Source organism: Helianthus annuus, chromosome 14, assembly GCF_002127325.2.
Source record: "Helianthus annuus cultivar XRQ/B chromosome 14, HanXRQr2.0-SUNRISE, whole genome shotgun sequence".
Classification (NCBI taxonomy): Eukaryota; Viridiplantae; Streptophyta; class Magnoliopsida; order Asterales; family Asteraceae; genus Helianthus; species Helianthus annuus.
This window is the reverse complement of record NC_035446.2, coordinates 9,344,232-9,416,320: the sequence shown is the minus strand read 5'-3', so window position 1 is coordinate 9,416,320 and position 72,089 is coordinate 9,344,232. Positions and strand designations below refer to the sequence as shown.

At 37.0% G+C, this 72,089-nt stretch overlaps 3 protein-coding genes across 3 annotated transcripts; 2 read left to right on the top strand and 1 right to left on the bottom strand.

The window, feature by feature from the left end:
• The first annotated feature begins 31,602 nt into the window (after positions 1-31,602).
• Positions 31,603-34,570, top strand: LOC110908057 (pentatricopeptide repeat-containing protein At3g23020). The gene has a single exon (XM_022152962.2). The coding sequence runs from the start codon at positions 31,720-31,722 to the stop codon at positions 34,552-34,554; it is 2,835 nt and encodes a 944-aa protein (XP_022008654.1). The 5' UTR covers positions 31,603-31,719; the 3' UTR covers positions 34,555-34,570.
• A 1,564-nt stretch (positions 34,571-36,134) lies between these two features.
• Positions 36,135-38,384, top strand: LOC110908058 (pentatricopeptide repeat-containing protein At5g19020, mitochondrial). Its single transcript, XM_022152963.2, has one exon. The coding sequence runs from the start codon at positions 36,244-36,246 to the stop codon at positions 38,302-38,304; it is 2,061 nt and encodes a 686-aa protein (XP_022008655.1). The 5' UTR covers positions 36,135-36,243; the 3' UTR covers positions 38,305-38,384.
• A 1,002-nt stretch (positions 38,385-39,386) lies between these two features.
• On the bottom strand, positions 39,387-44,728 carry LOC110908059 (putative proline-rich receptor-like protein kinase PERK11). Its single transcript, XM_022152964.2, has 6 exons — positions 43,570-44,728; positions 42,075-42,304; positions 41,790-41,922; positions 41,560-41,711; positions 40,978-41,062; positions 39,387-40,186 (listed from the first exon to the last, which is right to left on the bottom strand). The coding sequence occupies exons 1-6, from the start codon at positions 44,618-44,620 to the stop codon at positions 39,798-39,800; spliced, it is 2,040 nt and encodes a 679-aa protein (XP_022008656.1). The 5' UTR covers positions 44,621-44,728; the 3' UTR covers positions 39,387-39,797.
• Between the last annotated feature and the right edge of the window lie 27,361 nt (positions 44,729-72,089).

Here is a 72,089-nt window from a genome sequence, read left to right as displayed (position 1 = left end):
GTAGCAGTTTATCCATAAATTCAAGTAAGCACAGTAATTAAGCAGTAATTAATTATTAATTAAGTCGTACGGATACCTGGTTTAGTGAGAGTTGTCACAGTAGGGGAATCGTGTCTGTGTGGGCCAAGTCAACACGATGACGGATTTTGAAAATCCCTGATTTAGCACCTGTCATCATGGGGTGAGAAGGAAAAGGAGGTGGGGCGGGAGGAGCTTGAGGTGATATAGGAGGAGTGACATTAGGCAATGAAGTGGGCGAAGTAGTGGTGGAAGACTCAACATGATCAGTTTGTGATGATATTGGGCCGACAGGTGGGGGAGGATCAACCGGACCAGCAAGTGCTAGGCTGACGGTTGGACCAGACGAGACGCAAGGTGGAATATCAGATGTTGGGCCTGGCACGCTAAAAGAATCAGCGCCAGATAGACTAGATGGGTTGTTGGGCAGAACATTAGTATCTGGTTGGGCCGGTGCAGGTGTTGGGCCGAGAGAGTGGGCTGGGAAAAAGGGAACAGTAAGTGGAGGATTAATTTGTGATGGAGTGGGAATAGTAGGTCTGATAGGGTGCGGGTGAACATTAGCAGTCGGTTTATTTGTTAAGATTGGTGATACATCTAGAAAAGTGGTAACATCAAGCATGTCAAGGGGTTTGGAGGCTGTGGATAAAACATAAAGAGGAAAATTATTTTCATAAAACCAAGCACTTCGAGTGATGTAAATACGAGACGAGCACAGATCAAAACATCTATAGCCCTTGTATTTGGAGCAATAACCAAGGAATATACAAGGAATGCTCCTAGGTGATAGTTTATGTGGGGCATAATCGCGAAGGCAGGGAAACACTCTACAACCAAATGTTCGAAACATAGCATAATTTGGTATTTGATGGTACAAGAGTTCAAATGGTGACTTGCCTTGCAAAATTGGTGATGGTAAACGGTTAATTATGGACACCGTGGAAGAAAAAGCATTAACCCAATATTTAGTGGGTAACTTAGCATTAAATAACATAGCTAAACCGGTTTCTACCATGCATGATGATGCTTTCGTTCCACCCGGCCATTTTGTTGTGGTGTATATCGACAAGACATGCGATGTTGAGTGTCGTTTTGTTCAAACAAAGTACGAACCTATTATTTGTAAATTTCGTACCACCATCACTTTGAAAAAACTTTAATTTTGGTAGAAAATTGAGTTTGAACAAACGGCACAAAGATGGACAAGGCATTAAAAAAATCAGATTTAGCTCGCGATGGGTATAACCATGTAAAGCGAGAGTAATCATCGATGAAGGCAACATAGTAGACAAAGTTATCAACCGACTTTATTGGAGAAGGACCCCATAAGTCACAATGTATTATTTCAAGAGGTAAAGACGCCCATTTATTATTATAAGAAAAAGGTTGCCTTTTTGCTTTGGCAAGTTCACACGGGGAACAAAGACCCGGTTTGGGTAATACCGAGGTAAAAGATAAACAACCACTAGTTTTTAACAAAGAGACAATATCAAAATTAACATGCCCAAGTCTGGAGTGCCATAACTCAAAAGAAGCTTTTGGAAAAGTTGATGTAGAAACCAAAGCTTCATGAGGTTGGTGAAGAACATATTGGCCGTCTTCACGGCACCCCTGGGCTAGAGTTTTCTTGGTTCGATGGTCCTGAATATAGAAATAAAGGTGAGAAAAAACAACATCAACAAGATTATCCTCGGTTAATTTTCCAATAGATAATAAATTTTTGGTGAGATTAGGAACCACCAAAATATTGTTAAGCGCAAGATTACCAAATAATTTTTTTTGACCAATATGACTTATAGGAAGAGATTGCCCATTACCAAAATACACTTTTTGATTACCTTGAGTTGGAGTGGATGATTGAAGGTTATTAGTGTTTGGAAGCATATTAGTGGTAGCTCTAGTATCGGAAGTCCAATCTAGAACAGTAGAATTAATTTGACACTGAGCATGGAACGCTTGAGCTCCCTGATCCGGAGAAGGAGGAGCAGTGGCAACATATGTAGAAAGTTGATAACACTTGTTGGCATAATGCCCAGTTTTTCGGCACAACTGGCATGTAGGGGGCCTAGATTGGCGCCCAAACTGTCTATTGGATCCCCTATAATTATTAAAGGTCGGCCGATTGGGCCTAAATTCGGCCTGTTGAGACCTTTGTGGTCGATAAGAAGACCCGAAAGTGTTGGGCCTTTGAGGACTAGTTTGGGCCATAAAGGCAACAGTAGGTGTATCAACAGAGCCATGTAAATTTTTGATAAACATTTCATGACTTTCAGCACTTGCAAGTAAATCAATAAAATTGGGAATAGGACGTACCGATCGAGTAGAGGTAGAAAACCTTTCAAAAGAGGTTCCTAACCCGCATAGGAACCAATGAAGCTGATCCATAGATTCGACAGGATGACCAATGGCACTAAGCTAGTCACATATGGCTTTGAAGGCACGCCCAAATTCAGCTACTGATTTGTCTCCTTTCTTTAAAGCACAGAGATTATCAGGAAGGTTCTGAACTTTTTCAACGGAGGCGTTGCAGAAAGCCGCTTCAAGGGCAACCCATATATCACGCACAGATGTGAGCCCAATCGTAATAGAGAAAGCCTCTTCAGTGAGAGAGGCATTGAGAAGAATTATAGCTTGTTTTTCATCTTTTACCCATTGAGCATAGTCTGGATTTGCAACTTCTTTGTCATTACTTCGGATGAGAGGAGATGGTGGAGGTAGTGAACCATCCACATGAGAAAACGGCCCTTGATACGTAAGGATAGGCATCATCTGCGTCCTCCAACAGATGAAATTACTAGAACAAAGCTTGATAGCTATCATGGGAGCCAACCCTGGCATGAGAGGATTGGAATTATGAGAGGGAGAGGCCATAGGGGAATCACAGGCGATAGAAAAAAAAGACAGAAGCAGAGAATGAAGGAGAAGAAAAAAAAACGTGTGGGGAAAAGAAAAGGATATGGTTAAGGGAGAGAAAGAGAGAGGTAATCGGTTGGGGAGGTAGAGGATTTAGGAAACTCAATCACCTTTGAGTAAAGGCTGATACCATGTGTGAAATATCAAAGGGTTTTACTTATTGATTAGAAATCATAATACAGGGAGTTTATATAGACAAGATATTTACACAAAACCTACCTAAGGAATTACACTAATACATACAAAGATAAAATATATAAAACAGATATTATCTAACAGTGAGGCATTGTGTTAAACAATTAAATAAAAAAAACCCATCAAAAAAATCTTATTAGCAAACAAAAAGGATATTAAATGTGATTGGCCAAAACAAAATCAATCAAGCGTGGAATAAAGAACGCCAAAACTAATTTTAGGTTCAAAAACGCCCCTGGGCCCGTATGTTGGCGTGGTTTTATGAAAAAACGTCTAAATTTTCGGCCACTTCGGATGGTCTAACATTCAGATAAGAATCCTAGCTAGTAATCCATCAATGATTCGAAGATTTTGAGGCCCTTCCAATGTGGGGGCCCTAAGAAATCGCCTCACCTTGGTATAGGGTGATGCCAACCGTGGACTCATACCACATATAAACCTATTTACAATAATCGCTATCATATACCCCATCAAAATCATATTCATGTAACACCCCTCTTTAAAATCCTCAAAAACACCCCAAAAATATCAGTTTAAGACAACAATTTGGTCAATGGAAGGTATGACCCATTGTGCTGCAAATTATGTCCATCTTTCTCTAGTCAAGCTTCTTGGAGAGATTTGTTGTTGTATATTAGAGACAAATTATCAATTGTGTATGGTGATCATGTTAAGTTCACTTGGCAGGAGACTCATCAACGATGTGTGAAACTTGCTTCTTCGGTTGTTTCTCGGTTTCGAATTTCTTGTGGAGACGTTTTAAGTTTTTTATAAACTTAAGTTGGTTTTTATGATTGATTTTACTGATTGAGTTGTGAATTGTTGTTGATTGATTTGGGTTTTTGATCGGGTAATGCTTGATTAACGTATTTTAATGATCGATTTATCAGCAAGTTAATCCAACATTTGCTCCTTCTCTGTGTTTCGGACATACATTTTGACTTTCTAAAGTTAACAATTTACAATTTCTTGATTATATGAAAGATAAGTTGTTGTTTGGGGTCTAATTCCATCGCTACAAACAAATATTCCAAGATAACTCAAAAACTATATCAATATGAGAACCCCTAGGGGTGTTTAAAAAAGTCCAGATTCAAAAACCGAATTCAAAATTTAGTATCCGAAAAATCTAAATTTTTGGATATCCGAAAATTCAGATATCCGAAACCGCATAATCCAAATTTTCAGATTCATATTTCTAAAAATTTTGGATAATCGGATTATCCGATATCCGAAAACTAAAAAGAAATAGTAAATACATACATTATATGAATACTCCTTTTTGTTTAGATATAGGAAAAAGAATAAATTACAAGTTTTGTCTTTTATGTTTACATCAAATTTCAGACGCTGTCCTTTTAGCTAAAAGTTTACAGGCGGTGTCCTTTACCTTTCAAAATCTTGCACGTTTTGTCCTTTAGGCCAAACCCAGTTATATTTTTTGGTTAAATCTAGTCATGTGCATGGTACATGAGGGTACTATTGTAATTTCACCTCTCAAGGGGCTATTGTGTAAGATAAATTATATCAAGGGGCTATTATTGTAAAAATAAAACAAAATAATTTAAAATATTATTTTTGTAACCATATATATATATATTTATTTCTGGAATTAGCAACCACCTATCACCACCATCCTCCACCACCCTTCACCGCCACCACTACCACCATTTGTACCAAACGGGGTGTCACACCCCAACCAATGGCGGAAACATCGGGATGAGACGAAGTGTGAAAATTGCTAGAGTCATCATAACGCTATTTGTGACAATATTTAATAAACCGATTTCATTTCATAATTCTTTTGTCAACATTACAAAGAAATCAAATAACATCAAGTTCAAAGGAAATACAATACAACATAATCAACATTGATACAACGATTAAACCTAAACGTCTATATGTGTATCTAGGCATCAACGCCACTTCATTTCATAGCATCATCGTCCTCAACCTGTAACATGTTTAAAATAAAGTTCAATGCAAAAGCAAAGGCGAGTATACAAGTTTGATACGTACATAGCAAAAGATAAGTTTGAACAATTCCTCATAGCAAGCATGTGATTCAAGATAAACATTTAAACATGGCATGTGTCTAACATATCAAACCAAGAAAACGCAATATGCTCATGACATAACCGATGATAAAGGGCGGGTCGTTAATCCTATAGCGCTACATATGTCACGGTTGGCTCGTACGAAGTTAATGATAAGTTCAACACATAAGAATCACCCAAGTTTAAAGTATCAAGCCATCACGTATACAAGCATGTTATAGGAATGTTCATGTGTTTAAGCAAAATGTTCATGTGTAAGTTTGTTGATAGATAAAACATGTTACACCCCAAAAGTGATAAAAGTAAAAGGGGAATACGAGTATACTCACAAAGTTTGCATATGTTTTCCGATTATCCAATGTGACAAAGTTGCCGAGGTTGGAAGGTTGAATGCGTAAGGGTTTAAGTTCAAGCATGTTTAGAGTCGAGATTTGGAATGAAAGTGACATGAAAATATTATATCAAAATATTCATCTTCACACATAACACTTGTATGACACTTGGTAACCTCATGGGTTATAATGATTTTATGAGTTGAACACCCATAAGAATCATAACAAGGTTTAGGTCCTTAGATGATAACCTACTACTTTGACAAATGAATATGATTTCAACATCAAAGATTCGAGTGTACATAGATAGTATGTAGGTCGTATATTATACACATATTATTAAGTGCAAATGTTCAAGTATTCAAGTAAGAGGTAGAAGATTACATCTTCATTTAGGTACCTCAAGTTGAGTCATGGGTGTCATGGATGGGGTAGGAAGACAAGGCTTCCATTTAGGTACCCCTTTGATGTTCACCACTACACTTGATGTAAAAACAACCAAGGAGGGTCATGAACTAAGGTCTTTACATGTATGTAAAGTAAACTAACTAATAGAAATCATCAAATCATGTGAGGATTGTATGTTTGGACAACCCGAGTTGTTCCATAATCACTCATGTATCAAAGACTATCTTTGACATGATTTGTTCATTGAAACCCTAGACAAAACACCAAGTTTATGAGGTTTAATCCTCTGATTTCAAATGTCTCAACCTTGTTTTTAAGCTTAACCAACCATGGGATAAGTTGTAAGCATTAGGACATAGGCGTGAGATGTGTTAGACACAAGTTGCATAGGTTTAAACAAGTTTAGAAGAACATAAAAATCAAACAGAAAGTTTATGGACTATTTCGGGGCATTTCCAGGTCTGATTTCTCCAAGGAGAAGTCTAGGAATCGAACCCCATGATTATCCAAGCAAGTAGGAAAAAGAATCAAGTGAATCGGATAAGAATTGAGTGAGTTATGCTCATTTTCGTGAAGGGGTGTCAATCTGCTCGAACCTTTGCTTTCAGCTACGGTTTGGAGGATGTTTTGAGAGTTTTTAATGTTGCAAAAGTGGTAGGGAGGCTGGTTATAAGTGGTATTTATAGGGGGAAGGATTAGGGTTTCAATGGGTTGAGCTTTGAAAGTGTTTAGAAGGGGTTACACCTTGAAACTAGCCCAAAAAACCCAACTATATGGGGCTGAATTTTGCTGAATTGGGGCTGCCATATTTCTTTATTTTTTTTATTTTTTAAAACATTATAATGAGTAATTTTGTTAATTAAGTTGTGTAATAATATGCAACAATGTTTCCCCTAACTTGTAACAAGGTGAAATATGAAATAAACCATGATTTAACTAGGTAAAAAGTGTAATGTACAAGTATGTAACATGTTTGTAAGTGACAAGTATATGTCACATATTAGATGATTAACCGTTGTATAAATAAGCATATTATTAGGGGTTTTAGGTATCAACAATATAAGGACAAGCATGGACATGCATCGTGAATAAGTATAAGTATGAATTACAAATAAGGATTCGATGTACAATGAATTCGAACGTATGAACATGTATGAATATGTAGATGGTGAATTTAAAGAAATACGAATTTTATTTATGATCCAAGTCTCGGATTTTACAACGAAAAGACGACTACAATAATACAAGATTTCCAAAAATAGCATTACAAGGCGAGCTTTCTAATTATGGAAAGTATGAAAAAGCAGGGCGTTACAGTCTCCCCTCCTTTAGGAAATTTCGTCCCGAAATTTATTCAAGAGGAAGACCTTGGAGAAAAAGCATTTTGGCTAAAAGAATCGAGACTTGAGAGTTTTGAAACGTTTAGAAAAGTACGAAATTTTGAAGAACGATAGGATAGGAATTTGTTTGACTAAAATGGGTTGAGGCGTTTAAGCATAGGTAAAACGGGTATGCGTGCGCATAGGCAAAGGAGTTTAAATAAGTTTGAATGTGAACGGGGTTCATATGAAAGAAAGGATAATGGAGAATAATAGGAGTATGGGGTGAACAATTGACACTAAATGAATGCAAGTATATGAATGATATAAGTATTAGATAGACGAAAGTAGCGTGTTAAAGATGAAGTCTCGGCATGGATAATCGGATATGATGCGTTTGTGAGTTGTTTAAAGCTTGTATTAGGTCCAAAAGGTCTGTAAAACACTGAATTTCTCATGGCACGTTTTACGAAAGTTTGGTAACATGGTGAAAACACTTATATATAGGAAGTACCAGCGGCGTATCCACCATGTTTTGACCATGTTACGTCCGTTTCGTCTTCGGTGTCATGTTACGTTCCGTGTATTACCATACGCAGTAGCACACTCTATGGTTCTCATACGCCTATCACTATAATCCCGTGTGCACCCGTGATTATTTTGATCGTCGCATGATCCGCATAGCTTGTACTAGTTGTGTATGAATCGGGGTATACATAAAAAAAATTTAGAATGTGTACGTACAAGAATGTAGTATATAAGCAAGTCCATGTTTAAGCATGTGTGGGACCCACACAAGCGAATCCCTCGGGTTGCGCTCGCGTATAGGTACGAATGTATGAATCATGAGTAAGGATGAAAGTATGAGCATAAGTTTAAGTATGAATACGCATGTATGTATGAGCATAAACATAAAACGTGTAAGTAGTATGTGTACAAGTAGAAGCGTAAAACGTATAAGTAGTATGCGTATAAGTACAAGCATAAGACGTATGAACATAGGTGTAGGTATGAAAAATAAATATTGCGTAAATAGTGTTTGTTGGGACACCACGGATCTAAGTGTATAAAACATTCAAAAGGTAGAGTATGTAAATACGAATGATATAAATGATGTTATCGCGAGGTATCGATCAAAATGTGTACGATGATATGCATGTATAGTTGTTTAAATGAAACATTGAGTTTATCGAATCAAAATTAGGTTGACCTTGGTTGAAAGGGTAGAATATAGTTGTGTATGTAAGAGGATATAAAGTACTAATTGGTTAAGCATAATGTATTTTTGTAATGATTGAAATGCTACTTTTGTTAAAAAAAAAAATTAATGTAAGTCAAAGATTGTCGGTTCCCATGAAGACTTCTTGCCCGCGTGTTTTGTAAATTGGTGTAGGAAAAAGGTTTTCGTTAAAAAGTAAGTTTGTTTCATCAAATAAGAAATTATGAATTTAGGAGGTCCTTGTGAAAACTAGGATCTTTAGAAGGGAAATTTAGCAAAAGGACTTAGAAATAAAAATAAAATAACAATTGATTTGTTAGTGTTGGAAAGGGTATTTGGTCAAACAATCATATAACTTCTATAAGATCTTATAAGTATTCGGGAAAGGTTGGTTGGATTTTGATTAAAAGTAGAAGGTGGGCGTGTTTTAGTGATTAAGTCGAATATGAAGTTCATGGGCAAGAGTTTCATTGAACCGATTAAATTGATAGGTAGCATTTCGTAAGGTTTTGAAGTTCGAGCAATAAAACGTTTTAAGACATGATTATAAATTTCGCGTATATGAGTTGAGTGAAAATAGATTGTAGAATAAAAAGTACGTTTGATAAAACAATGTATTTCGAAATCTGTATGAGTGGGTATTTTTAAATAACACTAAACAATTTGGGTATAAAGTATGATCGAGTTTGCATAATAAGATGTTTCGAAAGAGAAGTTTTGGTAACGGTCACCTAAGTTAGGGAATCACCCCTAACTCGTTGGTGAGGTCGTTTTAAGGAAAAGGGAGTGGAGCTAATCGTCAAGGTAAGGAAGTCACTCCCATCTCGATGATATTTCTCCTCTTGTTGTTACAAGGAAAACGAATTTAAATTATATGAAATCATGCATATGTATAAATGTATGGAAAAGGTTCAATATGTTGTGTGTGTGAAAAGAGAAATCGAAAGTAAACTCGAGTTTGAAAGATTGCATCGCATAAATAAATAATAGAAACACATGTTTGACCAAAGTTTGGAGTGTTCCAAACGGAACTTTGATTAACCAAAGTGGTCGAAAAGTCTTTTGAATTTGAGGAGCATGCTTTGGCCTAATAGGTAAAATACTCTCGCCGACAAGTCGGTTAACGGTATTTACCCTTCCGGTTACTACATGTCCCAAATCAATCGAAATTTCGAGACTTGGCGGGATTTATGAAAAAAAATCAAGGAGTGGAACTAGTCGCCAAGGTGCGGGTTTCACCCCTAACTTGACGGTTTCGTATCCTAAGTGTGGTTGGTACTCGTCGGGTCAAAATTTAATTTCAACACTTTGACGAGGGTCCACTAGAATTTGAAATTTGAACTTCTCCATCAAGGTGAGGATTTCACTCCTAACTTGATGGTGAATTTCGTGTAAAAAGAAAAGGAAAGTGGATGGATTGAGAGTTGTTCACCAAATTATGGGTTTCACGCCTATTTTGGTGAACTCGTCTCGTTTGTGTAATATGTGTGTTGTCGGATTTAGAATAATCGAGTAAAACGCGTGAGGAAAAGTGTATATTAAAGATTAAACAAACAAGTATAACATGTCAAGAACATCACAATAAAAGTGAAATGATGAAACGAATATTAACGCATAAAAAGTATGTCAAGAACACACATAAAGGATAAAATGAAGAAAAAAGTATTAACACATAATGAAATCAAGTATAGCATGTTAAGTGTTAACCCACAAGTGACACATATGCTTACAAGATCAAAAGAGAATAAATAAAAGCAAATAAGATAGCATGCTAGTAATTTCAAGTAAAACATACGAATAAATCTCTAGAACTATAGACTAGGTTAAAGCATTCCTACTTTTCCTAATTCCCTATAGTTATGGCTCTGATACCAATCTGTCACACCCCAACCAATGGCGGAAACATCGGGATGAGACGAAGTGTGAAAATTGCTAGAGTCATCATAACGCTATTTGTGACAATATTTAATAAACCGATTTCATTTCATAATTCTTTTGTCAACATTACAAAGAAATCAAATAACATCAAGTTCAAAGGAAATACAATACAACATAATCAACATTGATACAACGATTAAACCTAAACGTCTATATGTGTATCTAGGCATCAACGCTACTTCATTTCATAGCATCATCGTCCTCAACCTGTAACATGTTTAAAATAAAGTTCAATGCAAAAGCAAAGGCGAGTATACAAGTTTGATACGTACATAGCAAAAGATAAGTTTGAACAATTCCTCATAGCAAGCATGTGATTCAAGATAAACATTTAAACATGGCATGTGTCTAACATATCAAACCAAGAAAACGCAATATGCTCATGACATAACCGATGATATAGGGCGGGTCGTTAATCCTATAGCGCTACATATGTCACGGTTTGGCTCGTACGAAGTTAATGATAAGTTCAACACATAAGAATCACCCAAGTTTAAAGTATCAAGCCATCACGTATACAAGCATGTTATAGGAATGTTCATGTGTTTAAGCAAAATGTTCATGTGTAAGTTTGTTGATAGATAAAACATGTTACACCCCAAAAGTGATAAAAGTAAAAGGGGAATACGAGTATACTCACAAAGTTTGCATATGTTTTCTGATTATCCAATGTGACAAAGTTGCCGAGGTTGGAAGGTTGAATGCGTAAGGGTTTAAGTTCAAGCATGTTTAAAGTCGAGATTTGGAATGAAAGTGACATGAAAATATTATATCAAAATATTCATCTTCACACATAACACTTGTATGACACTTGGTAACCTCATGGGTTATAATGATTTTATGAGTTGAACACCCATAAGAATCATAACAAGGTTTAGGTCCTTAGATGATAACCTACTACTTTGACAAATGAATATGATTTCAACATCAAAGATTCGAGTGTACATAGATAGTATGTAGGTCGTATATTATACACATATTATTAAGTCCAAATGTTCAAGTATTCAAGTAAGAGGTAGAAGATTACATCTTCATTTAGGTACCTCAAGTTGAGTCATGGGTGTCATGGATGGGGTAGGAAGACAAGGCTTCCATTTAGGTACCCCTTTGATGTTCACCACTACACTTGATGTAAAAACAACCAAGGAGGGTCATGAACTAAGGTCTTTACATGTATGTAAAGTAAACTAACTAATAGAAATCATCAAATCATGTGAGGATTGTATGTTTGGACAACCCAAGTTGTTCCATAATCACTCATGTATCAAAGACTATGTTTGACATGATTTGTGGGTTGAAACCCTAGACAAAAAACCAAGTTTATGAGGTTTAATCCTCTGATTTCAAATGTCTCAACCTTGTTTTTAAGCTTAACCAACCATGGGATAAGTTGTAAGCATTAGGACATAGGCATGAGATGTGTTAGACACAAGTTGCATAGGTTTAAACAAGTTTAGAAGAACATAAAAATCAAACAGAAAGTTTATGGACTATTTCGGGGCATTTCCAGGTCTGATTTCTCCAAGGAGAAGTCTAGGAATCGAACCCCATGATTATCCAAGCAAGTAGGAAAAAGAATCAAGTGAATCGGATAAGAATTGAGTGAGTTATGCTCATTTTCGTGAAGGGGTGTCAATCTGCTCGAACCTTTGCTTTCAGCTACGGTTTGGAGGATGTTTTGAGAGTTTTTAGTGTTGCAAAAGTGGTAGGGAGGCTGGTTATAAGTGGTATTTATAGGGGGAAGGATTAGGGTTTCAATGGGTTGGGCTTTGGAAGTGTTTAGAAGGGGTTACACCTTGAAACTAGCCCACAAAACCCAACTATATGGGGCTGAATTTTGCTGAATTGGGGCTGCCATATTTCTTTATTTTTTTTATTTTTTAAAACATTATAATGAGTAATTTTGTTAATTAAGTTGTGTAATAATATGCAACAATGTTTCCCCTAACTTGTAACAAGGTGAAATATGAAATAAAACATGATTTAACTAGGTAAAAAGTGTAATGTACAAGTATGTAACATGTTTGTAAGTGACAAGTATATGCCACATATTAGATGATTAACCGTTGTATAAATAAGCATATTATTAGGGGTTTTAGGTATCAACAATATAAGGACAAGCATGGACATGCATCGTGAATAAGTATAAGTATGAATTACAAATAAGGATTCGATGTACAACGAATTCGAACGTATGAACATGTATGAATATGTAGATGGTGAATTTAAAGAAATACGAATTTATTTATGATCCAAGTCTCGAATTTTACAACGAAAAGACGACTACAATAATACAAGATTTCCAAAAATAGCATTACAAGGCGAGCTTTCTAATTATGGAAAGTATGAAAAAGCAGGGCGTTACAGTCTCCCCTCCTTTAGGAAATTTCGTCCCGAAATTTATTCAAGAGGAAGACCTTGGAGAAAAAGCATTTTGGCTAAAAGAATCGAGACTTGAGAGTTTTGAAACATTTTGAAAAGTACGAAATTTTGAAGAACGATAGGATAGGAATTTGTTTGACTAAAATGGGTTGAGGCGTTTAAGCATAGGTAAAACGGGTATGCGTGCGCATAGGCAAAGGAGTTTAAATAAGTTTGAATGTGAACGGGGTTCATATGAAAGAAAGGATAATGGAGAATAATAGGAGTATGGGGTGAACAATTGACACTAAATGAATGCAAGTATATGAATGATATAAGTATTAGATAGACGAAAGTAGCGTGTTAAAGATGAAGTCTCGGCATGGATAATCGGATATGATGCGTTTGTGAGTTGTTTAAAGCTTGTATTAGGTCCAAAAGGTCTGTAAAACACTGAATTTCTCATGGCACGTTTTACGAAAGTTTGGTAACATGGTGAAAACACTTATATATAGGAAGTACCAGCGGCGTATCCATCATGTTTTGACCATGTTACGTCCGTTTCGTCTTCGGTGTCATGTTACGTTCCGTGTATTACCATACGCAGTAGCACACTCTATGGTTCTCATACGCCTATCACTATAATCTGTGCACCCGTGATTATTTTGATCGTCCCATGATCCGCATAGCTTGTACTAGTTGTGTATGAATCGGGGTATACATAAAAAAAATTTAGAATGTGTACGTACAAGAATGTAGTATATAAGCAAGTCCATGTTTAAGCATGTGTGGGACCCACGCAAGCGAATCCCTCGGATTGCGCTCGCGTATAGGTACGAATGTATGAATCATGAGTAAGGATGAAAGTATGAGCATAAGTTTAAGTATGAATACGCATGTATGTATGAGCATAAACATAAAACGTGTAAGTAGTATGTGTACAAGTAGAAGCGTAAAACGTATAAGTAGTATGCGTATAAGTACAAGCATAAGACGTATGAACATAGGTGTAGGTATGAAAAATAAATATTGCGTAAATAGTGTTTGTTGGGACACCACGGATCTAAGTGTATAAAACATTCAAAAGGTCGAGTATGTAAATACGAATGATATAAATGATGTTATCGCGAGGTATCGACCAAAATGTGTACGATGATATGCATGTATAGTTATTTAAATGAAACATTGAGTTTATCGAATCAAAATTAGGTTGACCTTGGTTGAAAGGGTAGAATATAGTTGTGTATGTAAGAGGATATAAAGTACTAATTGGTTAAGCATAATGTATTTTTGTAATGATTGAAATGCTACTTTTGTTAAAAAAAAAAAAATTCATGTAAGTCAAAGATTGTCGGTTCCCATGAAGACTTCTTGCCCGCGTGTTTTGTAAATTGGTGTAGGAAAAAGGTTTTCGTTAAAAAGTAAGTTCGTTTCATCAAATAAGAAATTATGAATTTAGGAGGTCCTTGTGAAAACTAGGATCTTTAGAAGGGAAATTTAGCAAAAGGACTTAGAAATAAAAATAAAATAACAATTGATTTGTTGGTGTTGGAAAGGGTATTTGGTAAAACAATCATATAACTTCTATAAGATCTTATAAGTATTCGGGAAAGGTTGGTTGGATTTTGATTAAAAGTAGAAGGTGGGCGTGTTTTAGTGATTAAGTCGAATATGAAGTTCATGGGCAAGAGTTTCATTGAACCGATTAAATTGATAGGTAGCATTTCGTAAGGTTTTGAAGTTCGAGCAATAAAACGTTTTAAGACATGATTATAAATTTCGCGTATATGAGTTGAGTGAAAATAGATTGTAGAATAAAAAGTACGTTTGATAAAACAATGTATTTCGAAATCTGTATGAGTGGGTATTTTTAAATAACATTAAACAATTTGGGTATAAAGTATGATCGAGTTTGCATAATAAGATGTTTCGAAAGAGAAGTTTTGGTAATGGTCACTTAAGTTAGGGAATCACCCCTAACTCGTTGGTGAGGTCGTTTTAAGGAAAAGGGAGTGGAGCTAATCGTCAAGGTAAGGAAGTCACTCCCATCTCGATGATATTTCTCCTCTTGTTGTTACAAGGAAAACGAATTTAAATTATATGAAATCATGCATATGTATAAATGTATGGAAAAGGTTCAATATGTTGTGTGTGTGAAAAGAGAAATCGAAAGTAAACTCGAGTTTGAAAGATTGCATCGCATAAATAAATAATAGAAACACATGTTTGACCAAAGTTTGGAGTGTTCCAAACGGAACTTTGACTAACCAAAGTGGTCGAAAAGTCTTTTGAATTTGAGGAGCATGCTTTGGCCTAATAGGTAAAATACTCTCGCCGACAAGTCGGTTAACGGTATTTACCCTTCCGGTTACTACATGTCCCAAATCAATCGAAATTTCGAGACTTGGCGGGATTTATGAAAAAAAATCAAGGAGTGGAACTAGTCGCCAAGGTGCGGGTTTCACCCCTAACTTGACGGTTTCGTATCCTAAGTGTGGTTGGTACTCGTCGGGTCAAAATTTAATTTCAACACTTTGACGAGGGTCCACTAGAATTTGAAATTTGAACTTCTCCATCAAGGTGAGGATTTCACTCCTAACTTGATGGTGAATTTCGTGTAAAAAGAAAAGGAAAGTGGATGGATTGAGAGTTGTTCACCAAATTATGGGTTTCACGCCTATTTTGGTGAACTCGTCTTGTTTGTGTAATATGTGTGTTGTCGGATTTAGAATAATCGAGTAAAACGCATGAGGAAAAGTGTATATTAAAGATTAAACAAACAAGTATAACATGTCAAGAACATCACAATAAAAGTGAAATGATGAAACGAATATTAACGCATAAAAAGTATGTCAAGAACACACATAAAGGATAAAATGAAGAAAAAAGTATTAACACATAATGAAATCAAGTATAGCATGTTAAGTGTTAACCCACAAGTGACACATATGCTTACAAGATCAAAAGAGAATAAATAAAAGCAAATAAGATAGCATGCTAGTAATTTCAAGTAAAACATACGAATAAATCTCTAGAACTATAGACTAGGTTAAAGCATTCCTACTTTTCCTAATTCCCTATAGTTATGGCTCTGATACCAATCTGTCACACCCCAACCAATGGCGGAAACATCGGGATGAGACGAAGTGTGAAAATTGCTAGAGTCATCATAACGCTATTTGTGACAATATTTAATAAACCGATTTCATTTCATAATTCTTTTGTCAACATTACAAAGAAATCAAATAACATCAAGTTCAAAGGAAATACAATACAACATAATCAACATTGATACAACGATTAAACCTAAACGTCTATATGTGTATCTAGGCATCAACGCTACTTCATTTCATAGCATCATCGTCCTCAACCTGTAACATGTTTAAAATAAAGTTCAATGCAAAAGCAAAGGCGAGTATACAAGTTTGATACGTACATAGCAAAAGATAAGTTTGAACAATTCCTCATAGCAAGCATGTGATTCAAGATAAACATTTAAACATGGCATGTGTCTAACATATCAAACCAAGAAAACGCAATATGCTCATGACATAACCGATGATATAGGGCGGGTCGTTAATCCTATAGCGCTACATATGTCACGGTTTGGCTCGTACGAAGTTAATGATAAGTTCAACACATAAGAATCACCCAAGTTTAAAGTATCAAGCCATCACGTATACAAGCATGTTATAGGAATGTTCATGTGTTTAAACAAAATGTTCATGTGTAAGTTTGTTAATAGATAAAACATGTTACACCCCAAAAGTGATAAAAGTAAAAGGGGAATACGAGTATACTCACAAAGTTTGCATATGTTTTCCGATTATCCAATGTGACAAAGTTGCCGAGGTTGGAAGGTTGAATGCGTAAGGGTTTAAGTTCAAGCATGTTTAGAGTCGAGATTTGGAATGAAAGTGACATGAAAATATTATAACAAAATATTCATCTTCACACATAACACTTGTATGACACTTGGTAACCTCATGGGTTATAATGATTTTATGAGTTGAACACCCATAAGAATCATAACAAGGTTTAGGTCCTTAGATGATAACCTACTACTTTGACAAATGAATATGATTTCAACATCAAAGATTCGAGTGTACATAGATAGTATGTAGGTCGTATATTATACACATATTATTAAGTCCAAATGTTCAAGTATTCAAGTAAGAGGTAGAAGATTACATCTTCATTTAGGTACCTCAAGTTGAGTCATGGGTGTCATGGATGGGGTAGGAAGACAAGGCTTCCATTTAGGTACCCCTTTGATGTTCACCACTACACTTGATGTAAAATCAACCAAGGAGGGTCATGAACTAAGGTCTTTACATGTATGTAAAGTAAACTAACTAATAGAAATCATCAAATCATGTGAGGATTGTATGTTTGGACAACCCAAGTTGTTCCATAATCACTCATGTATCAAAGACTATGTTTGACATGATTTGTGGGTTGAAACCCTAGACAAAACACCAAGTTTATGAGGTTTAATCCTCTGATTTCAAATGTCTCAACCTTGTTTTTAAGCTTAACCAACCATGGGATAAGTTGTAAGCATTATGACATAGGCATGAGATGTGTTAGACACAAGTTGCATAGGTTTAAACAAGTTTAGAAGAACATAAAAATCAAACAGAAAGTTTATGGACTATTTCGGGGCATTTCCAGGTGTGATTTCTCCAAGGAGAAGTCTAGGAATCGAACCCCATGATTATCCAAGCAAGTAGGAAAAAGAATCAAGTGAATCGGATAAGAATTGAGTGAGTTATGCTCATTTTCGTGAAGGGGTGTCAATCTGCTCGAACCTTTGCTTTCAGCTACGGTTTGGAGGATGTTTTGAGAGTTTTTAGTGTTGCAAAAGTGGTAGGGAGGCTGGTTATAAGTGGTATTTATAGGGGGAAGGATTAGGGTTTCAATGGGTTGGGCTTTGGAAGTGTTTAGAAGGGGTTACACCTTGAAACTAGCCCACAAAACCCAACTATATGGGGCTGAATTTTGCTGAATTGGGGCTGCCATATTTCTTTATTTTTTTTATTTTTTAAAACATTATAATGAGTAATTTTGTTAATTAAGTTGTGTAATAATATGCAACAATGTTTCCCCTAACTTGTAACAAGGTGAAATATGAAATAAAACATGATTTAACTAGGTAAAAAGTGTAATGTACAAGTATGTAACATGTTTGTAAGTGACAAGTATATGTCACATATTAGATGATTAACCGTTGTATAAATAAGCATATTATTAGGGGTTTTAGGTATCAACAATATAAGGACAAGCATGGACATGCATCGTGAATAAGTATAAGTATGAATTACAAATAAGGATTCGATGTACAATGAATTCGAACGTATGAACATGTATGAATATGTAGATGGTGAATTTAAAGAAATACGAATTTTATTTATGATCCAAGTCTCGGATTTTACAACGAAAAGACGACTACAATAATACAAGATTTCCAAAAATAGCATTACAAGTCGAGCTTTCTAATTATGGAAAGTATGAAAAAGCAGGGCGTTACACGGGGTATGAATGCAAAAACTATCTTGATTTGCTTCACCACAGACTCTTTATCAAAAACTAAATTAAAACCCATTACTCCACATAAGAATTCACCACAAACGCTTCTTTAACCACCTGATTAAAACACATTTTTCACGTAAATCAGCACACACTTTCCCCACCTTCTCTGACTTTTGATGTATAACTTCTGGGTAGCTCTCTAATGTACAAAATTCAAAACCAAAACAACAAATGTCCGAAAAAAAATAAATAAAAAGAAACAATTAGAATCCACCACAATCATCATCATCAGAATCTTTAATTAAATCCTAAAATTCAAACTTTACCCAAACCCCCAAATTAAAATGAATCATCACTAAATCCCAAATTCACAAAAGATTTTTTACCTTCAATCATAGCATCATCGGTCACTATCCACAAGCCACCACCACTCTGGCCACCACCACCTGCAACCGCCCCTAAAACCACCTCCACCACCGTAAACGCACCTTCACCATCCACAACCAACCTTCAGCATCCACAGACTACAACCCACCATCACATCCACCTTCACCATCCAAAACCCACCACCACATCCACCTTCACCATCCAAAACCCACCACCGTACACCTCCCACCGCCACCCATCATCACCATCGCAGCCACCACCATACACCTCCCACCACCGCCACCCATCATCACCATCGCATCCTTTAGACAGAGCTTGCCATCATCACCATCGCATCCTTTAGACAGAGCTTGTGTTAGAGATAGAGAGAAGAAAGAGGGAGAGAGAGTTAAGAGAGAGAGTGTGCAGAGGTTTACTCTTTAATATATTTTCTATTTTTACATAATAGCCCCTTGTTATAATTTATCTTACACAATAGCCCCTTGAGAGATGAAATTACAATAGTACCCTCATGTGCCTTGCACATGACTAGATTTAACCAAAAAATCTAACTTGGTTTGGCCTAAAGGACAAAACGTGCAAGATTTTGAAAGGTAAAGGACACCGCCTGTAAACTTTTGGCCAAAAGGACAACGCCTGAAATTTGATGTAAACATAAAGGACAAAACTTGTAATTTACTCAAGGAAAAGAAATAGTAAATAATTGGATTCAAATGTGGATTTATGAATATTTTTTTTTGTTTTCAATCATGAAAATTCAGATAATCGAATACATGTTGAGTTTTAACCTATGCACGAAATAGCTTTTTTGAATTTTTTTATAAATTCGGATATCGGTTTTAATATCCGAATCATTATCCGAAATTTTGGATATCCGAAAACAGATACGGGTTCAGATATTAATATTAACTATCCAAATTTTCAAATATCCGGTTTTCGGACCAGATATCCGAAAACCGGATAATCCGATCTTGAACACCCCAAGGTGAAATGAGGCTTGTTGTTCGGCCAATGTTCACATTTTGTACATCTCTCTCCGTGTTCACACTCACGCCACAACTTCCACGCTTCATCAATACCCTAAGCGGGGGGATGTGTGACGCCCAAAAGGGTTGACTTGCAGGGCCGGTCCTTTAGAAACACACCTATGTATTATACGGATTGAATATAAAAAATATCAAAATCTATATTGAATATTATTTTAAGTTAGAGGTGTTACAAACCCGTATATTATACGATGTAGGTCATACATTTGTATATAATATTTATCACACGGTTAATAAATATGATAATATTATAATCTTATACATTCATAATTCATAAATTTTATCACACGGGTTGAGGAATTATAAACTCTAACTTTAAAAACTATGTAATACGGTTAAAATCTTATCATACGGTTGAATATCGTGTATTGTTGATCGGTATATCAATTACTTTATAAATTATAATATTATTTAAATATATTCTTTGTACAAATTCAATCGTTTTTTTGTTTATAAGATTTTTATTTTATTTGATTTGGTTATCCATTAATTTAGTTTATCATTAATATTTTTTTATTTGTAACTTTAGTATAGGAAGATTATTATTATTATTATTGTTGTTGTTGTTGTTGTTGTTGTTGTTGTTGTTGTTTATTTGATATTCACCAAAATACATATGTTTTACTCCCCCATTTTACCCGTTTTTGGATGTAAAACCGTGAATCGGATAATTAATCGGGTTTATTTTTGTTTACAGGCCTAAAATTGCGTGCCAAACAAGAAGATGATGAAAACGAGGATTTTCCGGGCGAAAGGACTGAGCTGCGAAGATTCTATGGAACAATCTGATCTGGGCGAGTTGCACGGTCGTGCGTCTGGTGGCACCCCCGTGCGGATCCGACAGCAGGGCTCTTCTCGGCAATGCACAGCCAGTGCGATCCAGCGTGCAAGCCATCTCGGAAATGCACTACCGTGCGACAGAAGGAACACCCGTGCCGATCCGACACCAACCCGACAATGCACTGCCTGTGCAGCTGGTCGTGCCATCCTAACCTCGGAGATGCACGCTTGTGCAACCCATGGCACGCCCGTGCCAATTTGAAAACCGGTCAACATTTACTGATGTCACACGGTATGGTAAACAGTGACTTAAAGTGAACGGTCGTGCACTTTAATCGCACGACCGTGCGATCTGAAAAAGTTATAAAAAACAGAAGGCAGCAATCAGTTCGACATTCTGGACTTTTGGGAGCTCATCAGGCGAATTACCAGGCTCCGAAGGCTCTTGCTTACACCCGGATTCAAGCCCCATTGTGCCAATTAGCTCCGTTACTATCCGGATTCTCAATCTTGTGCTTGTTTATGGTTTGATTCTTGAATCTTTCCATGTTTTTGTTCATGTTTCAATCATTTAGGTTGATGATTATGTATTATTGTAAGCCTAAGGGCAAAAACACTAGTATCCCTTGCTTAATAACAACCATTAGTATGTTAATTATGTTTGTAATGACACTTCGAAGCATTTTCTATGTTAATCCTTGATGATTAGTTTGCAACCTTGTTTATTGATGTTGATTTCTTGATTATAGTTAATTACCTTAGATGATTATATGTGGTTAGTTGAGATATTTGCAAGAAGAAGCTTAATTAATCATGTATTAGTAGACTTTGAACTTGTTTAACTAGCTTAACTTGTTTAAAATGTTTGCCCCATGATACTAGAAATGGTTAGTGGTTTAATAAGGGGTAATTATTGTTAATCAAGAAAGCTTTCCCTCACGTAAGGATCTTAACGGGTTAAATGGTGTTGTTATGAATTCTTGGCATAAATTGTTAGCTTAGTTAGTAGTTTAGGCCAAAATTGCTATCTTGGTGAATTTATGTTGAAGATTTGTAAAATGAACTCGGTTGTGATTTAATCTAGTTTATGGTTGTCTCGGTGGTTACATTGTGTTTATCGGTGTCACTTTCCTTGATTAAGTGAAGTTAGAAAACTCCTAACGGATGACTAACTTTTCTTTAGGGGATTTTCATAGACATTTGTCATTTGAGCATTAAAGAACAATTTTAGGTGGTTAAAGTGTTTAGCTTTCCAAAGAATTGTCATGTTAGGATTCCTGAAAGGGATACTAATTGTCTTGAAAATGGGGAATTGACCAAGTGTTTTAAGTGACAAAACCGACTTAGTTCACATACTTTGGTTGTGCATAAAGCAAGGCTATATATTTATTTTCTTATTTGGAGTCTACTATGTTTATGACAATTTATGTTTCAGTCTTATTTTTAGTTTAAACAAACCATCCACTTATCTTTCTACCAATAATTTAATGACAAAGGTTTAGTATTATTCCTCCGACCACATCCTTGGATTGACACTTGGTTCTTACCGATACTTTACTACATATATGACGGGGTACACTTGCCCTTTCGTGTGTGTTTTAATGTTGAAGTATAAATCATTTTTATAAATTTAAAACTGAAGCGTGTGTAAAATTCATTGTAAAAATATGTATATACGCGCACACGTCATTATTATTATTATTATTATATTAATGTATTAATTATTACTAATATTAATTAATATTGTCACTAAACTAATGAAGAGAAAGAATGCCACATGGTATTAGTTGGAACTCTTTATTAGAATTAGATATTAGACATTTGGCCCAAATGAATAAACAAATAAGTAAAGACTTAATAAATAAGTAAAGACATAAACAAGTAATACATCTAGGCCCAAAACTTGAAGAATTAATAGCCTAGATCCCTTTTTTTCTTGAACACATTCTCTACCTTCAATAGTTCAACACATCCTCTTCTCCCATCCACATTCCTCACAATCTCATTCCTCATGACCTCATTAAACAATTCGCATCAATAAATTTGATCTAAACATATATTATATTTATATACACACAAAATATAACTTAAAAAAATAACTCTGGCAACTACAATTTTTTACTTTATAGATGCCGGTCATAAGCCTGGGTAAAATAGAAGGGGGTTTATATTGGAATGCTTTTTAAAGGATCCTGACTTTATAATTCGCTTAAAGTCTCTAAAAACGTTAGGCCGACCTTGTTGACTTGGCACACCTCACACCCCTAAAGGCCTTCCACTACACATGTGTTATGAGTCTGATAATAACTATGTTATCGTTGATTTACAATACCTATTATCCTTAACTTTCTAAAATTACAACTATAGTCCCCAACGTTTACCCTCCCGTTTCTCGGATAGTCCTTGGGCCGAACTTCAGTTTGTTTCCAACGTTAAGTCACCCCACATGCTTATCACGTGAGGGTATTTTCTTCCGATTTTGTATTTCCACCCCATAAAAGCATGCCTGCAACCCTACTCCCTCATTGTAAGTTGTATTCCCTCCTTTCAAACACTGCTTCTAGTTCATCAAAAGCTCATCGCTATACATGCTAAACCCTAACTCCGATCATTGGAATCTGTTAACAGAAATGCAAGACGACGATCCATAAACATCCAAAGAATAACCATCACTAGAAAAATACGGTCCAAGTCTCAGTATGCCAAGCCCTTTGTACCAGACATTGTATACAATATGTGTGGTTAAAACCCTAATTTGATTTTGTACAAGAACTGTATATGTGCAAGAACATGCAATCAACAACAATATATCGAATTTTAAACCCTAATGTGAGTTTTATGTGTGTGCATTTGGTTATGAGAACTTCTTCATTTTAAGACTTCATTATGGTGGTATAATTACACAGTTACCAGGAAGAAGATATTCTCTTAGAAAGTGTACTTATGTTGACTATTACAACATTGACGAATTTTCTGTGCATGAAATCGACTGGATGGTGAGAGTGTAACGATTCGCATTTTCGTACTTTCTATTTTAGCAAGTCAAGTTGTACTTCCCGTTTTTAGACACTTGTACGCTCGTTATAATCCATTTCGTTTCAATGTGTAATCCGTGGCTATTGATCATAATGAAAACGAAGTTATTTTTAATCATGTTCATGTATTCATGTTAGACTTGTGTGTAGTTATAATCAAAATATACGATTGTAGCAACAGTTTAAGTGTCATAAAAGTATCCTAATCCTAAACAAAAGCTCATGCAGATCAGTTGGTTTAGTTCGAGTCCCTAATCCTTGAATTTTCGATGTCCATTTCTTTTCTTCTTTTATTAAACCAAAACATGGAACCATCTAGTTTCTGTTTAAGTGTAAAAGGAGTTGAACTAAATCATCAAAACACATCACATTTGTAATCACAACATTCTTTTTATTCATTTATAAAACTAACATAACAATTGATAATTAATAGTTTTATTTCTAATTATTTCCTTTCTATACACCTTTAAAGTTCAATAAAATAACAAGTTTCTTACAATTATTTATAACATTTAAGGGTAAAATGCAAAGTATAATATCTAAATAATTTATTAAATTAACTAAGCCGTTCACGTATTTCATATCTAGGATAACCGCTTACGTCCGTTCTCTTGGTTTTCCCAATCCTACTTGTGCGTACTTACAAGAAATCGCAAGTGCAATCAATGTGAGTATACTCGATCCCATTTTTATTTTTAACACTTTTGGGTGCAACATGTGTTCTATACAAAAACACGCAACGCTTGAAACTTGTTATATGCACACTCTATCCATTTTTAAACATGACACAATTTGATGCTTGTTAATCTCGTATGCCATGTAAACTTTTCGTGTCTATATGCTCATTAACCTTGTTAAACTTATTAAACTTGTGAGACTTGTTAGACTTGTTTGACTTGTTAGACTTTTTATACTCATTAAACTCCTATGCTATAGGAGTACGCACCGCCCTTGAGTGAGTCTTGGGGTGTTTGCGTTAGAAACTTGGGTTTGACTTATAGTGACACCGTTTCAGCATATTAGTAACTGGTATTATGTTGTTCATGTTGGATATGAGTACTTAAACATTTTATATGCTATGTATCAAACTTGTATACTCGCCAGCATTTTTGTTGATTTTATTTTAATACATGTTGCAGGTTGATAGACGAAGTGATCAAGAAAACAAGCTAGGATGAACTTAGAAACCAATCTTAGTATAAGCAATGTTTTGAATTATTTTGTTGCAATTTGTCTTATTTGGAAACAATGTACGAATTTTATCATTTTATGAAATTTGAATTAAACTATATTGTCACAATAGTGTTATGATGCTTTTGAGCGATTTGTTCGTCTCATCCCGATGTTTCCGCCATCAGTTGGGGTGTGACAGAGAGACCATGAACTATATGTTCCTGATGTTAGCTTGTAGTACCATTTTCAAATTCCAGAGTTAGATTTAGACCTTGGCTTGTTCCTTTTAGGGAATGATGGTGATGTTAGGCTTTTGGGCAAATATGTTTCACATAACAAAGTGATTAGGGCCATTATAGAACATGGTGAAAGTAAGGTTAAAAATTACTTAACTCCTACACAATCGTCTAAAGTTGTTATTGAAGAATTAGAAATTGAAGGGGGACTGTTAATAATATTCAAAGGCCAAGAAGAAAGAAACTGAGGGTATCTAAAAAACTACTACTTCAATGGAAAGAAGATGATGAGGGATCTAGTAAGGGAACAAATAAGGTTGTAGATGTTGAAAATGCAGATGGTCTAGAGGCTGGTAATGAATCTAATGAGGTTGTAGAGGGTAATGTAAATTGTCTAGAGGCTGGTAAGGTAACTAATGAAATTGTAGAGGGTAATGTGGATGTGAATCAGGTTATAGAGGGTAATAAGGATGCTGGTAAGGTAACTAATGAAGCTTTAGAGGGTAATGAGGGGACTAGTAAGTAGGTTGATAATAAGGGTAAACATCCTGAGGTTGAGGTTACATCATTCACTAACAGTTTCTACTATTATTTTGATAATGCCGATTTCTCAAATGATTTTCCTATACAAGGACATGATCATCAAGATAATGCGGTTGATAAACAAAATGAAGAGGGTGGTGAGGCTGAGAATGCTGACGATGGTGAGGCTGAGAATGTTTAGGTTGATGAGGCAGAGAATGCTGAGAGTGGTGAGGCTAAGTATGATGAAGATAGTGAGGCTGAGTCTAATAAATAATCTTAGGATGATGATTAAGATGACAGTGACTTCAGAGAAGGGTTAGGTTATATGGATGAGCTTAGTATCACATGATGGACTACAATGCAAATGTTGACAGGGGTGAGGAATTTGTAGGATCTCAATTAGAGTATGTGGGCAACCATGATGGGGATGTTAGTGATGAGTTATTAGATTGTGAACATATCAGCTTTGAGTCTTTTGACAGTTTGACAGATGAGTCAATGGATAATTTTGAAAGTAGGAGAAGTATGAAACTTAGAAAGCTAAAGAGGAAAAAGAAGTGTGGACATTCTACATCCTAAGTGACCTTTTATGTTGGTCAACTGTTTCCAACATCCAAAGTGGTAAAAACCAAGATATACAAACATGCTATTGAACCTATGTGGACACTTTCTTTTATAAGAAATATAAAACAAGGATTAGAATGGTTTGTGAGGGTAAATGTCCTGTGTTCACATGTGGGCCGAATCTAACTGGGCCTAACCAAAGTGGACCAGGTATTCAGAAACATTCTGCAAGTGGGCTAAAAAAGAGGGAATCTGTAGGTTGTAGTGGGACAAAAAAAGGGTCCAAAAAGTGAGTGGAGACATGCAATGAAAAAAGGAAGGGTAGGTTAAATAGTGTTGATTGTCCTTGGGTTCTTTACTTGACAAGATTTAACAATGAAGATGAGACTTGGGGGATGAAGATTTACAAACCAGATCACAAGTGTTTGCAATCCAGAAAAATCTAGCCCTTCGCTTCTACCTTTTTGGCTAAAGAAGAGTTTGTAATGAATTGGATTGCAGCATACCATAATATTTTTGTATAGGCTACAATAAAATCTTGGAGGAAGTATGAGCTTTCTTTGAAAAAATGAAGGTACAAAACATAATTTCTGCATGTTTCATTTATGTTGATATACAAACCTTAAATTGTGTACAACTGATTGCAGGCTTATAGGGCAAAGCTCAAGGCTACAAAGCAACTTCAAGGAGACTTCAAAGAACAGGATGCTTGTCTAAGGGATTATGTTAATGAACTGTACAGGACCAATCTAAGTACAAGTGTAAAAAAAATTGTTGAGCCTGAATGTAACCCAACTGCACCCACAAGGATCTTCAAAAGGGTTTTTGTTTGTTTGGGACCATTGAAAGAAGGGTTTAATGAATTTAGGAGGGGATTTTTAAGGTTAAATTGGGAATTTATGAAAGGCCCCTACCCTAGTTAGATGTTAACTATAGCTGGGTTAGATCAAAACAATGGAATTTATCCATTAGCATATTGAATTGTTGAGACTGAGAACAAAGACTTCTGGACCTGGTTCCGGGAGTGTATTAAAGATGATTTGGATCTTCCTTTGAATGCAAATTCCACATTCATTTCTAACAGGAAAAAGGTATTGTATATTATTCGTCAATTATCATAAGTCTTTTATTTATTGTTTAATGCTTGTCATCTGATGAAACAGGGAATTATACTAGCCATAAATTAGGTATTTCCAGCAACTGAGCATAGATTCTGCTTAAGGCACATATGCAGAACATGAAACTTCAATGGAGAGGAGATGCCTTCAAGGATTGCCTTTGGAATGTTGCAAATGCTTATACAGTTCTAGATTTTGAAATGAAAATGGAGGAGTTTAGGTTGTACAACATTGAAGCATATAATAGGTTGGCAAGGATTCCACCTATTCACTAGGGCAAGTCTCATTTTACAAGTATAGTTACTATATACTCGTATCAAAACTGCGTTAGATTATGCAGTTTAGCGTTCAATTATACAATTTAGTTTTTGATGTGTTAATCATTTGGTTTGGCAATTTTATATACAGGTAGGGCCCTGTGGTGTTGAACAATATGTGTGAAGTTTTGAATGCAAGAACAGACAATGGTAGAGACAAGCGTATCATTTCTGCTTTAGAGTTTGTGAGGGATTATTTAATGCAGAGGATTGTGAATGTTATTGGGGTGAGTCGACAGTATAATGGTCCACTAACCCCTAGACTTGCAAAGATTTTTGATGAAACAACGACCCTAGCTACAAATTATACTATTAAGTGGGGTGGTGGGTCAAAATATCGGGTTAGTGGTAAGGTCACACAGGATGGTGTTGCAACATATAAACAATATGTAGTGGATGTTGTGGATAGGGTTTGCAGTTGCAGGGAATGGGAACTTTCAGAAATCCCATGCATGCATGTTGTAGCTATCAACTAGGACATGGCAATGAATGGTGAACAGGTTGGGACCCAGAATCATGGGTGAATGAGTGTTACTATCTTGAAACATGGAAGAAGGTTACAAGCACACCATTAATCCCATAAATGCCAGAGAGTTATGGCCAAAATCACAATGTCCTACCACCTTGACACCACATTTGCACCATACACCTTTTGGTAGACCTAATAAGAAAAGAAGGAAGGATGCGGTAGAGTTGCAGGATGACATTGAAAGGGCTTCCCAATTAAGAAACAAGAGAAAGAGGGGTGTTGAAGCTGATAAGGACCAAGTTGAAGTTGGTGGGAAGTTAACAAGAAAATGGAAGTCTGTCACGTGCAAAAAGTGTTGTGGTATGGGCCACAACTAAAGAACATATGGAAGGACCAAAAAAGTTAAACAACCAAGGATATGGAAGAAAGGTAAGAAGACCAAAGATGGTAATTAGACTGCTGAGGCTGGTCCAAGTGTTTAAGGGTTGTGATTTTATGGTTTTTGGGTTGTGATCAAACAATGGTGCTGTCTTTTGTAGTTATTATGTCTAGTTATCTTATTTACACTCTTATGACAATTATCATCATCATTTGGGCTTGTTATTTTAATGATATGAATGTAGGTTTAAAAATCATGACAATTTATGGTTTAATGTTTATTGGTGAATGGTTTTTGTTTAATGTTTATTGTTTGATTATATTTGAATGTGTGTTAGGACTGGTTTAAGACAGGCTTTAGGATGTGTTTAGGACATGGTTAGGCATTGTTTTAAGGTTTGTACAAGATTGTTGCATATGGGTCAGTTGGGCAGGTTTGTACACCGTTGGACAATTTTGGGGTTGGTACAGGTTTGGGCAAAAGTTGGACAGATTTGGGGTTGGTACACTTTGCACATAGGTTTGTAATTCACTTTGCACATTTTGCACAAGTTTGCTGCACATTGGTGCCTATTTACACACTTTGCACATTGGTTTGTATTACACATTGGTGCCTATTTACCCTTTGCACAGTTTGCACATTGGTTTGTGTTACACCTACACATTTTGACTTGTATCAGTCTAAAGGTCCATGTAAAATTGCTTTGCACATTGGTAAGTTTGACTATTAGGACTTCACATTCGTGCATATTTATTTACTTCAATCCACTTTTCAGAACATTAAAGTCCCCCATTTGCATACATATTTACTTCCATCCACCCGCCAACTATTTGAACCTTCTAACATTTAACTCTCCCATCTGCATACACATTTAATGGTATCCACATTTCACATAATCAATGACAAATTTTCATGACAGAACATAGGGAATATCCATTGCATTAAAGACATTACATACATACATCCATCACATTTTCAAAACTAAACATAGGAACTATCCATTGCATTCAAGCGATTACATAAATCCATTACAAAATAAGAATCAATCATAAATGATTCCAAAACACACAAACCCTAAAACTATCAACAGCACCAAGATAATCTTGTTCTTCAGCCGGTTCTTTTCACGCATCTTGGCTAACTCACCTTTACTTGGTTTCTGTGTCTTAGAAGCCCAGGAATAATTGACACTACAAGATTACACACTAGGGGTCCACCCACCCTATGAATCTTCCACAATTGGGATTCTGAGAGAAGAAAGAATGAAACTTCTTCAAACAAGCATATTCAAATCAGTAATAGTATTCATTACCATGATTGGACAAGAGTAGAAACGTCGACCAAGGTTGAGATCAGTCCATGATGTAACTATGATTGCATCTTGCCCACAATTGTAGAGAACCATTATCGAACAACGAGGAAGACGATGCATAGATGAGGAAGATGATGAACAGTTTATGCAGAGAACTGTTGGTGGTTAGGTTTGTGCGGAAAAATGGGTTATTTTATAGGCATAACAAAATAACCAAAGAATCAGATGAAAATACCCTCATGTGATAAGCACGTGGGGTGACTTAACAAACTGAAGTTAGGCCCAAAGACTATCCGAGAAACGGAAGAACAAACGTTGATGACCATAGCTGTAATTTTAAAAAGTTAAAGATTATAGGTGAAAATGAAGCAAATCACATGAAATGCCCGGAAATTTTTCTCAATTCAAAACATCATTTATAATAAGTTAGAGTTAAATGCTTGGTTGGTCCCTGTGGTTTTCAAAAATTTCAGACTTGGTCCTAGTGGTTTTCTAATTACACGCTTGGTCCCGAAAGTTGTCAAAAATGCACTCGGTTGGTCCCTAGCCCTAACATCAGTTAAATTTCTCAACTAACTATGTGTGAAATGACTATATTATCCTTGAACATTTAAAAACCTAAAACTATATTACCCTCTGCATCATCTTCATCACCAACATCATACCCATTTCCCTCTGCTCTCTCTCGATCACACACCGGTGACCGGCCGGTTTTCCGGCGTCTCCGTTCTCCGGTAGTACCACACCCACCTCCGACAAACCCACAACAACCACCTGCCATCCCCCCTTGTTTCCTTCGAGCTGGTGACCGGTGCACCTCTGGCCGGTTGCCGGTCGACTGTCCTACCAATCGAACACCCAACCCCACACCAGTTTATACCCTCTGCAACATACCCACCTGTTGCATCCCTCAAACGATGATGATGCTGATGCGGTGGTTATGGGGTTGGGTTGTTGTGGGTGGAGATTAGAGGTTGAAGAAGAAATGGGTGTTGTGGTCAACTACTTAACTGGAATAAAAAGGGGCGATGATGATGAGTTTCTAATTGTCTCAGTGAATCGATGGTTGAGATATACCAAGTCTTGGCAGGGCAATTCTCCGGCAGTATATATATTTGATGCCACCGTTAGTTTTGCAGCCATGGAGGTTTTATCCAATCTGTACCGATTGTTGTTTACAGATCTGAGCTTCATTCTATTCAACGAAATTGCTTTTATTTATTCACGGAATTGAGTCTTGGAACTGTCATTCAGTTGATTTAGGCTGAATTTTTTATTGGAACTGTCATGTGGTTTTTATTTATTTATGAGTTAAATGCTTTGTTGACATCTTTTGGCTCTGGCTGATGAAGATGATGATGGTGTGGGTTTGTGATGAAGATGATGATGGTGATGAAGATGATGTAGTGGATGGATGCAGATGATGAAGATGATGCAGATGATGATGGAGATGAAGATGATGATGGTGATGAAGATGATGCAGTGGGTTTTGTTAATAATCAAGGGTATTTTGGTCATTTAACATGGACTTAACTGAGATATTTAACTGATGTTAGGGCTGGGGACCAACCGAGTGCATTTTTAACAACTTTTTGGACCAAGCGTGTAATTAGTAAACCACTAGGACCAAGTCTGAAATTTTTGAAACCACAGGGACCAACCAAGCATTTAACTCTTTTTTCTAGATTTTATAAAATATACACTGGACGACCCACGTAGGTTGTTTGTTTGTACGGTCCGTGATATTACAAAAAATGGCGACTTCCGGGCATGTTTGGGTAAGCTTATTGAAACAACTTATTGACTTATTGGCTTCTTGGAAAAGTCAGGATTTTGTGACTTATTGACTTATTGGCTTTTCCCCCTCACATATACCCTCTTTGCCAAACATCATTTTAGAACTTATGACTTTTCAAAAAACCAATAAGTCAATAAATTGTTTCAAAAAGCTTAGCCAAACATGCCCTCCATAACTTCCAAATTCAAATCGTTAATATTTTCAATTTCAAGAACACGAGTTGAACTCGACAGTCGATGCAAACACTGATTCATCAAAAACCTCCCGTAAACAACAAATTAACAACCAATGTTTGTCAAGCTTCAGCACTTAGATACAAACTGCATCCCAATTCTCCACCCACTCAACACCTCAAAAACCACCAACACCAATGGCAAAGCTTCAATTCCTCTTCCACTCCACCGTACCCAAAGAGAATTCGAACAACAACTCATCAAGAAACACCAAATCCCACCTCAAAACCCATCTGATTTTCGCAAAAGAACTGTTTTTGTTAACGCAAAACCGAACCCAGATGGTTCGGTGGAAACCCCTGTGAAAGAGAAAGTTGCAGTTGAAAAGTGTAGAGGATTTGATGGGAGAATGTGGTTAAGGAAGGAGAATTTGCACACCAAGTGTTCGACGAATGTTCTGAGTGGGAATGAGGTGGTTAAAAAGATGCACACCAGGTGTTCGACGAAAGTTCTGAGTGGGAATGTGGTGAAAAAAGTGAATGCCAGGTGTTCGACAAATGTTCTGAGTGAGAACGAGGTGAAAAAAGAGCATACCAGGTGTTCGACGAATGTTCTGAATGGAAACGTGGTGGTAAAAGAGGTGCACACCAGGTGTTCGACGAAAGTACCGAGTGAAAACGAGGTGAAAAAAGTGCATACTAGGTGTTCGACGAATGCTTTGAGTGGGAATGAGGTGGTGAAAAAGATGCCTACCAAATGTTCAACGAAATGGGCGAGGTATGGAGGGTGTATTCCCGCTATATTAGAAGCTTTGGAACGAGTCGATGATTTGGACGAAGCTTTTAAACCGTGGGAACTTAGTCTAAGTAACAAGGAAAGAACAATAATCTTGAAGGAGCAAAAGGTTTGGCAAAGGGCTATGGAGATTTTCGTGTGGTTTAAGAGGAAAGGATGTTACGAATTGAACGTAATTCATTACAACATAATGATTAGAATTCTTGGTAAAGCTCGAAAATGGGATGAACTCGAGATGTTGCGTGACGAAATGGAGAAAATTGGGATCGAATCGATCAATTCTACGTATGGAACTTTGATTGATGTTTATAGCAAAGGTGGGATTCGGGAAAAAGCGATGTATTGGTTAGATGTGATGAACACGAAAGGAATGGAACCCGATGAGGTGACTATGGGGATCGTTGTTCAAATGTATAAAACCGCAGGACAGTTTGAAAAGGCCGAGGAGTTTTTTAAAAAATGGTCGGTGGATAAACGCACACCAACAAAAACCGAAGCTTTAACAGATCATGTTGGTTTAAGCTCGTATACGTATAATACTTTAATCGATACTTACGGTAAAGCAGGAAGAGTTAATGATGCGTCTGAGACGTTCGAGCAGATGCTTAAAGAAGGTATTGTTCCAAATACGGTGACACTCAATACGATGATTCATATGTTTGGTAATCATGGTCAGTTAGATGAAGTTGCATCGTTGATGCAGAAAATGGAGCAATTTCATTGCGTACCGGATACAAGAACGTATAATATACTCATTTCACTTCATGTTAAGCATGACAATATCGTTGCGGCAAAAGGGTATTTTAAAAAGATACAAGAGGCTTCACTTGAGCCGGATTCCGTGACTTACCGAACACTTTTATATGCTTTTTCAATACGGCATATGGTTTCTGAAGCAGAAGAACTTGTAAACGAGATGGATGAAAGAGATCTCGAGGTAGATGAATTCACACAATCTTCACTTACGAGAATGTACATCGAGGCTGGTATGGTTGAAAAGTCATGGTTATGGTTTAATCGGTTTCATATTCAAGGGAAAATGAGCCCCGAGTGTTACTCCGCGAGTATTGATGCGTATGGAGAACGTGGATATATTTTGGAAGCCGAAAAGGTTTTCAAATGCTGTCAAGAACGAAGAAATCCAACTGTACTCGAGTTTAACGTTATGATCAAAGCTTACGGCCTTAACAAGAAATACGATGATGCGTGCCGATTAATCCATAGCATGAATGAACACGGTGTGTTCCCAGATAAATGCAGCTATAATTCACTCATCCAAATGTTAGCAAGTGCCGATCTCCCACAAAAAGCTAGTTTTTATTTACGAAAAATGCGGGAATCGCAGTTCGTGAGTGATTGCGTACCGTATAGTGCGGTCATCTCAAGTTTTGTAAAACTGGGTCAGTTGGAAATGGCGGTTTGTTTGTTTGAAGAAATGATCGAGTTTAACGTAAAACCGGATGTGGTGGTTTATGGCGTGTTGATCAATGCGTATGCTGACGCTGGAGATGTTGAAGAAGCTTCACGTTATGTGAATGAAATGAAAGACATGGGTTTGGTTATGAATGATGTAATATGTAACTCGTTGATTAAACTCTACACGAGAGTCGGGTGTTTGAAAGACGCCGAAGAAGCATACTATATGCTTCAAAAGTTAGACACGGGTACGGATGTTTATTCGTGTAACTGTATGATTGATCTGTACACCGAACGATCAATGGTGAAACCCGCAGAAGAAATATTTGAAAAACTAAGAAGAAATGGGAACGCGAACGAGTTTTCTTACGCGATGATGTTGTGTATGTACAAGAAAATCGGGAGTTTTGATGAAGCTTTAGAGATGGCGAAACAGATGAGAGAGTCGGGGCTGTTGACTGATTTATTAAGTTATAATCATGTTCTTGGATTGTATGCATCTGATGGTAGGTTCAAAGATGCGGTGACGATATTTAACGAGATGGTTGAATCGGGTGTCCAACCAAACGATTCGACTTTTAAATCGCTTGGAGTTGTTCTTATGAAACGTGGTGTTCCGAAGAAAGCGGTCAAGAATCTTGAAATTATGTGGAGAGATGATCATCAAAGTGGTGTGAAAGCATGGTTAGATACTCTCAATTCAGTTGTGGGTATGGTTTATTTTGACATTAATGATTAGTGATGATTTACTTGTATTAGAAGTTCATAATTTAGAATCTTGGGTTATGTTGTATGTTCATAGATGTATTTTAATCTTAGGAAAATCTTTGTAGCATTGTAAGACTGTTGTTTTTAACTATAACATTATATTATCGCACATATTTTCTTTTAGTTCCATAAATCTTATATGAGAGGTCATCTGTACATGGTCATACCGCCATCATATTTGATGTATATGACCATTTTAATCTTTACAACAGGGAGTTTACGACTCTTTTAGCAGTGAGTTTTTGACAGTGTGGCTAAAAGAGTTGTCACCTCCTTGTAAGTGGGGTTGAACACGAGCCAAGTTGTACACAAGCTTGACTCCTTTAAATCAAGAGAGTTTAATGTGTCATGTCAAATGTTTTGATGATCAAATCAGCTCAATTGTGCTGAAACACTACACCTCAATAAGGAGAGCATCAACAATTAAAGTAAGTCATGCAACATAAGTGCTCGCATTTCTGTCGTATAGTTGGTCGGAGGTCTGATCGCTCCTCTGATGAGTCCATGACATGATAAAACTAGTGAGTGACTGATATTAAAATATATAAGATGAATACACACTAAATATATAGATGATTGTTAACCAAAATTTCTTATTAGAGACCATCTATCAAGGTTGATGTTTTATGCAAATGAATCTATTATATTGTGTGGATATAAAACAACATTACAAAATATTGGTCATATGAATAGACACTAAATAGATACATTGAATTATTGAAACAATATTTTGATAATTTTTTTTTCTGATTATCAGTTAAATCATTTTAGTGATAATAATTTCTCTAAAGATATTATGAAATGCATTAATAACATTACATATTATTAATATAAAAAAAAAGAAATAAATGTATAATTAACTGATGATGCTGTTTGATAAGTTAATTTTACAGACTTTTATTAATGTATAATTAACTGATGATGCTGTTTGATAAGTTAATTTTACAGACTTTTATTAAAAATAAATTCTATTTATTATCTTAAGATTTTAATTTTATTAACCACATATGATTAATTAAAAATGTCCTTCCAACTTTAGCTGGGTTCTAAAAGCTTTTGGGAAGAAGGCAAGGGTTTAAACTATGAGATAGAGTAAATTAGAATTAATTTGATGTAATTCATAAATAAGGTTATTGTTAAAAAAAAAAACAATAAAAAAAAACAAGAGTAAAATGTTATTTTAGTCCCTGTGTTTTAGGTTATTTTGACAGTTTGGTCTAAAGGTTGAAATGTTGTCATTTTAGTACAAATAGTTTCAAACATTGCCATTTTAGTTCACTGAGTTAACTCCATCCATTTTTTATGTTAACTAGAAGGGCAATTCGGTCATTTTTTATGTAACTCTGCTAACTAGAAGAGCAATTCGGCCATATAAAATGACCGAATTGCCCTTCTTGTTAACTTGAAAAATTGGATGAAGTTAACCCAGTGGACTAAAATGGCAACGTTTAAAACTATTTGGTTTGAAATAACAACGTTTCAAAATTTTAGACTAAACTGACAAAAGAACCCAAAACACAGGGACTAAAATGACATTTAACTCGAAAAACAAATACTTACAGGTATTCAAGAAAGTCGAATGCTTTTCATTCAACTATCATCTTGCCAGCTTCATATTCTTGATCGTTGCAACTTGCAAGTAATCTAATGATCAACTGTGATGAAAATCACCTTCAAGACCAAACCCCTCCCTTCGTTTCTCACCTTCTCAACCCTAAAACAATCCCCAAGACACCACTCAACTTCACCCCTTCAACAACCCCACATCCCCACAAACACAACTTACCAACACTCCCTCATTGCAGCCCTAAAATCCTCATCATCCCACCCCACTCCCCTCAAATACGGCCAGCATCTCCATTCTCACATCCTCAAATACGGCCATGACTCCAACATCTTTATTCGCAATAGTTTGATCAGTCTGTATGCAAAATTTGGTGTCTTAAACGATGCGGAATCCATTTTTGTTGATGGGTGTCAGTCGGATCGTGTTTCGTGTAACATTATGCTTGCTGGGTATGTTAAATTCGGCCGTTTGGATGATGCACGCCAACTGTTTGATAAAATGCCTGGGAGAAATAACATATCTTTTACTACTATGATAATGGGGTTGGGTCAAGGTAGGTATTGGGATGAAGTGATGAATGTTTTTAAGGAAATGAGGTTGTTGGGTTTGGCTCCGAATGAGGTGACATTGTCGAGTGTGATTTCGTCGGATGCACATGTATCCGGGGGTAAAAACGGGCATATGCTTCATGGTTTGGTTGTTAAATCTGGGCTTGAGGAGTTTAACCTTGTGGTGACTAATCTGGTTCATGTGTATTGCGCGTGTTCGTGTTTGGATTATGCGAGGATTTTGTTCGATGGGATGTCGGAGAGGAATGTAGTTTCGTGGAATGTGATGTTGAATGGGTACTCAAAGGCTAGGTTAATTGGCTTTGCACGAGACCTGTTCGATGAAATGCCTGAACGAGATGTGGTTTCTTGGGGTACCATTATCGAATGCGTTTTACATGTTGAGAACTTGAGTGAGGCGTTGACGTTATACCGAGAAATGGTGAATAGCGGGATAGGTCCTAATGATGTCATGCTGGTGGATATAATTTCGGCGTGTGGTCAAGTGAACGCGCTTTCTGAAGGTCAACAGTTCCATTGTATAAGCGTAAAGTTAGGAGTCGACCGTCATGACTTTATGCAATCGACAATCATCCACTTCTATTCCGCTTGCAACAATATTAAACTCGCTCAAATGCAGTTCAAAATCGGGAGCAAAAACCACCTGCCGTCGTGGAATGCGTTAATATCAGGACTAGTAAGAAACGGGATGATCGATTCTGCACGCGAATTATTCGACAAAATCCCTAGTAGAGACGTTTTTTCATGGAGTTCGATGATTGCAGGATATGCACAAACGGGCCAACCTGATATGGCTTTAAAACTCTTCCGTGAAATGATATATAGTGGCGTTAAACCGAACGAAGTAACGATGGTAAGCATGCTCTCATCCGTTGCTAATTTGGGCTCGTTACAAGAAGGAAGATGGGCTCACGAGTTTATAATCAGCAACTCGATTCCCATAAACGATAATCTATCCGCAGGCATTATCGACATGTATGCGAAATGTGGGAGCATAAACACTGCGTTACAAGTCTTTAATCAAGTCAAACACAAAGTGTTGACCATCTCACCGTGGAACGCTATCATATGTGGTTTAGCGATGCACGGTCACGCGAGAACATCGTTAGAAACGTATTCAGACTTGTTGACACGCGGTATCCCGCTTAACTCCATCACATTTATTGGCGTACTTAGCGCGTGTTGTCATGCTGGTTTGGTAGAAGAAGGTGAAAGACATTTTAAAAGTATGAAAAATGTTTATAACGTAGAGCCAAACATCAAGCACTACGGTTGTATGGTGGATCTTTTGGGTCGAGCGGGAAGATTGAAAGAAGCGGAGGAGATGATCAACAACATGCCTATGAAGGCGGATGTTGTGATATGGGGCACGTTGTTAGCAGCTTCTAGAACGTATGGTAATGTAGAAATTGGAGAAAAAGCGGCTGAAAATTTGGCGAATGCAGAACCATCACATGGTCCAGGTAGAATTTTGCTTTCCAATCTTTATGTAGATGCGGGGCGGTTGGATGATGCAGCTTTTGTAAGACATGAAATGCAAACCCGAAAGTTAACCAGGTCGTTTGGTTACAGTGGTGTAATATGACCCGTTAATTCGATTTATAATTTGATTTTAAAATCTTTGACATGCTTTATACGTATTTTTTAACAACAAATACTCATGCACATTTCTTCTTGTTGGGACTTGAATCCACAACCTTTATTGGTGGACCATCTTTGGTACCCGTAGGTCAAAGGCCTATTGGTGGTTTCAGACATATTGAATACACTCGTGTGACTTTTAACGTGTTTGACCTAAACATATTGAATACACTCTGTGCTAAGCTAAGTTTTATAATTTTACCCATCTGACCCGTTGGAGAAAAAATATGAAAAACTGTTTTAGGCATAAGTTGGGTGTTCGAGAATTTGAATTACGGGGAGGTGTTGTTGGGTAATTCAAATATGAGATTGAGTCATTCGTGGAAGAAGTTTTATGGCTTCTACCAACGTTTGGTTGGTAGTCCCGGTCTTTAGCCTTGTTTGCTATTTTATCATTCTATTTAAGCACTTCGCCAAGAAAGTTGAGGCCTTAATAGATCCACCCTTGGATACAACTATGTTGGTTATATTTGGAGTAATTTGACGAAGTAATATGAAACCTTTTTATACAGGTAATACAATAGAACTAAACAAAAATAACAATCTAGCTGGAGACTAGTAATTATTTAGGAACTAATCTTGACCCAGAAGTCCTTTAATGGGGTCATCTTGACGCTCATTAAAAGGAGCTGTGCTGAATGTGTCATGACGCCCATCAAAAGATATGGTGCTAAACGTGTCATCCTCGCTCTCATCATCCAAAGTTGTTGCAATGAATGTGTCATTGTCACGCTCATCAAAAGCTGTTGTGCTGAATGTGTCATGATGCTCGTCAAAAGTTGTTGTGCTGAACGTATCATACTTATAGTTACCTAATTCGCGGTTCGCTCCGGTACGGGTACGCGATTCGCTAGATGTGACGTTTTCGGTATGGGGGGGGGGGGTAGGTTCATTTCGGTACGAACCGGTACAGTGTACCATGGAGTCCGGTTCGGTGTACACAAATAAAACAGAAATTTCAAATTACCAAATTACAAAATTCAAATTACCAAACATAATGTAAACTAGTGAAGATAGAGTGGGTTAAATGTTTAAATACACAAACTACTTTTATACTTTTTATGTAAAAAAAGTACAAGTTTTAGGGTTTAAATGTAAACTAGTAAATATAGAGGGGTTAAATGTTGAAATAACTAAACTTCTTTAAACCCTAAAAAGCCCTAAAACGCCTAGCAGCCTGTCTTTTCTTCTTCATGTTTCTGTCTTCTTCTTCCCTTTCTTCCTGGATTCCGGCTGAAAACAACACTGGCCGTCAGAATTCGTCATATGGAACGCCGAACCTTATCATTCTGGAACACCGAACCTTATCATTTTGGAACGCCATACCTGAGCAACTCGGATCGTCGGACCTAATCAATTTGGATCGCCAGGACGTTCCGGATCGGTAGCGAATTGCGATTGGGTACACCACGATCCAATACGTGGATCGTGGGTACCCTAGCGATTTAGGTAACTATGATCATACTGCTCGTCAAAAGCTGTTGTGCTGAATGCGCCATATTCATGTTCATCCAAAGTTGATGTGTTGAATGTGTCATCACGTTCATCCAAACTTGCTGTGTTGAATGTCTCATCCTCACGATCCGTCAACGCTGAAGTATTAGTGCCATACTCTTTCAAGATTTTAATCATCTTTAATTCAGATTCCACCCCATAGCAGGTGTCAAAACATAATCTTGCGATCTCTCGCATTGGCATTTTTCCATGTCTGAGCAACTTATCATCAGTTATATCGAGTTCCCTTTCATCGAAGATTCGTCTTCCCATTACCACCTCCGCTAATATTACTGTAAAACCTGATAGATCCATCTGAAGGGGCTTCCCTTCTAACAAAGTATGATCGCGAAATTGAGAACGTTTTGTTGTCAGGAAATAAATTTTTAAAAAAAATCTTATTGTAATAAGATTAGCATATGGAAAATGAACTATAAATTAATGTGGAAGTTCATGTCCCCCCCCCCCCCCCCCCCCAATTCTGTCTTCCAATTTTTTAATATTTCTCTTAGAGCATTCACATCCAAGGCATCATATTCTCAGTGTGGTGTTTTTAAAATATAAAAAGTATAAAAAGTGGTTGTGAGTGGAGGAGAGAGAAAATATTACTGTTCATCTGTATATTTGGGGGGACACTGTTCACCCACTATAATTTTTTAATATATATTGAAAGTGGTTGTGAGTGAAGGAGAGAGAAAAATGTAATGATAAAGGTATAAAAATATTATTTAATTGAAAAGGAGAGAGAAAAAGTATTTGTTTTTAGTGGAAATATATTGATATAGGAGTTGTTTTTTAGTGGAATGTATGTATAATTTTAGGGGGTTGGATTATTTATAGTTCTTCTAGATATATATATACAAAACAAAGATGTATTATTTTGTCATGACCTTTAACATGATACAATCGACAACTTTCTTATGACCCTTTTAAAGGTACATTACAACCTGTCAACTTACACATGACATTCATGTTGCAGTTGTATGTTTTTTTAAATGAGTTCATGTTACGCCTGATGTCTTTTGTAGGGAAAAAAAGAAACCCCAAATAGATGCATTTGCCAAAAAGAAAAAAAAAACCCAATCATGTATGGGACTGTGTCAGAAAGGGCAAAGGAACTTACTGGGCGGAGAATTGTGATCACTTAAGTCATCCGTTGTTGTACGTTCGTAAGTTACACCATAATCTGAAAGTTTTGCTACAAAATCCTGCAAATTTATATTTTCTTATCACTAAGATAGCACAGTATGGGTACTTGTCTACAATAGGCAGATACTTATTGAAGAATCAAAGAACTTGAACATCTTGCAAATGGATAAACTCATCCAATATCTGAATGCCTATCATTATAGAATGGGTGATTAGGATTAACCCTTCAAATGAGACTTAAAATGTACAAAACTCGTCATAAATGCTCTAACCTGACTTCACTTATTCACCTTAACTCTTATTCATATCCCCTTCTTTACTCGCTTAAAGCACCGACTCCGGTTATTCTCAAGATTATTATAGCGTATGATATTTAAATTACATCTCAGCAACATAAGGCATTCATGTCGAGCATTGGCACAACGTCATTGTTTTTGTTGTAACAGCAATATGTGTATATTTATGTATTATGGGTTCATTTGAAAGTGGAAACTACAACCGTACTAGATTGTGGTGCTAATCAAAAACTTTTAAAAAATAAGAACTTTGACTGTACCTTATCGAACATTATGCTATGTCGCTCAAGCTGTGGCTTGCTTTTCGGATATGTGCCAAAATAATGATGCATCTTCTGCAAGAATAGAATCCCTCGAGCAACATCAAATGCTATTTGCACTTTCTTAACCAATGGAAGCCGTGCTACAACTCCTAGAATCAATTCAGTTAAGCTTTGTTGTCAATTATATAAATCATAAATGTTTGTTTGATATGTTTAACTAGAGTTACCAAGAAGGAGATCCTCCAAGTTTCCGTTATGCATAAATTCATAAACAAGGAAGAGTTGTTCAGCTTCCATGCAGTATCCAATGAGTTTAACAAGGTTTGGATGATTACATTCTTTCAACATTATCAAATCAAACTGCATTCGAAAAACACGTTTCATAAGTGCATTTTTTTCCCTTAAAAATATATGCAGCAACACCATCTCTTGAAAAAGTAAATGAGGTGTTTTCATTTCAAGAAGCTAAAATGAAAGTGAAGTAATAGATACTTGGCATTTTCAAGACTTACATGTGTGTAAAGATGATATCTCTTAACTGCAACGAGCAAACCAGAATTCCATTCACAGGGAGAATAAGTCAATTTATTGATCCAACCTTTGTAAACCTCTCTTTCAATCCCCTTGTCCATGCATTTGTCTTGAAAGTTTTGTGTAGCATGGTTTAATTCGTCATATGTGAACACATTAATATGTGCCATGTATTTTCCAGGATTTGCTGGTGAACTTGTGCCAATTTGGTCTTAGAGAGTAGACAAAATAACGAAGAGGTGAGTTTTAGTTTATTGCTTAAAAGATTGCAATCGATGGAAAAGTGCTTCGAGCACCCACAAAAACGCTTTTGGGCATTCTTGTCATGTCGCCATGATTTTCTTATTGTTAGACTTGTTATAAAAGATGTTAAACTAACTAGTGGTGGGCCCTGTGTACTTTTAAATATAGAAAATGAGTGGATAAAATTTAAAAATGTGGTGATGATTTGGCATTTTTTAGATTTTCTTATTGGGTGAGTTTTTAGTGTTTTTTTAAGAATGAGTGTTTTTCAAATATGAAAGTTCGCTAGTTTTTTTGTAGGTGGTTTAAAGATTCGCTAAGTACTTCTAGACGTTTTTTAGAAGTTCAAATAAACACTTGGCTTGCATCTATAGCGAACTCATGCAAACTCTAACAATGTTTTTTGCTGTTCACTCATGTGGCAAGCGAACTCAGTGGGTTTGAAGTAAACTCATGCCAACTTTAAAGAGACCCCTTTGATTGAGTTAGCTTCCTAGCCATCATGATCTGAGCGAACTTATTGAGTTCGATTGCCACACTAGTGAACTCCAATAAAACACTTTGAAGGTTTGTGTGAGTTCGCCGTGCATACAAGCGAACGGCCTATTTGTACAAGAAATTCTAAAAAAATGCCTAGAAATACTTAGCTAAATCTTGACCCCCTACTAATTCAAGAACTTCCCCATGGGTAAACGTACAGACAGTACTGTGTCATGAGCATGCTTCAATTTTAAGACTTTTAGTACAAATTATCAGACTCATATGAATTGACATTTGATTTTAAAATTCAGATGGCCCTAACAGATTCACAAATGGGCCAACAGGATAAAGTCTTGCACACAGAATCTAACATTTGAAGTCAAAAGAGTCAGATGGAGATCTGCAGTGGCGAAGCTTGAGATTTCCGACCAGGGGGTCAAAAAAGGATATACCAAAAATTTCTGTAAAACCGGGGGGTCAAAAATGTATATCCCAAAAATTTCTATACGAAAACTATATACTCTCCACTACTGAGCGAAAAGTTCGGGGGGTTCGGCTGCCCCCTCCCGCCCCACAAAGCTATGCCCTTGGAGATCTAACATGTGGAAATAAGTTATAACTAAACGTGTCGTATTTGAACTCTTGAAACTTGATTAATCATGTAAGTATTCAATCATGTAACAGTTAGTTCAAAACTAAAATATTATGAACACAAATATGCACACACAACATTCAAGAAAAGTTAGTCCATACCTGAGTTTTGATTAGTCAAAGAATGAAGATACTTATGAGTCATCCAAGAGAAACCCGGTTTGCCTAATGACTTGCCAGAATTGTCAGATTTCAGCTGTAATTCCAGTATAGCTTGAAGTGAGCCCACGACCTCTCTCATGGTAGGGCGTTGTTTTGGTTTACTGTTCACACAACGATCTGCAATTTGTGCGAACTGTCTTATACATTTGCGGAAAATTGTTCCCGTAATATTAGGATCAACCATTTGACTGAACTTTCTTTCTTTTACATATTTTTGAGCCCATCTTACCAAACTACATTCCTCATCCCCTTTGCTTTTGTCTACTGCAAGCCTTCCGGATAGCAATTCAAATAAAACAACCCCAAATGCGTAAACATCTGTTTTCCTTGATAATTTATGAGTATAGAAATATTCTGGATCTAGATATCCGAAAGTGCCTTTAACACTTGCATCAACAAAGGATGATGATTGATTGATTGGGCCTATTTTGGACAACCCAAAATCCGAAATCTTAGCCACCAAGTTTTTGTCCAAAAGAATGTTTGAACTCTTCACGTCACGGTGTATGATTCCATGTTCAGTGCCAACACCTGTGTGTAGGTAATCCAATCCACACCCAGCACCTATTGCAATTTCCATTCTTTGAATCCAGTTTAAGCAAGTGCTTGCTTTGTGTAGATGATGGTACAGGGTTCCATTCGGCATGTATTCATATACAAGGATCATTTCCTTGTTATCATCACAATAACCAATCAGAGACACCAAATGAGCGTGGCGCAGTTCAGAAAGGGTCTCGATTTCAGCTCTGAACTCATGTTCCCCCTGGATAGACATTGAGTCCAGCCGTTTGATTGCCGCAACATAACCTGCTTCTTCACTAGATATTTGACCTTTGTAAACCTTTCCGAATCCTCCCTGTCCGACGACCAGTTGATCATCAAAGTTATTGGTTGCAGAATGAATCTCTGCTAAAGGAAACCGCTGACATGGCTTTACTACTTGAGTGAAAGATGGCAATTTGTCTCCGTCACTAGTTGCAGAATAGTGCATGATACTGGTTGGTTTCTGATATCCGTGCTAAAACTTTTGAGAAAAAAGGTAAGAGGATAGAGGAAAACATAAGAACAACGAGTTGTCAGTTAAAAATCACATTCAATCTTCAAACATGGTAGGCGCTAGGAAAAGCAAAAAATAAGAGCATCTCCAATAACAACACCTAAAAACACTTAAAAACATGTCCAGTCAGTTGCCACATCAGAAAAACACTTACCCTTCAAAAACATCAAAAACCCACCCAATAAGAAAACACAAAAACACATAAAAACATTGCCACATCATCACCACCTTTTACATATTTAAAGGTTTTTTTTTTTTAATTTATCACCCAACCCCCACCCTTTGGCCCCACCACCTGACAACATGCATCTCAAATATGCATTCTTCACGAAATATGTATCTCAAATATATTGGGAAAAAATGATACCCACAATAGGAACAAATGGATGAGGTGGACAAATGGCAAAAAACAACCCAAAAAAAATGAGCTATTGGAGATGGTCTAATGAATAAAAAACTAATTCCTACTCGACACCGAGCGTTTAACAACTAATATTTACAACAGTATCATATGAATAGTACTCCAGTCACTCCCTTCGTCCCTTCTTCCGGCACTAGTGGGATTTATTAACACATCCTTTTTGGGGTGTTCATCAAATCGAATATCGAATTATTCGAATCGAATTCTTCGAATAATTTTTATTTTTCCTTGAATTCGTATTCGATTCGAATTCGATTAAAACCTATCGAATTCGTATTCGAATAAAAAACCCAATTCGTATTCGATTAAAATTTCGAATTCGAGATTCTTTAAAACATGTAAAAAACTATCAAAATGAAACATAAATTTTAGAGCAACCATAAAGCACGATATCACATTAAAAAGTTTCAAATAAAGTACCATAAGTCTAAAATTCAAAACGAGAAGTCGGGAATAATCACTCCACATTACAAGTTAATATTTTTATGGTTAGAAATCTATTGATAGATTTGTTACTTAGGTTTTACTTATGGGTCATGTAGTGGGTTTGGTAATGGGTAATTTTAATACTTGGAAAAAATTTTGAAAATAATTTATAGTATAGCTTAATAAAAGTTATATATGTATTATATATAAAAATAATAAATAAAAATGTATAATTTTTATTCGAATTTCGAATCGAATCGAATTTGAAATTATAAATTCGTATTCAATTCGTATTCGATTTACTTGACTCGAATTGAATCGAATTCGAATTCTTATAATCGAAGCGAATCCCTGATAATCGAATCGAATTTAAACGAATTTCGAATTTTTCGAATTCGAAACGAATCCTGAACACCCCTACATCCTTTATAGCATTATTCATTATTATATAATTATTTTTTTATTCTTTATCATTGTTTGTTCATATTTGTACTTTTTAGCCTTTCATTCTATATAATACACTCTCCACACATTGCAAATTTGGGCTCGTTGCGAGAAGGAAGATGGGCTCACGAGTTTATTATCAGCAACTCGATTCCCATAAACGATAATCTAACCGCAGCCATTGTCGACATGTATGCGAAATGTGGGAGCATAAACACTGCGTTACAAGTCTTTAATCAAGTCAAACACAAAGTGTTGACCATCACACCGTGGAACGCTATCATATGTGGTTTAGCGATGCACGGTCACGCGAGAACATCGTTAGAAACATTTTCAGACTTGTTGACACGCGGTATCCCGCTTAACTCCATTACATTTATTGGCGTACTTAGCGCGTGTTGTCATGCTGGCTTGGTAGAAGAAGGTGAGACATTTTAGAAGCATGAAAAATGTATATAACATAGAGCCGAACATCAAGCACTATGGTTGTATGGTGGATCTTTTGAGTCGAGCGGGGAGATTGAAAGAAGCGGAGGAGATGATCAACATCATGCCTATGAAGGCGGATGTTGTGATATGGGGCACGTTGTTAGCAGCTTCTAGAACTGTAGGATCGTGAAACGACCTAACGAGTCGATCAGAAAAGTGCTCAGACTGAATCAGAGGCGGAATTCATTGATTCAGTCTTTGTTTAGCTTGTAAAACACTGGAATATCAATTAACTGTCTCTTGTATTGATCACTGAATAATTACAGCCTTGGAGACACCTCGACAACACCTCGGCGTCGGAAAACAAAACTGAACTACTACTTATTGATTCCGCCCCAACTGACCTTTATATAGGCCAAGGGGTTCCGCTTGAACATGCACATGCATTTCAAGCGGAATCAGACAATACATTTCGAGCAGAATCTGCAACAAACTCTTCGAGCGGAATCAGGATATGATGTGATTTCGCTTGAAATGACATTGTGTCATTTCGAGCGGAATCAGCACTAATTCACATATCCTCGATTTCCGTGCACTATACAAACAGCCCTAAACTAAGACTAGAACGAAGATGAAGTCGACATACAACTGCACCAACAGACTCCCCCTTGAATGTTGACGGAATCTTCAGTGAGAGTCTTCAATCGTGACAACTCTTCAATCTTGCTCGGTCTGCATGAATGATATTCCAGGATCTATCTCTTTGGCTCTAACCTCGTCAGACTCCCCCTTTCATAAAGCTGGGATCTCTATCTGGAATTAGCTATCGCCTTGAGACTGCAACCTGAAATTTTCTCCAATAAAACTCTGCAGATGTTCTGAATCATCTCCTGGCTCCTCGTAGCAACAGGATCAGAAACCTTTCTATTTCACCTACACACATATTCTCACCAAAACATAAGTTTTTACTTAAACCAATAAGAAAAACTTACTGATTGAAACTATTCAATCATAATGATTATATCAAGAACCAATTAATAACTCTTGATTAATCAATCTAACTTCATTCTCAAAAATATAGATTTTCCAATTCAAGCACATATTTCCAACCCATAGTTCATCCTGTTTAGCCTTTGAGATTTTGAAACTCAGCTTTTCGTCATCAGTTGTCGAAAATATTTTTGGAATTTTCAAAATATGAAACATAAAGCAAAAACAGAATTTAAATGCAGAAATGAAATATGTACAAACATTATTTTTGTGAGTTTGCAAAAGAGGATCATATCAGCTTTGAGACACATCACAAGCACCGTTAAGCTTTTTAATCGTTTTAAGTTTTAAACAATTCACATAGATTGATGATATTGTTGTCCACATAAACTCAAACTAAAAACTTTCGAAATGCTTACCGATACGTTTATGTATATTAATTTTGCACTAAATTCTTATGGACCCCACGATCTCAGCATATCCCCTCATCATGCAATACACTGACTCAAGTAATGCCTTTAAACTTTGATCAACTGTGATTTGTGAGAAAACAACGTAGAATGTTTAAACATTAACAATCAGGTCGATACTTCCGTATACGCAGAGAAAGTTTAAACACTACGCAGAGAAAGTCCAATGTTTAAACAAAATAAAGAAACTAAAAATAAGTTGAAATTGTTTAGGCTTTGACCACCAGGTCGATACTTCCGTATACGCAGAGGTGATCCAAAGCTTAAAGGAAACACCAAAGAAAATAAAGCAGAACGTTTAGGCACTAACATCCAGGTCGATACTGACGTATACGCAGAGGATGTCCAATGCTTAAACAAAATAAAGAAATAAAACAAGTTTAAATCTTTGCAAAAGAAATACACAATCACAGTGTCATTTTCAGCAAAGTTGTGAAAGCTCACAAACTTAACCAGTTTTTATGCTTTTTGGCATTCAGCGATTGCTGAGCAGGCACACAATCAAGAAGGACAAAACTAAGTACTATGCTTATGATCATGTTTTCCACTAGAACTAGGCTTTTTCTTTATGTTTGTATCGTTATTGCAAATCTACTAGTCTAGCTGAGCCTATCGTCACATCTTTAGTGAGACCGTTTATCACTTTTAGACTTTACATTTCTTTAGCATGCTGTGATAGTCCACTGATTTTCTATCATTTTCTCTTGTTTCAGCAAAACTCATTTTTTTTTAAATTTTTCATGTTTTTGACATTTTCAAATTTTCTAATTTTTTTTTAAATTTTTACTCCCCCTAAAATCAAAATATGTTTCAATTTTGATTTTCTGGGAAAATTTGAAACACACTGTACAAACTTGACAACTTGATGAGAATCACATCAATTCTCCATCCACCTGGCGTAAACAATCAGAACTCCCCCTTACAACAAACTATTTTCCCATTATGATTTCAAAACACTTAAGTTTGTTTTAATTAAAGTGGTTTTTCCGGAAAAAAATTAGTTTGTTTACCAAACATTTATAGGTTCGGGGTCACTTCATCACTTTGTTCTTTTCAAACACATGAAAGATTTATCATTTCCGGATTTAAACCTCAACACCACTTGTAGAAAATCAAGTACAATTTAATGTCCTTGATTAACCACTTGTTGATCGAAATTTCACAGAAGTGAATTTCTCAAGAAATTTGCCGATTCATGTTCCACGATTACCAACTTGGGAACTCCGGCAAGTCAGGTTTTTCTATTTAAACATATTCACCCAAGCCTGACGGTCCTTGGGTGATTTCGAATTCTTGTTCAACAATGGTGGAAAATTTTCATCATCCATTGTTAAACCTGAATTCTCCTTTTTTTACCTCAACACATGGCTCTTCTGGCTTTACCATACCAGAATCATTGCCTGAATGTGGCTTGTCTGACTTGATGAGCCAGATTCATTGCCGACACATGGCTCCTTTGTTTCCGAAGAAACAGATTCATCGCCAACTATTTTCTTTATCTTCTTTCTCTCTTCTGTCCTCAGATTTGTATCTGATGAATCCGTTTTGCTAGATTTGTCATTCTTTGGAGAGCAAGACGATTTATCAGAACTTTTATCTGTTTTACCAGTTGTATCCGAGGACAAAATCTTCTCGAGATACTCTCTGGGCTTCTTCCTCTTCTTCCTCAGTCTGTCTTTCTGCCCCTGAGAAAGCTTCACTTTCTTTTCTTGAACTTTAGGTTCTTGAACCTTCTGTTCTTTGGGCTTGACAGTGACTGGTTTTTTGCCAATTTTTGAGAATTAGCCCTCAATTTGTCATTTGATCTCCTTGGGCAATCTCTGGCAATGTGACCTATGATATTGCAGTTAAAGCATCTTCTCGTCTCAAAACTCCAACTCTGGTAGTTAACAGCAATGTGTCCTTTCACACCACAAGTGTAACACACTCTGTTATCATACCATTTACCACTTTCACACCAGATGCTCAGATTATAGCATTGTTTGGCTCTGTGGTAATCATCATTCCTCCTAAAAACTGAATTTGGCTTTGAAGCACTGTGGTCAAACCTGCACCACTCATCACCAACTATTTTGAGTTTTGATTTTTTATTTTTTGTGATTTTTGATTGTGATTGGATGATTGATCTGATGAACTTTTATTTTCTTTTTGAACAATTTTTTTTATTTTTCATTTTTTTCTTTGAATCTGCATTCTTTTCCAAAGGTTTCTGCTTTGAACATTCACCTTTTTCTGTAGAATGCAAATTCGTTTTCTGAAATTTTTCTTTTAATTTCAAAAATAATTTCCTTTTTTTCAATTTTTTCATTTTCATCATCAGATTTTTCATCACAATCTTCAATTTTGACTTTGTCAAAATTTGTGACATTGTCACTTATTGGAACAAAATTGATCGGTTTTGGACAGGGGAAATCTGAAGAAGTCGCAATACCTTTCAATTTCTTTTCAAGTTCATCAATTTTGGCTCTCAAATTCTCAGCTTCATTTTCAAGCTGAGATATTCTTTCAAGATGAGACTTGATAATCTTTTCATTTTCAATTTTAATGTTTTCAAGAACAAATTTTTCATTTTTCAAAATTTCTATCTGTTCTTGAAATTTAGTTTCATTTGCTTTTAAATTTTTGTTCTCCAGTTTTATCCGAAAATCTTCATTTTCTGAAGATTTCTTTTTGCTTTCAGATTCCTTTTCTTTCTCTATCAAAGCTTTGTTTTCTAATGTCAAACTGTTCAAACTATTTAACAGTTTAACATTTTCATCTTTCAGCTTCTCACAATTTTTCTGCAAAATAAGAATCTGTTTATCATCAGCTTGCTTCTCATTTTTCAACTTTTTGACTTCCAATGTCAAACTTTCCGCATTTTTCAAGAGTTTGCCATTGTCAGCTTCAAGTTTATCACATTTAGAACACACTGATGCAGAACTTGAAGATTCATTCTTCACAGATTCTTCATTCTTTGAAATCTCCTTTGTCTCTGTCTTGTATGTCCCTGCACAAAAAATTTTAACAAAATAAAGAGGATTTAAATTTGTATCAATGTAACATCCCCTTTTAAAGTCATATTTCATGTTCCGTTGTGCAGCAAAACACATACAGATTCTTTTATCAATTTCAGTAATCACATCCAAATTGATTTTATCTAGATTTCCCAAATTCAATTCATCTAGATTCCCTTTGATTTTATTCATCAATGTTTTCTTCTTATCAGAATTTTCATAACTATGCGTTTGAAGTTTATTGATGAAATCAGATGGATGTAATTTTGAAAATTTAGGCTCTTGTTTTAATTTTTTAATACATCATCCCATTCGGCAAGTAAAGCATCTGCAAACTTTGATACCTTTTCAGCATCTGTCAATTTTATCTCAAACATTTTTAATTTGTCTATTAAGTGATCAAATCTTCTTTCCATCTCTTTCACTGTCTCATCCTTTTGACATGCAAAATTTTTAAGTCTAAGCATCTAAATCTTCTTATCATCTTGTTCATATATGCTCATTCTATACCAACCATAACCACTATTTAACCTTTCAATAAAATCATTTTCCTTTTCGTCAAACATTTCTGCCATATTTCAAATAATCCAGACAAGCTTTCTCACAAAACAACCTGTCAAGCGAAATTAGAGTTTTCAAGTAGAAAACCTTTTGGAGCGGAATCACACCTATGAACAAAATGATTGATTTCGCTTGAAAGTGTTTAAAGCGGAATCAACACAATTGTTTCAAGCGGAATGGTAAGTCTCGAGCGGAATCAGGATGATTCACTCGAGCGGAATCACAGCCCAAACTGATTCAAGCGGAATTAGCACTTGGAGCGGAATCACAGATAAATCTCGAGCGGAATCACAAACTTCGAGCGGAATAACTGATTCCGCTTCAAATGCTTGAGCGGAATTAGAACCTTAGACACCAAACACTTGATTTCGCTTGAAATTCAAGCGGAATCACCAAACCCTTCGTTCGAGCGGAATTAGATTCTAGGCCATTTTTAACCACTTTTAAGCTCTATTTTAAGTTGAAAGTCTCAAGGGTTTGTTAAATGTCAATTTACACAATATGTCAAAAATTTGGCCGATTTTAACCGTGAGAATTTGAACAATTAAGAAAAGAAGGTGTAAGAATCAGAATTTTCCAGCGAAAACGAGCTAAACGGTAAGAACTCTTCCTCCTGAGCTCTGATACCACATGTAGGATCGTGAAACGACCTAACGAGTCAATCAGAAGAGTGCTCAGACTGAATCAGAGGTGGAATTCATTGATTCAGTCTTTGTTTAGCTTGTAAAAAACACTGGAATATCAATTAACTGTCTCTTGTATTGATCACTGAACAATTACAGCCTTGGAGACACCTCGACAGCACCTAGGCGTCGGAAAACAAAACTGAACTACTACTTATTAATTCCACCCCAACTGACCTTTATATAGGCCAAGGGGTTCCGCTTGAACATGCACATGCATTTCAAGCGGAATCAGACAATACATTTCGAGCGGAATATGCAACAAACTCTTCGAGCGGAATCAGGATATGATGTGATTTCGCTTGAAATGACATTGTGTCATTTCGAGCGGAATCAGCACTAATTCACATATCCTCGATTTTTGTGCACTATACAAACAGCCCTAAACTAAGACTCGAACGAAGATAAAGTCGATAGACAACTGCACCAACAAGAACGTATGGTAATGTAGAAATTGGAGAAAAAGCGGCTGAAAATTTGGCGAATGCAGAACCGTCACACGGTCCAGGTAGAATTTTGCTTTCGAATCTTTATGTAGATGCAGGGCGGTTGGATGATGCAGCCTTTGTAAGACATGAAATGCAAACTTGAAAATTAACCAGGTCGTTTGGTTATATATAGTGGTGTAATATGACCCGATAATGTGATTTTTAAACGTTTTTTTAAACATTTTTTTATTTTTTACAGCGCTTATTTTACTGCTTGTTTAATTGACTTTATTTTTTACAACAATGGAAATATGTTAACATGGATATATATGATATTTGACATGCTGATCACCCACCCAGCCCGACCGCCCATTTTGCCACGTCTTATTTATTATGGGTCAGGTCAAAAATACTTGTACACACTTGTTCTTGTTAGGACTTGAACCCACAACCTCTTCATTGTTACGCCACCTTTGGTACGGCTAGGTGAAAGGCCTGTTGGTAGGTTCAAGACATTGTTAATACATTTTGTGCGACTTTCGATGTGGTTGACCTAGATAACCCATTTGACATTCTTTTAGCTAAATTTAGAATTTTACCCGTTTGACCCATGAGTGGTCCCAATCCGAACCAGTTTCAACCTAAATTGATTTAGGCCCAAAACCGATTTGTGCAGTTCTGTTCCACCCTTATGTTCTTCCTAGGTCGTGTCCGTTTTATTGAATTTTAGAGTAAGCTAAATGTCTGATACAAGAAATGATTTTATTATATAAGTTTATATAATCGGATGTGTCTAAAAATGAAAATCCAGCCTTTTAAGGATTTCATGATGAAAGTTATGCGGAGCTAACCAAATGATGTCATGCGTCTACCGAATTCAAGCTATTATGGCGTTTATCTTGCTTTATTGGCACTTCCCGACGAAAATTACAGCGGCCAAGTATGGAAACAACTAAAATGATATATGTGTCCATGAATATCACACTTTGCAGGGACATCCATAGGAAAATGACACCGCATAAAAATAAAGAACATTTGAAAATTTAGAAGCATTCCATTATCATCTTCTAGAATTTAAATCCCTGCATAAAAAATAAACAACATTTGAAAATTTAGAAAATGATTGGAGATTTAAGAAAATGATTAAATTAGGATCAAACATCTAGTTACCTCATGTTGTTTGGTTTTTATAAAGGAGTTAAGGTCTTCCTTTAAATAACCCCTTCCAAAAGTTGTATCAATTATGTTTAGTGTTGGAGTAGCCACATGTCTCTTGCTGAAAATCTTTATTTCTGGACATTCCTTGATTTTTAGAGTATGTAATGATGGCCATGACTTCTTCCTCCTCCTCCTCCTTCTCCTCATCTTCGTCTTCGTCTTCGTCTTCCTCTTCCTCCTTCCTCCTTCCTCCTTCCTCCTTCCTCCTTCCTGCTTCCTGCTTCCTGCTTCCTGCTTCCTGCTTCCTGCTTTCTGTTTCTTTCTGTTTCTTTCTGCTTCTTTCTGCTCCTTCTGCTCCTTCTGCACCTGTTCCTCCTTCTCCTGCTCCTCCTGCTCCTCCTGCTCCTCCTCCTCCTCCTTCTTCTCCTTCTTCTTCTTCTTCTTCTTCTTCAACCTTGATGATTACCTCAAGGTGTTTGCAATTAAATATATGTAGGTCTTGGAGTTGAAGTAGACTCAACCTTGACGATTACCTCAAGGTGTTCGCAATTTCTTCTTCTTCTTCTTCTCCTTCTTCTCCTTCTCCTCCTTCTCCTCCTTCTCCTTCTCCTCCTCCTCCTCCTTCTCCTTCTTCTTCTTCTTCTTCTTCTTCTTCTTCTTCTTCTTCTTCTCCTTCAACCTTGACGATTACCTCAAGGTGTTCGCAATTAAATATATGTAGGTCTTGGAGTTGAAGTAGACTCAACCTTGACGATTACCTCAAGGTGTTCGCAATTAAATATATGTAGGTCTTGGAGTTGAAGTAGACTACCAACCATGGAAGTAGTAAATACATGTTTTAAACTCTTACACATATCAATAGAGAGTGTTGTTAGGTTTGGAAACTCCAATGCATGATGATTGCTCTGCCATATATACTTGAGACCCGATAGACCCTTTAACTCCACTTGTGTTAGGTTTGGAATTTTAACAACAGTTTGAGTTTGTGATTCACTATCTACTTCAAACACCTCCTCTACAAAAGGACAATCTTCTATATGAATCCTTTCCAGCTTTTGCAGTTGTAGCAACTCCTTCGCGGGAACAATGTTTTTACTTTCACCCTCCCAACCAAAACCAACATCTATGTCGATCAAATTATGAAAAGACCAAGGTAATCTCTCCAAACTAGTAGAGCACAAGCTTCACTCTAAACCTGCTAACAGGGTCTGCAAGGCGAAGATTATTGTACATATAAGAAAACACAAGGAGGCCCATTCAACAACATTGGCCACACCTATGTGATTGACTTCATCACTGGAGTGGGACATATATTGCAAACAAACATATAAAAGAAAAAAAAAATACACTTCACATAAAGATAAAAAAGTATAGGACAATTATTATGTAGTAAAACCCATTGCCTAATAATAGTTTTCTATTTTATATATTTTATTCCCTTATAACTTTTAACATATAATAATTTATAAAATTCCGAATATTCTATTGTGACGTGCCTCTTTATATCTACGTCTCCATATATATTTTTAGGGTTATTTACACATATCTGCTTTGTTAAGATCGTTTATTACATATTTACCCAACACTTAAAATGAATTACATATTTCCCCTTTCTAAACCATATATATTACATATTTATCCATTTCATTAAAACTTTTATTAAATTGCTATTTTACCCTTAATAAACTTATCGAATGATTATTTACATAATTCTCATTTCCTAATACAATCAATTATATATTTCCACAATACTTCTAATGTTACAAAAGTAATAATATCTAGTACATCTGATACGGATTCGCTAATAGGGGAACACTAATCAGCGAGAGATAAAAGAAATAATTCTTAAGCAAAGATAATGCAAACTAATTCAAAATTCAAAACAATTAAAAATGAATTAAAATCCATATCCATGTGTTGAAATATTGTGTTGGACTGATCATTCATATGGGCTCCTGACTTTTGATGTTGGGCTTTTGAATTGTTATGTGTTGGGCCTAGTTTATGTGTCACTTGTTATTATTGGTTAAGTTTGTTATCAGGGTGAAACTGTGAGAGGCTAATGTGGAACTTCAGAAGGGCTGCGATCATCATCAGCCATTCTTGTGGACCTTGTGGACCTGGATGTAACATTTGATGGAGAGAATATAAAAGTTGTTTTATTATCTCTCGACTCTTATTCACTCTCGCACACACACTTCACACTTTCTCTATGTAGTTTTAGGGTTTGTTATAATTGGTTGTTAGTTTGTTGAAGATCTTGTTGCAGTCTCTCATCTGTGTTTGTAGAGATACTGATCTTATGTTATTGATGATCATCAGTGGATGATCATCTGGATTGTATCTGTATCATGTATTGTTTGATGATCTTACAGTTTGTAAGATCTGTTGGTATTGGGGGGTAAATCATTGGGTTGGTTTAATAAGATTTTGTCACCGTTTTGTGTCGCTATTTCTTTGTGTTTGTTTGATTGACCTTCATACCATTGTTCATAACATGGTATGAGAGCTATATTGTGACACTCTAGGTTTTCCCGAGCAGCTATCTTGTAGAGACTTTGTGTGTATATATTATTAAATGGGAGTTAGTGATTGATCTTGATATGCTATGTGATACTTGTGTTAAGTTATGTGCGTGTAGATTTATTTGTGTATATGTGAACCGAGACCACTAGGACCCGACGGGTCTCGAGTGAACAGTTGGGCTGTGGGCCGCACCCCTCCTTGAGCCCACTCGGAACCCCTTAGGGTGCACCGGCTTGAGGCTAGTATATAACCCATGTGGATAACCAACTTTGCCACTTTTCAATCATCATTCCCTTACACTCACTCCCACACTCTCTCTCCCTCTCTCCCTCTAAGACCCTAAAGCACCACCATAATCCTCCTTCCTCACCTCTCGGATCCAAACGGCAGCGGCAAAACTAGCGGATCAGCTTGTGGTCTTCATTCAAGGATTATCGGACAACAAACTTACTCACCTCTACACTCAAAATCCTTAGCCGGTTAGTACTTCCTTGTAAACACATGTAAATGCATGATAAAAGTGTTGAGTATGTGATTATGTACATTGTGGCTATTATTTGAGCATGATGAAAGTGTTTGTTTGATTTAACGGGTCCTTGTTTGTTAATGATACATGCTTGGTTCCAATATCTAAGATGAACATGATCTCCTTTGTGAAAAGTGTGAACTTTTGTGGAATAACATTTTGTTAAGATGTTTTGAATGGTGAAAGAATGATGGTTTAGGATTGTTTATGACTATCTGATTTATGATTAAGTATTATAGAACAAATGTTTGGTTTATTGATGGTTTGCAAGATGACCTTGATATCTAGATTATGTGTTATGATGGTTATGAAGGATGAACATGTTTGATTGAATAGGGAAAACTTAAAAGATGAACTACTTGAAGATCATGAAAAACATTTGAAATTGTGGTGTTTGATCTGTTTCGTTTAGGATTTAGACAAGAAAACATGTTTTTGCAATTCTATTGGGCAGTACACAAAATCATGAATATAAAATTCTATTGGATAGTACAAATGCTGGCAGAAGGTTCTAGAAGGATTTCATGTGCTCACATCTATGGTTGCGAGTCGAGACCCCCGATTGCGACTCGAGACCATCCAAGTGACAACTCGAGATCAAGGGGCAGACATCAAGGACTCGAGATCTCGACTCGAGATCTCATGATATCGACTCGAGACAGAACTCGAGACCTCTGAGATTTCGACTCATGCCTGCACCACTCGAGACCAGCCATTCGTAACTCGGGACCTCTTGGTTGCGACTCGAGACCACGTGTTCTCGAGTCGAGACCACCTGGTCTTACCTGGGCTGCTTGTCTCCGTTATTGGGCCAAAGTGTGTGGACTGTTCACGCGTATTACTGTTTAACCTGGACTCTGTGATACATGCTGCTGATTAACTGTTAGTGTGATAGGATTGGCCCAATAACACTTGTGATTTGTATGCTATGTGTTAGTTGTTACTGCTTAATCTGGAATCAGCCCAACATTAGGAATGCTAGTATAATATGCATGTTATGTGTTAGAAACATGTAGGATATACGTGATTACTTGTATCCGAGCTTGACCCAAACTGGCAACCATGCTAGGACTTGGTGACCAGCTTGCTTGACCAAGTAAACTAACCTACCGAGCAACCCAAGGTGAGTTCACAACTTTAAGGCATGCGTTCCCGGTGGTTGGGAAACGGAACTAAAAGCAACGCTATCCCCTTGTGAGGGACACAAACCTACTTTTCTCCCCTTAAGCGGGACCTTTAGTTAATTACTATTTATATGGGATGCAACAAGCCATACTAAACGTAACTCTATCACTCAAGTCCCTACTACTTAATACCGATTAGTCGCCGGGGCCTGGCGAACGGGTTATTAGTTGATAGCGCTATTTAGGTCTTACCAGCCTCACACCGTGCCCGTGTATGGGATCGAGAGTGAACTAATAGACTCTGGCAATCCGTCAATGATGATAGAACATTGCCAAATGGGGCACTTTACGGAAACGTACGGTCACATGAGTATTCGGTATTGGAAAACCAGTTTAGTAGCTTACTTAAGGGGTAGCTCCCCTTGGCATAATATAAATCAGTAAATTAACTAGTGAAACAAGTTTTTGGAACTAAAAACTGGACAAACTCGTGAACTCGCCAACATTATGTTGATACCCTACTGCATGCTTTGCAGGTACCCAGTGACTCAGGAGCTTGCGGCTTGGGGATGTGAAGTGGTCGTCTTAACCCGTGTGTGGGGTTCTTTAATAAACTTAAACTACGAACTTTGTTTGAACTGTTTTGCCTATGCTTCCGCTATTTACCTAAACTACTATTTGAACTTACAACTTTTGAACTTGATTATAATATTTTCTAACCTTGTGGTTGGTAAGTATCATTTATGTTATTAATTAAATTGCTTAGTATACTTGGTGGCTGGATCCTGGTCAGTTGCGCCCCCAAGCGGTGGTACTCCGCATGTGGATTTTGGGGGTGTGACAGATTGGTATCAGAGCCATTGGTTATAATGAACATGGTTTTAAAAAGGGAATCTTTTTGAGAAAAACCAAACTATAACCCATGACTCATGACGACACTACTCGCCAAGTGCAAGACTCAACCCATTAGACCTCATAGCTCGGACCAGTGTTTAATTGCTTGCTTGCTTTATGCCTTCTGTTCTACTATACGTACTAGTTTGCCTAGTTAGATAGATACACCTCCCTCTTCTATCTCATTCTCGCTATATTACGACATCACACTCATACTATGTTTTCTAGTTATGAAGACAATGAGTGGACGCGGAAGAGGAAACGTTAACATGACTCAGGCTCAGTTCACTAACCTGATCAACACGGTGGCTGCAGCTTTCGCAGCTCACCCTGGAGGTAAACTCGTTATTTTAGGATGTTTTAGATCCTACCGCCGCATCGTCTTTTCACCCCTAAACCTATTTCACTTCACTTCCTACAACAGGTCTGCATGCGCCTGCGCAACCATGCGTTTGTACTTTCATGACCTTCATGGATTGCAAGCCTCTCCCTTTCAATGGCACCGAGGGTGCCATAGGCCTTCTACACTGGATCGAGAAGGTCGAAGCTGTGTTCGCTGTCTTCGAGTGTCCCCCTGCTAATTGGGTGAAGTTTGCTACTGGCACACTTGAAGGAAACGCGCTTTCATGGTGGAAAGCATAGATCCAGATGCTTGGTTTGGAAACTGCTAATGCTACTGCATGGGAAGATTTCAAGGATATGATTAAGGAAGAGTATTGTCACAGGGATGACATCCACAAGCTCGAAAATGAGTACATTGAGCTCAAGATGGTTGGATCAGAGATCGAGGCATACACCAAACAGTCCAACGACTATGCTGCTCTTTGCCTAAACATGTCTCGACCTATGTATCGAAGGATCGAATTGTACATCAAGGGTTTGGCCCCAGAAATTCGGAGCCATGTGACCTCAGCCAACCTCAATACCATTCAGCTAGTCGTCCGTCTTGCTCACAAACTCACTGATCAGGCCGTGGAGCAGGGCAAGTTGCCCAAAAGGATCAGTGCTACTGATGGAACTTCTGGTGATAACAAGCGTAAGTGGGAAGGAAACCAAAGCAATGATGCTAACCCCACTCAGGCCCCGACCCAACAAAGGAAAACTGAAAACAACAAGGGCAGCTACCGAGGGAACCACCCTAAGTGTAACCGACACCACAGTGGGCCATGTGGCAAAAGTCAGTGTCAGCGATGCAACAAGATGGGGCATGAAGCCAAAGACTGCAGGAGCCAGCTTCCAGCTAGGCAGAATCAGCAACAACCACAACAGCAGCAAGGAAACAACCGTGGATGCTACAAATATGGAGCAACGGGGCACATGCGAAGGGATTGCCCTGAACTAAACCAGAACCGCAACAACAACCAGGGAGCTAGAAATAACGATCAAAACAACAACAATGCTGGGAATGGTGCAAGAGGAAGGGCTTTTGTGATTGGAGCTGGAGAAGCAAGGAATGACCCCAACGTCGTGGCGGGTAAGTTCCTACTCGATGATTGTTATGTTTCTGTATTATTTGATTCTGGAGCCAATGCTAGTTATGTATCCCTACGTATTAGTAAGAAGCTTAAGCACCCGCCTACGTTATTAAGTTCTAGGCATACCGTCGAGTTAACTAATGGAAGAAACGTCGAGGCCTCACACGTCATCAGCAACTGGAAACTAGTATTGTCTGGTCAGACCTTCAGCATCGATCTTTTCCCTATCGTTCTTGGAAGCTTCGACGTCGTCATTGGTATGGATTGGTTATCCAAACATCGCGCTGAAATCCTCTGCCAAGAGAAAATGGTTCGCATTCCCCGCCGATCTGGCAAACCCCTCATCGTTCAAGGTGACAAGGGCGGAGAAGTCACAGGCATCATCTCGTTCTTAAAAGCCCAAAAGTGTTTACGAAAGGGGCACACCGCTATCTTAGTACTCGTCACCGACACGCAGGAAAAGGAAAAGAGGATTAAAGATTTTCCAGTGGTACGCGACTACCCCGAGGTATTCCCTGAAGAACTACCTGGACTCCCTCCCCATCGTCAGGTCGAGTTCCAAATCGAGCTAACTCCCGGAGCAGCACCAATAGCTCGAGCGCCTTATCGACTAGCCCCTACAGAACTGAAGGAACATTCTACGCAACTACAAGAACTATTGGATAAAGGATTTATCCGTCCTAGTTCGTCACCCTGGGGAGCACCAGTGCTCTTTGTTAAGAAGAAGGATGGCACATTCCGAATGTGCATCGACTATCGTGAGCTAAACAAGGTTACCATCAAGAATCGTTACCCGCTCCCTCGCATCGACGATTTATTCGATCAGTTGCAAGGATCGAGCTACTACTCTAAGATCGACCTGCGATCAGGTTATCATAAGCTGAGAGTCCATAATGAAGACATCTCCAAAACTGCATTCAGAACTCGTTATGGCCATTACGAATTCCTCGTCATGCCCTTTGGAATGACTAACGCACCTGCGGTCTTCATGGATCTCATGAACCGAGTGTGCAAACCTTACCTCGACAAATTCGTGATTGTGTTTATTGACGACATCCTGATCTACTCGAAAAGTCAAGAGGAGCATGAACAACTCTTGCGTCTTATTCTCGAACTCTTTCGCAATGAACAACTGTACGCCAAGTTCTCGAAATGCGACTTCTGGCTTCGAGAAGTCCATTTCCTTGGGCACGTGGTCAATAAGGACGGAATTCATGTCGACCCAGCTAAGATCGACTCTATAAAGAATTGGCCTACACCTAAGACTCCGACCGAGGTCCGCCAATTCTTGGTATTGGCAGGATACTATCGTAGATTCATCAAGGGATTTTCGAAGATTGCTCAACCCCTCACGACTCTCACTCAGAAGGGTATTGCTTACAAGTGGAATGAAGCTCAGGAGTCCGCTTTTCAGAGCTAAAGGATAACCTCTGTAGTGCTCCTATTCTCTCGTTACCTGAAGGTATCGACGACTTTGTGGTTTACTGCGATGCGTCTATTCATGGGCTAGGTTGCGTGTTAATGCAACGCGAGAAAGTTATTGCTTACGCTTCTCGACAACTTAAGACTCACGAAAAGAACTACACTACGCATGACCTGGAACTGGGAGCAGTGGTTTTTGCTCTTAAGATATGGAGACATTACCTGTACGGTACCAGGTGCACCATTTACACCGATCACAGGAGTCTCGAGCATATCTTCAAGCAAAAGGAATTAAACATGCGACAACGTCGATGGGTTGAACTCTTGAATGATTATGAATGCGCCATCAAGTACCATCCGGGCAAAGCCAGCGTTGTGGCAGACGCCCTCAGTCGAAAGGACACCACACCCAAGCGCGTGCGAGCACTACAGCTTACCATCCAGTCTAACCTCCCTACTCAGATACGAGGCGCTCAGGTTGAAGCATTGAAACCAGAGAACATCAGGGCTGAGTCCCTGCGAGGATCGAGGCAGCGGTTAGAACAAAAAGAAGACGACGCTTACTATGTAACCGGGCGCATATGGGTTCCCCTTTATGGAAAGTTACGCGAGCTCGTGATGGACGAAGCCCATATGTCCCGTTACTCAGTACATCCTAGTTCGGACAAGATGTACCACGACCTCAAGACCACTTATTGGTGGCCTGGTATGAAAGCCAACATAGCCACTTATGTTTGTAAGTGCTTGACCTGTGCTTGATTTAAGGCTGAATACCAGAAGCCGCCAGGCATTGTACGGGCGTAAATGCCGATCCCCTCTTTGCTGGGCAGAAGTTGGTGACAGCCAGATCACAGGCCCAGAACTAGTGGTAGACACAACGGAGAAGATTGCCCAGATCAGACAACGCATGGCGGCAGCTCGTGACCGTCAGAAAAGTTACGCTGATAAGCGTAGGAAGCCACTAGAATTCCAGGTCGGTGACCGGGTTCTACTTAAAGTCTCACCCTGGAAGGGTGTGGTTCGTTTTGGTAAACGGGGCAAGCTAAATCCGCGATATGTCGGACCATTCGAAATTACCGAGAAAATCGGTAAGGTTGCTTATAGATTGAATCTGCCTGAAGAGTTGAGTGCGGTGCACAACGTCTTTCACGTGTCTAATCTGAAGAAGTGTCTGTCAGATGAAACACTCATCATTCCTTTCAAGGAACTCACCATTGACGAACAGCTACACTTTACTGAGGAACCGATTGAGATCATGGATCGAGAGATCAAAACCCTCAAACGTAGCCAGATACCTCTCGTGCGAGTCCGTTGGAACTCGCGACGTGGCCCAGAGTTTACCTGGGAGCGGGAAGACCAGATGAAGCGCAAGTATCCCCAGTTGTTCCCAAATGAACCCCCAGCACTGAAGCTACAACTGAATTTCGGGACGAAATTCCAAACTAACGGGGGGATGATGTGACACCCCGTTGAAACGCTCTCACTCATACTAGCTTGTCAGTGGCTGCCTTAACTTTCGGGACGAAAGTTCTCAAAACTTGGGGATAATGTGACACTCTAGGTTTTCCCGAGCACCTATCTTGTAGAGACTTTGTGTGTATATATTATTAAATGGGAGTTAGTGATTGATCTTGATATTCTATGTGATACTTGTGTTAAGTTATGTGCGTGTAGATTTATTTGTGTATATGTGAACCGAGACCACTAGACCCGACAGGTCTCGAGTGAACAGTTGGGCCGTGGGCCGCACCCTTCCTTGAGCCCACTCGGAACCCCTTAGGGTGCACTGGCTTGAGGCTAGTATATAACCCATGTGGATAACCAACTTTGCCACTTTTCAATCATCATTCCCTTACACTCACTCCCACACTCTCTCTCCCTCTCTCCCTCTAAGACCCCAAAGCACCACCATAATCCTCCTTCCTCACCTCTCGGATCCAAACGGCAGCGGCAAAACTAGCGGACCAGCTTGTGGTCTTCACTCGAGGATTATCGGACAACAAACTTACTCACCTCTACACTCAAAATCCTTAGCCGGTTAGTACTTCCTTGCAAACACATGTAAATGCATGATAAAAGTGTTGAGTATGTGATTATGTACATTGTGGCTATTATTTGAGCATGATGAAAGTGTTTGTTTGATTTAACGGGTCCTTGTTTGTTAATGATACATGCTTGGTTCCAATATCTAAGATGAACATGATCTCCTTTGTGAAAAGTGTGAACTTTTGTGGAATAACATTTTGTTAAGATGTTTTGAATGGTGAAAGAATGATGGTTTAGGATTGTTTATGACTATCTGATTTATGATTAAGTATTATAGAGCAAATGTTTGGATTATTGATGGTTTGCAAGATGACCTTGATATCTAGATTATGTGTTATGATGGTTATGAAGGATGAACATGTTTGATTGAATAGGGAAAACTTAAAAGATGAACTACTTGAAGATCATGAAAAACATTTGAAATTGTGGTGTTTGATCCGTTTCGTTTAGGATTTAGACAAGAAAACATGTTTTTGCAATTCTATTGGGCAGTACACAAAATCATGAATATAAAATTCTATTGGATAGTACAAATGCTGGCAGAAGGTTCTAGAAGGATTTCATGTGCTCACATCTATGGTTGCGAGTCGAGACCCCCGATTGCGACTCGAGACCATCCCAGTGACAAATCGAGATCAAGGGGCAGACATCAAGGACTCGAGATCTCGACTCGAGATCTCATGATCTCGACTCGAGACTGAACTCAAGACCTCTAAGATTTCGACTCATGCCTGCACCACTCGAGACCAGCCATTCGTAACTCGGGACCTCTTGGTTGCGACTCGAGACCGCGTGTTCTCGAGTCGAGACCACCTGGTCTTACCTGGGTTGCTTGTCTCCGTTATTGGGCCAAAGTGTGTGGAATGTTCACGCTTGTTACTGTTTAACCTGGACTCTGTGATACATGCTGCTGATTAACTGTTAGTGTGATAGGATAGGCCCAATAACACTTGTGATTCGTATGCTATGTGTTAGCTATTACTGCTTAATCTGGAATCAGCCCAACATTAGGAATGCTAGTATAATATGCATGTTATGTGTTAGAAACATGTAGGATATACGTGATTACTTGTATCCGAGCTTGACCCAAACTGGCAACCATGTTAGGACGTGGTGACCAGCTTGCTTGACCAAGTAAACTAATCTGCCGAGCAACCCAAGGTGAGTTCACAACTTTAAGGCATGTGTTCCCGGTGGTTGGGAAACGGAACTAAAAGCAACGCTATCCCCTTTCGAGGGACACAAACCTACTTTTCTCCCCTTACGCGGGACCTTTAGTTAATTACTATTTATATGGGATGCCACAAGCCATACTAAACACAACTCTATCACTCAAGTCCCTACTACTTAATACCGATTAGTCGCCGGGGCCTGGCGAAAGGTTATTAGTTGATAGCGCTATTTAGGTCTTACCAGCCTCACACCGTGCCCGTGTATGGGATCGGGAGTGAACTAATAGACTCTGGTAATCCGTCAATGATGATAGAACATTGACAAACGGGGCACTTTACGGAAACGTACGGTCACATGAGTATTCGGTATTGGAAAACCAGTTTAGTAGCTTACTTAAGGGGTAGCTCCCCTTGGCATAATATAAATGAGTAAATTAACTAGTGAAACAAGTTTTTGGAATTAAAAACTGGACAAACTCGTGAACTCGCCAACATTATGTTGATACCCTACTGCATGCTTTGCAGGTACCCAGTGACTCAGGAGCTTGTGGCTTGGGGATGTGTAGTGGTCATCTTAACCCGTGTGTGGGGTTCTTTAATAAACTTAAACTACGAACTTTGTTTGAACTGTTTTGCCTATGCTTCCGCTATTTACCTAAACTAGTATTTGAACTTACAACTTTTGAACTTGATTATAATATTTGCTAACCTTGTGGTTGGTAAGTATCATTTATGTTATTAATTAAATTGCTCAGTATACTTGGTGGCTGGATCCTGGTCAGTCGCGCCCCCAAGCGGTGGTACTCCGCATGTGGATTTTGGGGGTGTGACATATATGGCTCTTGTTGTTGATTGATCTTATATTCCGTTGTGATTATTATATCTAATTTGTTCTTCTTTGTTGCTTGTGGTTAGGGTTTTTGTTCTTGGAAACTGGTGTTGGAGACTTGTGGTTCAGATCTGCTTAGATCTGTGTATTTGGAGGTGTATTTTCCAAGTTTGAAGATTACAGGGCAAACTAACTTAGGGTTTGGTACTCTTGGAGGTGTTTGCTCAGATTTGCGTTAGTCTCTGTAATCCTTGAAGATTACAGGGCAAACTAACCTATCTGATTAGCTTGGAGCTATACGCCTTTGTGAGATCTTTCTGTAGCTTATCTCTTTAATTTATTATTCACTTGCATTGAGTATAGGCATTTCTGTTACTGAGGTAGTAGGACCGGCCTTGATCGAGTCTCTGTGCTAGTTGTTGCATTGTTGTTGTTATTCTGGTTGTTTATCTTTGGTCTGTATAGTGTTTGGCTCCTGTGTTAAGGCCTGTCCAGGCACCATTGAGTGACGATCTTGGAATCTGGTCTCTGGCACAGCTTCGCCTTAGGGTTTATTTGTTGTATCTGTCTTGTTAGATTATCATTGTGATTTGTTGTTTCTTTGTATGATTGTTATCTGCTAATATGGGTGATACTGCTGGTTCTTCTGCTACTCTCATTAGTAGACTTGATATAGGAAACCCCCTATACTTACATCCTAGTGATTCAAGTTCTTTGACCATTGTTAGTATAAAGCTTAAGGGTACTGAAAATTATGTTGTTTGGTCTAGTGCAATGAAGCTTGCACTAGAAGCAAAGAATAAGTACGGTTTTATAGTTGGTAAATGTGAAAAACCTGATGATGATGTGTTGGCTACCCAATGGGACAGATGTAACTATGTGGTGTTAACCTGGTTGTTAAATTCTTTGTCTGAAGAATTATTTTTAGGACAAGTTTTTTCTAAACTTGCTTCTGAAGTTTGGACTGATTTGAAAGAGACATATGATAAGGTAGATGGTTCTGTCGTCTACGATCTTTATAAAAGAATTAACTGTATTTCACAAAATGTTAGTTCTGTGGCTGAATATTATAACAAATTAACAACAGTGTGGAAGCAGTTTGATGCAATGGTGCATCTGCCTTCATGTTCTTGTCAAGCAGCCAAAGACTACAATGATTTTACATCTTTAATAAAACTTATGCAATTTTATTATGGGTCTTGATGATGTTTATCAACCTATAAGGACAAATTTGTTGACAAGAGAACCATTTCCTTCGGTCAAAGCCGCTTATGCTTTGATTTCTAGAGAAGGGTCTCATAGACTCTCAAGTAGTGGGTCAAAGGATCAATCTGTTTCGTTTGTGTCTAAGTCTAATCAGTCTTTTAATCCTAGAAGGAGAAACTTTAGGGGACCTAATCCAAACATAAAATGTACTAATTGCAATATGTTAGGTTACACTCTTGATCGTTATTTTGAGATAATTGGTTATCCTCCTGGTATGAAAAGAAGGTATGTAGGACAATCTGGTAGGAGTAATAGTGGAATTAATAATAAGTCTAGTTTATCTTCTTGTGATAGTAGTGCTGCTATATCTATAGCAGCCAATCCTGTTTTCCATGAGAGAACAAAGCATTTCAAAATTGATTTGTATTTTTTGAGAGAAAAAGTTTCTATTGGGTTCATAAGTACTGAAAAAAGTTGATTCTGAGAGTCAACTTGCAGGCTTGTTTACAAAAGGGTTGAGTGTTACTCAACATGAGTTCTTTTGCAAGAAACTAGGTTTGGTTGATTTATTCAAGCCATATGAGTGAAGGGGTGATGTCGAAATATTGTGTTGGACTGATCATTCATATGATTTATTCATATGGGCTCCTGACTTTTGATGTTGGGCTTCTGAATTGTTATGTGTTGGGCCCAATATATGTGATATGCCTTATATGTCACAGGTTGGTATTATTGGTTAAGTTTGTTATCAGTGTGAAAATGAGAGGGGCTAATGTAGAACTTCATAAGGGTTGCGATCATCATCAGCCATTCTTGTGGACCTGGATGTAACATTTGATGGAGAGAATATAAAAGGTGTCTTATTATCTCTGGACTCTTATTCACTCTCGCACACACACTTCACAATTTCTCTCTGTAGTTTTAGGGTTTGTTATAATTGGTTGTTAGTCTGTTGAAGATCTTGTTGTAGTCTCTTATCTGTGTTTGTAGAGAGACTGATGTTCTGTTATTGATGATCATCAGTGGATGATCATCTGGATTCTATATGTATCCTATATTGTTTGATGATCTTATAGTTTGTAAGATCTGTTGGTATTGGGGGGGTAAATCTTTGGGTTGGTTTAATAAGATTTTGTCACCGTTTTTTGTCGCTATTTCTTTGTGTTTGTTTAATTGATCTTCATACCATTGTTGACAACACCATGCAACATTATCTCATCAGTAGGTTGTCCTGATCGGTATCTCCATCTTTACTCAAAGTCTTATGCAAATGGGTCTAGCGCGGGAACAGTTCGATACAATTAAACGGATTTTAACTCTCATGAGCAATTTGGTACGGTTGTGTGGTGCAAGATCTACGGTAAGAGAGGGGGTTGCAAGAGACTTACCTTAATACGGTGAGGTGATGGGAGTAGATATTGGTTCCAATGATGATGGCAATGATAGTGGCGTCGTTATGGTTAAGAAGCGACGGAGAGCAGTGGTATTCGGTGGTTGTTCCAGTGAAAGATACGATGGAGTGGTGTTGACGAAGGTGGGGCTCAATGGTAGCAATGGTTGGATGATCGGCGGTGAACAGCGACGATGGTCTAGGGTGGTGGCCGGAATGACGATGTGGGAGGAGATGGTAATATTAGACTTGGGAGGTGTAGGAGATGGTTGAGACAAAAGGAAGCATATGGGTAATTGGGTAATTTTAATAAAAATGGGAAATATGTAATTAAATTTAAGAGTTGGGAAATATGTAGTTAGGGCTCTTAATAAGGGGAAATATGTAAAAATCCCTATTTTTAAACAAGTTGCATGTGCCTAAGTGGTAATGTACAAGTAATCGAATCACAAACGTACACATTATCCAAGCTACACATTTTATTGATATACATATGTAGGATTAGAATCGTGTGTGAAGCAATAGGCTAATTGAGAAACTTGAGAAACATTCTAGACTACAAATTTTCCATAAGCAAAAATGCAAAAAAATTATTTATTTATTTATTTTTGGAAAAATTGGAGCCTTTTCTGTTAGGTGTTTTTTTTGTTTTTTGTCGGATATATACACATATGTATATTGTCAGTCTTTTAACTATATATATATATGTATATAGTGGAGGGTTCAAATGAGAAAAAAAAATTTAAAAAGAAAAAACAAGAAGTTGCAACCGATAAGAATTCTTTATTTTACTTCATTTAATATTGGTAAACTCACATAAATCATTAATTTGTATTCTTCCCCTTTAATAACTAACTAAATTAAATTTGTAACTCCTTTTAAAAATATATACTTTTTCCAAATTAAAAAAACAACTTAATTTAAACTGCAGAATAAATTACTAGTTGTGTAGGATAAATTACGAGTTGTGTAGGATATATTTCGAGGTTTGTAGGATAAATTTCGACCGTGTAGGAAAAAATTCTATAATGTGTAGGGTATATGTAGGAAAATTTTGATATGTGCAGGTTTTGTAGATTATATGTAGGATAATTAATAATTAGTTGACTAATTAATGAAAGAGAGAAAAATTAATGATATAAGTTATAAATGAAATAGTATTTTACTAATATGCCATTTCTTCTTTTTCTTCTCACATTAAATTTCTTCTCAAATGAACCTTCCCCTATATATATATATAGGGTAAGGTTCTAGAGTGAACATTAGGTTGAGAGTGAACTGTGTGAACTAATCTGGGCAATTGGATTACATCATTTAGAGATTTTTAAACAATGGCAAGATTGTATTTATAGTGTTGTAACTCCCCTTTAAAATAAATGACAGAAGGGTATTTGTGTCTTTTGTAAATTGCATTTATTAAACAATATAATCAAAATCCCTAAAATCTCGTTAGTTTCCGTATATACAAGATACATAGTTGTTAGTGTATAGACATGTGTACAGTCTCGCTAGTATCAGTTTATACAATATACACAACTGTTAGTTTATATACATGTGTACAGTCTCACTAACTATCAGTTTATACAAGATACACAACTGTTAGTTTATACACATATGTACAGTCTTTTATACATCTGTGTATTATATTCAGAAATGGTTACATATGTGTATATTAGCAACATATAGTATATTAGGCATGCACACGAGTAGATTCATATAAAAATTATGAAATTAATAAAAATGAAACATGTCACATGTATGCAAAAATAAATAACTTTATCACATATTCATAAAAAAAATTAATGCCCAAAAATAATTACAATTTCAATCTCAGAAAATTTTTTTAATGTTTATTGAAAATTATAAAAAGTTAAAAACAATGTATTATATCTATATATACGGATAATAAAAGAAAAACAATATTTAAGTTAAAATTAAAACAAAATCTATAGATAAAGAAATAATGGACAAATAATTAAAAATGAGAGAGAGAAAGAGAGAGAGAGAGAGAGAGAGAGAGAGAGAGTTAAGAGATAAGAAAATTAAGTGATTTTAATTAAACATACTTGCGTAATGTCAATCTTACCCTTTTACTCTAAAAAATGATCAAGGGCCAAGATTAGTTCACTCTCAACAGTTATGGATGCACATGTGCATATGTATCATTTATTGGACAAATTCCATAATATATTAACAGTAGTAGAAAAATGCACTTTCATTTACACTACTATATGTAATACACTACTTTTTACATTACCAATATTAGAAATGCACATGTGCATATATATGTATCAACATGAAATAAGGTGTTTTGGTACAAAAAGTTTGTGATTTTAAATGATGAAGTAGGCCCATATACATGTGTTTTGGTTAGTTATATCTAGTGGTTGATGGTTTGATTATATTTGTCAATTTATGTTGTAATATGTTGTTTGGATGGTATAAAGGGTGTTGATGTACATTAAAGTGAAATATTGGTAATAATATTGTATTATGAATGATAAAAAGTAATGGTATTGTATTACGGATGGTAGGAGGTAATGGTAGTGTAGTATAGATGGTATGATAGATGACTGGGAATGTGTATTCAAAGTGGTGTACTAAAACACGTTATAACATGTTTATATATATATAGATGCACATGTGCATTTCTAGTGTTGTTAATGTTATAACAAGTTCATACATATAGATGCACATGTGCATTTCTATTATTGTTAATGTAAAAAGTAGTGTATTATGAATGGTAGTGTAAATGAAAGTGCAAATGCCTGATATTTGTAATGAATTACGGAATTTGTGAAAGAAATAATACAAATGCACATGTGCATGGATAACTGTTACTCGATTTTTTTTGAATTTTTTTATTATTGACGAAATATAGCGATTTTTCCATAAAAAAATAGTAAAAAAAAAAATTTTGGGGTGTTTTTTAGGTATTTTTAAGTATTTTTTGGTTGTGTTCACATTGGTTCTCGCGGTTCTCGCAATAAAGGGTTGTTCCTAATGGATACTTCTCCTAACGAATCCTTCTCCTATATAGGATATGGATCATGTGAGAAGTAGTAGGCTAATTGAGAAACTTGAGAAGCATTATGGACCATATATTTTCTCTAAGAAAAAAATGATTTTTTTTTTTTGGAAAAGTCGGAGCTTTTTCTTTAAGGTTTTTTTTTTTTTTTAATTTTTTAGGGATTTATACACATGTGTATATTGTTAATCTTTTAACTATACATATGTGTATATTGTCAATTATACATATATGTACATACAGGATTAGGATCAAGAGTAAACAACTTCTTAAGAATGAACTGAGTGAACTAATCTTTGCCCATTATCATTTTTTAGATTAAAAAGGTAAGATTGACATTAGTCAAGTATATTTAATTAAAATCCCTTAATTTTCTCATCTCTTAATTCCCCCCCCCCCTCTCTCTCTCTCTCTCTCATTTTTAATTATTTCTCCATCATTTCTTTATCCATAGATTTTGTTTTAATTTTAACTTGAATATTGTTTTCTTTTATTATCCGTATATATAAATATCATAACACATTGTTTTTAAATTTTTATAATTTTCAATAAATATTAAAAAATTTCTCAGAGATTGAAATTGTAATAATAATTATTTTTGGGCATTAACTTTTTTTTTTTGAATATGTGATTAAGTTATATATTTTTGCATACATGTGATATGTTTCGTGTTCATTAATTTCATAATTTTTATATGAATCTACTCATGTGCATGCATAATACACTATATGTTGTTAATATACACATATGTAGCCATTT

Bases quoted from the DNA above. Each gene is read 5' to 3' on its own strand.
- LOC110908059 (XM_022152964.2), bottom strand. From the start codon at position 44,620: ATGCACTATTCTGCAACTAGTGACGGAGACAAATTGCCATCTTTCACT. The intron at 42,305-43,569 runs GTATGGACTAAC...CTACTCTCTAAG, and splicing joins TTTGACTAATCAAAACTCAG to ACCAAATTGGCACAAGTTCA. The intron at 41,712-41,789 runs GTAACTCTAGTT...AATTGATTCTAG, and splicing joins CTTGGAGGATCTCCTTCTTG to GAGTTGTAGCACGGCTTCCA.
- LOC110908057 (XM_022152962.2), top strand. From the start codon at position 31,720: ATGTTTGTCAAGCTTCAGCACTTAGATACAAACTGCATCCCAATTCTC.
- LOC110908058 (XM_022152963.2), top strand. From the start codon at position 36,244: ATGAAAATCACCTTCAAGACCAAACCCCTCCCTTCGTTTCTCACCTTC.